General features: G+C 39.9%; 1 protein-coding gene across 2 annotated transcripts; it reads left to right on the top strand.

Annotated features, from left to right (window-relative positions):
- The first annotated feature begins 43,683 nt into the window (after positions 1 to 43,683).
- TNFRSF11B (TNF receptor superfamily member 11b) lies at positions 43,684 to 71,069 on the top strand. 2 transcript variants are annotated; one of them, XM_084750987.1, is made up of 6 exons: positions 43,684 to 44,033; positions 44,554 to 44,641; positions 61,506 to 61,872; positions 65,741 to 65,932; positions 67,481 to 67,705; positions 69,393 to 71,069. In XM_084750987.1, the coding sequence occupies exons 2-6, from the start codon at positions 44,609 to 44,611 to the stop codon at positions 69,779 to 69,781; spliced, it is 1,206 nt and encodes a 401-aa protein (XP_084607113.1). In that variant the 5' UTR covers positions 43,684 to 44,033; positions 44,554 to 44,608; the 3' UTR covers positions 69,782 to 71,069. The 2 variants fall into 2 exon arrangements, with proteins under 2 accessions (XP_084607113.1, XP_084607114.1); XM_084750988.1 differs by lacking the exons at positions 43,684 to 44,033; positions 65,741 to 65,932 and having other exon boundaries at positions 44,082 to 44,641.
- The last annotated feature ends 1,020 nt before the right edge of the window (positions 71,070 to 72,089 follow it).

Genomic DNA, 72,089 nt, shown 5'->3' with positions numbered 1-72,089 from the left:
CTATGAGATGCAATGACTTGGGAAAGAGAATCAGCACAATTGAATATGCCCCCTTGGATCCATGTAAAAGAACTAGGAATAATAGCACACACTTGTAACCTCAGCTCTGGAAAGACAGAGATAAACAGATATCCCAGGCTTTCTGGTCAGTTCCAGGCTAGTGAGAGACCCTTTCTCAAAAAGAAAAAGGCAGACAGAGACTAAGAAATGACATCGGAGGCTGTCCCCTGGCTCCTCCCTATACACAAGTATACATGTGAATCTGCACACACATAAACGCACACACACACACACACACACACACACACACACACACACACACACCACACAGACATAGTCATGCTTTGAGCCATTGTATGCTAAGTTTGGAAGACAACATTGAAACTGAAGTCAACAAGTGAGTCTTTGTACTACATGCATTGGCAGTGGACTTTCATTCAATGTCACTGCTATTTCTATAAGACGAGACTAAAATAGAGACCGTGGCACACACAAAAGAAAAGCTATGAGGAAATAGAGGGGGATGGAACCATTTAGAAACCAGAGAAAAGTGTTGGAGGTAGAAATGAACCTGCCAACACCTTGATCTTGTACTTTTACAACTCTGACTTTTTTTTCTTGTAACTTAGAGGAATGTATGTCTATTGTCTAAGCCTCCCAGCCTCTGTTCCCTTGTTATGGAACCCCAGGCAAAATAACACAACTAATATTTGTAAATAATAATTATGGGGCTCTTTACTTGCTCTTTTTGTTTTGTTTTGTTTTGTTTTTCGAGACAGTGTTTCTCTGTGTAGCCTTGGGCATCCTGGACTCACTTTGTAGACCAGGTTGGCCTCGAACTCACAGCAATCCGCCTGCCTCTTCCTTCCATGTGCTTTTCCAATAAATGGAGCCAACACAACTCCAGAATGGTTCGCTCCATTTTTGGTACTTATTCCTTCTTCATACTCATGTGTTGAATATTTGTTGCTCTAATGAGAGTGCATATGACTAACACTGAGACACTAACCAGAATGCTTCCGGAATACCCACGCATTCTATTCACAAAACGCCTAACACTGTGTATGTTGTTTAGCATATAACGATTGGTACGGATAGTTAATATTTTAATTCATTTGGAGATATTTAATGAATATCTTTCATTTTACTTCTTTTCTGAATAAAAAGTAGTCGATCATTTCTGCAAGTCAAAATATACTCGAAATATTGTGTATGTGGGTTTTCTTCTTCCCCAGAGAATCTGGAACTTCTGGTACAGCCTCCAAGTGATGATTCCATCTCAGGAGTCTTTGGTTTCACTGCCCTATCTCAGGTCAGTTCCTTTAGCTTGAGAAAGACATGTTTCCTGTCTATAGAATTTTACCTGCACATGACAAGCTGCCCATCCTTACAAATGACAGGTCACACTCTTGTCAAGAAACAAAACTTTAGAAGTATCACCACCCCAATATTCTAACTGCTGTTTTACTGAAACTATAATTGTGGGTAGATACCACCCAATGGAGTTGTTTGAGTTAATTCAATCTCCTGTACAACTGACCCCTAAAGCATTACCACTGCTAAGGGACTCTCCACATGCTAAAGGGCAAACCGGCAGCCTGGCTAACATTTAATAAAGGTTTTCACTTCAGCTGACTCTATTCAAACTCATATTCACACCAACAATAATGATAATGATAATAATAATCAGGGTAAGCACTATAAAGTGCTTTGCATGACTCTAGCATAGGACTTTAAATGTACTGACTCGGTTAATATACATAATTGTTGGTGTAGGCATCATTTCCTTTTTGCATTTTTATAAAGGAAATGCAGAGAAATTTAATGACTCAATAAACAGGAATCAAGAATCTTACCAAGTCTTGCTTTAAAACTGAGCTACTAATAATGGTGTGCTCTTTACCAATAGAATGCATAGGCCATGGAAGGAATCATCAGTCCCTCTACATCAAATCTTAATCTGTGACCTCACATGCTTTATGAGACAGAATAACCAAATGTCATGGTACTGAAAACAGTGGCAACAACTTTTGGCAAAGGAGTTTTAAAACATTAAGTAACCAAAGCATAGAGTTGACATCAAATGCGCCATGTATCCAAGGTATTTCTGGCAGTACTCATGTTGTATGCCGCAGCCTTGGTTCTGACCACACAGTGTACATACCTGAAACCGCATGTAACCATGCCACACAGGGTTGATGAGCACTGCCTGCGTTACCTCGCTTCACAACTGAGAGTGTATTTACAAAGTTTTCTGCTTGGGACTGGGAAGATGGTTAAGTCAGCAAGGCCTCTTGCCATACAAACATGAAGACAGAGCTCAGATCCTCAGCGTTCATGTAAAAAGCCTATTATGACCTCAGTCCTGGGAGAACATGGAGACGAGATGATTGGTTTGGCTTGCAGGGGCTTGATGGCCATTAGCTTGGCCAAAACTCTCTGAGCTATGGGCACAATGCAGAACCTGTATTCAGAGATAAGCTGAGGGCAACACAGGCCCTCTAGAAGGACTCTGGCCTCCATACATGTGCATAGACATGCCTGCCTGTCCACACATGTGTGCACACCATGAGTACACACACAATTAAAAAACAAGTACAATGTTTTCTGTTCATATAGAAACACTGTGGTTTAACTATGAAAACCAAAGACTTTTACTCTTTTTCTACCATCATATCTTTGTATAAAATATCATATTAGTATGTATTTGGATTTTATTGGGCTAGAATGTTGATTTAAATTTGCTGTTTAAACAGCTGACTCGAATTTCTTCGAATCATTAAATCACACTAGTGTGGAATTAAAGTGGAATTTTCAACAATTTCTGAAATGGCCCAAGAACACTTCCGCCACTTCGTATCATATGCTTATTTTAAGAAGCAGTCTCAGCATTGTTGATTAAAATATCAAAAATGTCAAATAACTCTGAAAAGTGCTGACCATGGCCTGTGCCCCGCAGTATAAAACATGCAACCTAGTTTGGATTCTTCATGTAAAAGCCAGAATCTCATTCGTTTGCAAATTTGCTTTAAAAAAAAAAAAGCAATAAAATTATGAGTATGTCAAAATTATCTTTAACAAAATATATTTATAATTTACTATCAGCAAATATTTGATTTGCATCCCACTTTCATATTTCACCTCCTTAGTATTGCGTCCAAAATTCTTGAAGGAAAAGGAGTTGCAAGCTGGAGTTTAAGAAACCAGGTATTAGGCAATATCCGCATAAGCATGATAAAATCACGCTCTCGGGACTTTAGGAAAGGGGTAAATATTAATGTAATTTGTCTCACCACCTGGATGCCCCATGCTCAGCAGATTTTTTTCCAAGTGTGTTATAAATTAAGGGTCAATTTCCTCCCATTTAGTAGCACATGTTACATAAACCCTGGCACTGAATTGAGCTAATCAGAAAAGCTGAAAGTAGATTCATTTACCTCTGCTTTTCAAGGGCATATATTCAAATAAAAAAAGTGCAAAGAAATCATGAAAAGTGTACAAAATATGTATTTTAGTGGGTTCACAGGCCAAGGACTTGACAGTCAAGTTCCCCTGAGTTGAATTCTTTTTCATTTCTACACACCACCTGCAGGACTGTGGTTAAGTACTGTTCTACTTTTGGAACGCAAAGGCTCTGTCCTAGGGAGAAGTTTTTAGTGCATTGGATTGACATGACTATTCCAGTGGTTACTCTCTGTTAGAGTCACTTTGCACAAGGAAGGTCTGGGAGAGGCGGGGTATATTTATGATATCTCATTCAGACTTCAGAACTTGATGAAATGAGCATGGTAGCTCTCTGCTCTATATTTGAGGTGATCAACACAAAGAGAGAAAACACATGAGGGATGTCATGTGTGCAAAGAGTAATGTAGCTATGATGCGATCCATGTCAGTATAGCATCACAGTGACCCCTCTGTCTCTGAAAATTAATTTTCTGTGACAATAGAGTGGAAACATAGTGCTCCCACTACCACAAAAATTACGCAGTCAAGTTTTCTTAATTTGTTTACCCCCGGGGTCAATAAAGTGGATAAGACACTGGAAAACCACCTTCAAGGTGATGGTATTTTTCCTGTTCTGTGTGTGTGTGTGTGTGTGTGTGTGTGTGTCTGTGTGTGTGTGTTTACATGTATTATTTGAACATTCCATTCACTAACAAGTGTATCTTAAGTATATTCATCCTCTACATTCTGCATCCAACTCCTCCCAACCATCATCCACCCAGTTTAATATCCCTTAAAACAATAACCCAGAGCCCAGTCATTGCTACCCATATGCACATGAATGTAGGGCCACTCATTTGACTTGGGCAACCTTCCACTTGTCATATGTCCAAAAATAAAATAAAATAAAATAAAAGTAATTCTGCCTGCCCTCAAAACCATCAAGGGCCATTAGTTACTCAGCCAGAGTGGGGCCCTCCTCCACTCATGCTAGGTTTTTTGACTGGCCTGATGTTGTGGAGATCTTAGCCCTGTCATATGCAGAAGAGAGCCTTTCCTGGTACTCCGCTGGTCCTCCTCTCTCATATAGCCTTCCTTCCTCTGTGTTCCTGAGCTTTGGGTGCAGAGATGCTGGTCATGTCCAGTAAACGTCTGAGCACACAAAATAATTTATTTTCAGAATTTTGAACAGTTATAAGTCTCTGCATTAACCAAGTCCCATAGTAAAAAGGAGCTTTCCCAATCAAGATCAATGTCTTGTTCAAGTCTAAAAATATTAACACAAATATTTAGAAAACAGTCTGATGACGTGGGCATTTAGTAAAACACTAGGGCCAGGTGTTTTTGACCAGGTTTGCAATACCAGAAATGAATTATTTCCTGTCAATCAGTTCTCAAATCCAATCAGAAAGGAAGGTTTTACCTGTAACAGTCATACCACTATTGCAAAGAAGGACACATTCCGCCCCTCCCCCCCCACCACAGGTCAGTATGGTAGCATTCAAGTTTCGATGCTGTGTTGCATAAGACCATTAATGTGTCTCCTCCTCCATCCGCATATATAACATACAATATATAAAAATTAGCCCTCTAGGGGAGGCTCTTCTAGTTGGTTCTAGATTGGTTTATCTGTCCTGTGACCAAAGTATATTCATTTTTAGCAATAGGGTGTTATCATCTAATTGTGGTGGACAACCAAAAACAGTGACAGTGATTGTTACGTTGTTTTGTGTGTTTCTGAGGCCTCCTTGACCAACTTTTAGGGAAGTAAACTGTACTGGGCACTAAAACTTTTATGTGACAACTCATATATTCTGGGAGCAGCAGCATTGACCACCCATACAGTGTGTCTCTGTTCAAACATCGTGGTTTTCAAATTAGCTTATTAAACTACTAGGTTTTCATAAGGTATGCGCATTCATCTTAATTTTGGTTAACTTGTCCCCAATCCCTTCTTTGCCCCATTTCTCTTGCTCCCAACCCACTTTTCTTTCATACCACATGTTATCTCCTTTTTAATAATTTTTTTACTTGGGCTGCAAAATTATAGATTTCCATATACCTTTTCATACATGCTTCATTCTAACTAATGCTGAAGTGTCTTAACATTCTTCCAAACACTAATTTCTAGATTATAAAGGATATATGTGAGGTTCTAGGACATATGTAATGTTCCGGAAATATCTTTAGATGTTCAAGTTATTGTAACTATTATCTGATTAATAAAAAAACAGAATAAAAAAGACAATTATTTTTACTGAAATATGAATACAAATGTTTCTTAGTTTGTGAGGATAATGCCTTGAAGTACAATGAACCGCTATTCATTTTAATTTTAATTTTAATTCACTGAAAGAAATGAGAGAGAGAGAGAGAGAGAGAGAGAGAAATTGATGGCATGTCTGGGCTTTTCAGATTTCTTCTCCTTCATGTCCTTTGAAAAGTTGACATATAACGTCATGGTTTTTCCAGTTACTTCTATGCCACTCTAGTGGCACCTAACAGGTCCACAGATAAAATGTGTGGCTGATGTGGTTGCCTTGACTTTCCTAGGAGTGGAATCTACTTTGATGTGGTTCCTTTCATGGTATCCTATGGCCCTTGTGGTTCATGAGTCGGCAGAAGGCCAGAGGGATCATATTCCACCCATTTGTTTTCACTTCAAAATGCAGATTGTATTTAAATGAAAAAATTGTGTTCCGGGAACAAATTATTTCATTTGTTAGCTTTGTCTCCTAATGTGACATTTGAAAGGTTTTTGTGGAGAAAAATAATTTGTAATTTTGGATTAACATCAACTTTGTTCTTACATATACAGTGAGAAATGAGAAATTCATATCTATCATATTGTTTTGAATATTAAAGTAAAATCTATTTAGGGGAAGCTGGTGGTTTTACAAAAATCATTTTTCAAATTACATCAGCTCTTTATGAGTATTCATTCACATACCATAGGTAGGAAAATGTTTCTGTTCCTTTTCTTCAACTCATTTCCTTTTGCTAGAGGCACATTTTACAATGCATTTAAATGTACATATATATCCATAGAAATATACATATATGTTTTTCCTGGACACTATGAGAAAATATGATTTTATTGAATATGTATCTAACTTGTTTTTATGACCTCAAATCATGTGTGTAAATATAGCACAAATTCGTTGACAACACATTTATTTGTCGTTGTTCATATAAATGATTCAGATATTACGTTCCTTATTTTAAATTCCCATGGTTACCCTGATTGTTTTAGTATATATAATATGGACACACATTCTCTCTCTCTCTCTCTCTCTCTCTCTCTCTCTCTCTCTCTCTCTCTCTCTCTCTCTCTCTCTCTCTCACACACACACACACACACACACACACACACACACAGAGAGACAAAGAGAAAGGATGAAAGAGATAGAGAATGATGAGAGAGATTTTTTTTGTCTTTGGCACTATGAAGCTTGAATATGCTGTGGGCAGGTGATTGTATGATGTGTGCGTGTGTGTGTGTGTGTGTGTGTGTGTGTGTGTGTGTGTGTGTGTATGCATATTTGTATGTTTATTATTTTTGGTTATATTTACCCTTCCTGATTATATGTTTTGTTTTATTTCTGATAATAGCTATCTGCTTCCTTTACCCATATGCTCTGCATTTTTTATGAGCACTTTTAACACATTAATTACAGTTATTTAAATTTTTCTGTCTGATAATTGAATATCTGCATTACATTTATGGCCGGTGCTACCAATTGCTTTGCCTCTTCAAACTTGTCCCTATTCTCTCTCCCTACTTTGGCACGTCTTGTGATGTACTATAGGGGGCAATAGGAACTGAGGGCAATAGGGCTTTCATATGAAGGTTGATGTCAATTCGGATAGAAATAGATTCTGTTCAGTGTTTGTTGTAGCCACGGGTGTGAGATATTCCAAGTTCATGGAGCGTTGCTGCTATTGTCCCTCCTGCTGACATAGGCCTTCCTTTGTGTTCCTTGTTCCTCGCTAGAGAGTTGTGTCATGCAGATCCTTGGTCAGTAGTTTCCTGCGATGCTTCTCAGCATAGTGATAAGTGTGAAGAAGAGTGAACCTTTTTCAGACCTTCACTTAGTCCTTGTGTCTCTCAAGACTGTGATCTCCACCAGTGACATCCTAATCCTCCTCAAGTGGTGCCATTCCCTGATGACAAAGCATTCACATTTACAACCCTATGTGGGCCATCCTTACTTGAGTCATCACAGTTACCCTTTAAGTGCTTCTACCATCTTGTGGTTCCAGTAGTTTTTTTCAAGGAGATGGAGCCTACTTCTGTATCTGTTAATGTCTTTGTCTCTCCAGGGTTTGGAGTAGTAGGTTTCTATGACACCTCAGTAGTTCTTGAATGGATCTAAAAATATTGTTGATTTTTATTTTTGTCCATAATTCTCTTCTTGAAAAGATAAGAACTTCCACGAAAGTGGGTACAGAACATAGCACAGTGTTTGTTTCAAAAGGCTTATCATGTTATGAACACTTATTTTCAAGATAAAAAAAACATGTATAAGTAAAAATTTAATAACCTCTCAGATAGGGATTGTGTATCATAAACACACTATTTCTGGAATGTTTGCTTCTATTTTTCTCTTGTCATGAATGTATTAGTTGGTCTGAGTATAAAATTCAAGGTTCGTATTTCTTGTTCTTTGTTGCTACTTACAGATAAAGCCTAGATACCTTTTTAAAAATATTTATTCTAAATTATGTGAACTGTGTGTCTGTCTGTGTGTAGGTATGTGCACATAGTGCAGGTGTCCACAGAGGGTAGATGTGTTGGCTTTTACCCCAGGTGGGGTTATAGGCTGTGAGTTGCACAACGTGGGTTTGGAGACTAAGTTCAGGTTTAGTTCTTGAAAGAAAGTGTGTGTTCTTGATCACTGATCAGACTTCCTAACCTCTGCATACGTTCTTGAATTCAATGGTTTACAGAGAGATATTTTCTGTCTACTACTCTTACTTACATGTGAGGTAAGCACTTTCATCTGGAAGTTTTTACATATTTCTCTTTATGGATGGAACTCTAAAATTCTACTCAAAACCATGTGCGAGTTTTGTTTTGTTTTCCCTTTCCAGGAACAGTTTCATGTGCAGTTCTGTGGGTGTCTCAGGGTTGGAAGGTAATGCTTGTCTTCCTTCTTCTAAGTTAAGGGGGCAGTTGAGTGCATTGTTAGTGGTAGTGCCTGCAATAAGTATGTCTGTGGCACTGAGCCTAGCTCACAGCACCACAAAGAACAAGCAAATAATGACCTAGAGATAAAAATCAACTATTTTGAAACACATAGCTCAGTAGTACTCAGTAGGTTCATTGAATTATGTTAGCGGATCCGCCATATGCTTCCAATACATGTTCATTGCTCTAAGAGAGAGCTCTGCCTCATGTTAGTCTGTTTTGTGTTGGTAAAACTGAATGTTGGGAACTGTGCACTTTATACAGGAATGCGTTACTTTCCCTGACTCCTGGAGATGAGGCAGTCCAATACCAAGGTGGCAGCATCTGGTATGGGCTTTGGTACATAAGGCAAAATAGCAGGATGGTATGAGAGAAGGTGTGAGTGGGACAAAGTCACTTTATAACGCCCCTACACTTATGATAAACAACTCACATCTACAATAATAACACCAGTTCTTTCAGGAGGCAGAGATTTTTTTTAATGACTTAAGCACTTGTTACTACCCATATTCCAACACAGCTCCACTGAAGATTAAGTTTCAAACACAGGAACTTTGAGGGACCCACATTCAATACACAGAAAAACTGAAAACCCATCAAGCCATTTGTCCTCATTCCTCTTATAATGGAGCATCTGAAAAGGAATAAGTTAATTTTTGACACATGGACTTACCTATATTGAGTGTTTTATATAAAGAGAATCATAAAATGTGTGCTCTTTGTGTGTGTCTTACTTTGCATATTAGGTTTCTAAGGTTTCTTCCTCACGGTGGCATTAGTTAATCAGTGCTTTGTTCATTTTTTGTGACACTCCCATGTTTTGACCTAGTTTGGGTCCTTTTCATTTATTGTTTTGACATTGGGTCATCACTTTCAGATTGATTACCTATTTTTTTTTTCAGCCTTAGAAAATACTTCTCTGGAGATCTTAAAAATCTGTCCTATATAATCCATTCTCTTTGTGCTCTTCGGAAAGTGTAATTAGCTTATTTGTAACTCTGAGACATAAATATTTTTCTTACATCTTCCATCACTTTGTTCTCGTTTCCAGAGCATTAAAAATGCACAGCTCAATTTCCAGCTAGATTTAACTTATTTTTTATTCATCTTTTTTCACACACCATCAACTGGATTGTTTGTAATTTCTAGAAGCAAATTATGACTTTTGAATCTATCTACCCATTAATTTTTTTTTATAGATGCAATCTCTCTCCACCTTCTACTGGCCATAAACTTTCTTTAAAGTTAGATGAACACTCAGTATCTTCTCAAATGATAAATTAGAATAAGAGTAATCTTAGGAAAATATAGGTAAAACCTGTCTCCCAAATCTGGAATATTTTAAGTTTTATATTTGAGGTCTTTTCAAATTTGAGTTTGAAATATAAAACCCTTTCTGATTTGAGTAAATGAAAAAAAGTCGTGCAGCATTTCAGAGGCTTTGACACCGTATCAACTTAATGCAATTTCTTTACAATAAACTATTTGGAAAATACTAGATTTTGCAGTAGTTTAGCTTGGTCTTCTTATGGGACTCCTAACAGAAGAAGCAGGCTGTCTCTGACTCTGTTACCTGCCTTTAGGACCCTTTTCTCCTACTGGGTTGCCTTGGCTAGCCTTAATAGGAAATGAGGTGCCTAGTTTTACTGCAACTTGATATGGCTTGGCTGGTGGATTTCCATGGGAAGCCAACCCTTTTCTGAAGAAAAATGGAGGAAGAGTGAATTGCAAAGGGATGTCAGGGAGAAGAGGAGGGAAGAGAAACTGCAGTTAGGGTATTAAAAAAAATTAACAATAACAATAAAAAACAGGTGTTGTGTGATCCCCTGCAACTATTTGAATTTTAGAAGGTGAAGTTAAAGTGCTATCGAAGTATGCATTAGAATGCCAGGGCAAATAATTTCATTCTGTATTTGGCTCTGTGCTGAGATGAATTTGGAATGAGGCAACTCCAAATTGAAATCTGTGAAAATCAAGGCATGGGTTACAGTTTCTAGGTCTCTCTCTTTCTTTAAACTTTCTATCAAGTACCATAACTGGATATCAGAACTTTTTATTTGACCCTAGGCGCACTTGCAGGACCATAAGAGGGCAGCACTCAATTTACAGGACTGTCTGCATCATTTCCTATAGATCTTCAGTGCACTGAAGTTGCAGGACTCTGATATTGACACAGTACTTGTTAGCACTAGCAACCTGAGGGCCATGCCAGGGAAAGTTAATTTGTCTATTTTAAGTATGAGTATATAAATGTATCCCAAATGCAGCCCAAGGATAATGCTTTACTATTTGTATGGCTGTCAAGCTTGCATTCATTTGAAGCCAGAGACTATTGTTAATCCCTTCCATACTGTGACATGTGAAAACAAACTTGTCAACCCAACTAGGCAAAGATGCCCAAGAGGGTGAGCTAAAATGTCGATTTTAAAAAGAGACATTTTAAAATGCATTGTATATAAACTACAAAGTGCAGGCTACAACAGAATATTCAGGAATTCATGGTTTTCTGCATCAGTGTTGCATTTCAATGTCCATAGGTGAGATTGGAAAATAAAACAAGGCAGAGAATTATCATTAGACAATAAACTACTTGGATTCTCTGTAGTAATCAATATATTTTGAAGGTAGAAGAAGGGCTAGAAATTGAGAATGTATTTAGCACAACTGAAATAGCCCAGTTATAGCTATTTAGAAGAGCAGAAGTAATGAAAGTTGGGTTTTATGAGAATGATGGAGTCTACAGTCTTTAAGTCAGTGTTTCTGCTGTCAGCTACCTTATCAGCCTTTTAAACTTGTCACTTGGCGGCAGCAGAAAGTCATAGAAACTTGGCAACTTCTAGATTACAATATGAAACTTATTACTCTATAAATGGACCATCTTCTTCTTCTTCCCTCTTCTGCCTCCAAACATTGACCTCAGTCCTCCACCTGGAGGTTAGAAAGTTCTCCTTTTTCTTGTCCTGGTGCTCAATTCTTCCTTCTTCATACAATGTCGGAGTGTCTTATTGCTCTCTCAGGAAATTACCTTCCCTATGCCTTGTCAGAGGGGAGGTCTGTATATTAGTTTAAGAAAGAAAAACTAAGCCATGGGAAATTTGGAAAACTTTACTGGTGATTGGCTGTTGTCCATACTCATAAGACAACCTGTCAGCTTTTAGCCTTAACACGGGTGTTGGAAGAATTCTCTTGGATTGCTTGAAATCATTGGGCTTGCTAGATGCAATGCCTTGGGTGGTATCTCAGAGCAACGGCACACATGGCACAGTGAGCCAAACACCACCTCTTCAAAAAGAACATTTACAGTGGAAATAGGTAAACTTCAGATAACATCAGAGAGATGATACAGCAGAACTTAGAATCTGGAGGAATTTACAAGTTGTGTGTAAGGCTGTGCTGTTTGCTTCAGCTAGAGGAAAGCCATGACTAAAATGGAAGAAATAAAAGTCATCTGATTACAAACACTTTTCTAATTATACACTGACTCCATTTTAATCTTTAAAATCTGCTCTGATGTACTGTTAAGATGTTAATAAAAAGCAAATTGCTTTCATCCTGACCTTCTGTTTTATTGTTTCTTCTCGGCTTTTATTACAGAACCATTATTGCTATGGAAATGTTAACTTCCTGTTTGTGTTTCTGGAACCCTGAAGGGTATGGAAGTTGGCCAGTTTAGGCTCTATTAGGGAGCTGCCAGAAGGAAAAAAATCAGCACTTTTGTTTTATATTGATGTAGTTTGCCAGAGGAAAGTCTATTAATTATAAGTAAACTTGGAGGTCAATGGCCAGAAACAAACAACAAACTTTTGGCTCATTTATGTTAATTTTGAGAACCTGCAATGTCTGCATTTAAATAAATATGAATTTGAACTATCTGACTGAAAGAAAGGAACAAACCAGAGTGGGGCTGGGGTGAGTACCAAGGCAAGGGCATGACCAAAAACAAAGTTTAACTCCACATATTTGAGATGCCATAAGAAAACCTGATTTTAGATGTTACCTTAAAATTAATTTAAACACCCCCCAAAACACCGAATCTTGCCCCTTGAAGAGGAAAACAACATCTATGAACTTGAATGAAACTATTCTCAAAATGTTACTGCCTCTCTACAATACTAGATGCTAGTAGTGTTGGATAAAGTCAAATATTTTGGGGATGTATTTCCTCTTAAACTGTCAATTCTTGGAGAAAAGGTAACAGGGCAGAGGTGAGTTCTTAGTCTTTAGTGTCTATAGTTTTCACACGATAAGTTTCCGTGATTTTAAGCAGACTCGGATACAGCCCTATACACCTGGATTTTATGTTATTAAATCTAAGAGGGATGCGCTAATGGACATTTTTAGTAACCCAGCCTTCTGGGCCAAGTAGCCCGCCACTCACAGATATTCTTACAGAGTATCGCCTCCTAGAGGCAGCCAGGGGAACTGCTAAATATCCATGAAGGAACTTCTGTCTAAGTTAAGGCCAGGTCGGCTTGTCTTACGAGTCAGAACACAGCCCTGGGCCTGCTTGTCCAGATGACTGTAGGATAAAAAAAGAAACCTGCAACACACTTGTGTTTGTCCTATCAGAGTTCCCCTTTATTTTACCAACTAGGTCACTATGTACTTCATGAATGAAATAGGAAATCTTAGCTCCATGAAGCCTTCCTTTCAGTGCTAAAAATGCATGATTAAGTATGGTATATAATGTTTTACATGGTTTACAAAAAGAACACAAAGACTACAAATTGAGAAGGGGCAGGAGGCATCTAGAGAACAAAGACGAAACTGCAGTTTCCTACAGTGTGGTCCAGAAAAGCCTGTCTGAAAGATGATGTGAGAGGAAAGCCTGCATTCAGTGAAAGGCCGGTCAGGATATATCTGGAGCTCACAGAGATCTAAGCAGAGTGAATTGCTAAGAAGCCCTGAAATGGGACAGGCACCACCGGTGATCTGAAGAAAGGAAGATAGTCCCAAAATAGAATTTGGAGTAAGTATAGAAAATAAGGTATCAAATGAAATGGGGGCAGTGAAAGGCCACAGCAAGGGATGTGTATAGTCTATTACTATTTAAATAGGAAATAGCTAGAAAGTTTAGAATAGTGGCATGGCATGAACTGTTTCTGGCTTTGAAGGATTTCTGCACACACTACATACTAATAAACTGGGGGACATCATAGACAATGTTTCAAATGGCACTCATTAATTTCTGTCTCCTGGCCTTGTTCTCACTAATTCCTACATGGGAGTGTGCACATACTGTGGCTTGCTTGTTAAGTAAGAGAATTCAGTGCAGGTGGCGGGATTTTGCTTTGGTGATTAGCGTGCAAGACTAAGCTTTTTCTTTTGTTCTTGTCTTGACTTTGAAGCAGCAGGAAACGACGTTGGAGAAATTCATATAGAAAAGACCTGAAGGCAGCTAAGAGCAAGCAGGCAACCAGGAGAGAAGATCTCCAGTCCAATGACTCTTGACAAACTGAAATTTTGCTTATAACAATTATGTAGGCTTGAAAGTGAACCTTTTCCAGCCATGCCTTTGGATGAGACAACAGCCCCGGATCCTACCTTAACTGAAGTCTCACAGAAAATCTTAAAGCAGAAGACTCAGATACACTTGCCCGGGTTTACGATCCATAGAAGCTACAATAAACTAAAAGGACACAGTTTGATAAAAGCACATCCTTCCAGCATAAGGTGTGATACTCTGGTATTTGGCAACACATGTTTAACACAGGAAGTAAGGACAGAAGATGGGAGAACTGATAGGTGGCTTACACTGTAACCAAGGAGACAGCCATCAGTGACCTGGAGTCAGGATACAGAAATAATTACGCTGGAGAAAAGATGGATTATAAATTCAGAGCTCATATTTTACTGATACATAAAATGTAAACTATGCAAGGAAGAGAGATGTGCATGATAGCTGCAAACTATATAGCGAAACCATCTCAAATTACTCTTTACTGACCTGTGGAAGACAAAGAAAGAAATAAGGGTTTTGTTTCTTTTGTGTTAAAAAAAAAAGTAATTTGTTAGCAGGCTGGAAACTTGTGTTCCATCTTCTATGTGCCATGTTTGTGACGCCTAGAAGATATAATGGCTAGAACTCGGGGAGAGATTGCAGGATGGGTAGACAAGCTTGGTAATCACACGGCCTAGTCTCGTCTTTTCTCCGTGAAATGGTAGGTGCAGGCACAGTCAGCCCTGGAGGGTCAAGGAGAAAGTAAATCAGGAAGTGCCTCTTTACTAGCCTTCCTTGGAGCCAAGAGACAAGTTAAGTGAGAGGTCACAGGGAAGCCCTCAAGTCCATCACTGAGGGCCACTGATTCCTTCTAGGACGGGCAGAAAAGAAGAAAGTGAGTGAGTGTACCATCAAGAAATTGGTTCAAACATAGATCCTTTTCAAGGAAAATACAGCTACCAATGGATATATAAAACATGTCATTTCATGGTGTCATTTCTAAGTAGGAGAAAAGTGAGCAGGAGACATTTAAATGGTATTACCAATAAACACATTGTTTGCTTGACTGTGACCGTGGAGTGGGATCTGGGAATCCATAAAGCACTAATTAAGTCTAAGATGATAGAGGTAGGAAGCCTGGGTTTGAGTGATGGTGTGGACCACAGCTGTCAAAAGCTCCCAGTGTGCTATTAGGTGATCGCTCTTTCTTGTAACATAGTAGTGATTCTCTGGAGTTTATCATGGACACTAGAACCAAACGCTTCCCTGGAGGTGCTTTGTTTCTCTGGTAAAAGTCACAAGGATGAGCTGAATGCAAACACAGAAAGACACTTCAGAGCATCTATGGGATGTGTCCCTTGTCTTGTGAAGCAATACTGCATGATCATTAGCACACTAATGAGGTGCCTGCAGTTTCCGCTTTACTTTAAAGGAATGTTGCATGATCCACTATAAAAACTCAGAGGGTGTCAGTGTTTTCACTTACTTTCATGTGGGTTGAGGAGTTACCTCAGCCATGAACATCCATCTGCAGGAATGCTTTTGTGGGCACACATTAACTCATTTAAATCTTTCGATGACTCATTAGAGGGTTGTTTTCTTTATTTGCTTTTGTGCCTGCCTAGGGTTGAACCAAAGGGTTTGTGTGTGCTAGGCAAGTAGCTTATCCATTTGGTACATATTTAATAGATGGAACTGAAAGGAATGAGAGTTAAACAAGGTAAAATTCAATGGTTGGCAAGCTGAGATTTCTAACCCAGGTGAACAGGCTCCAGTATCTCTCAGTGCGTAATATTCTAACACTCCACTTGAGGTCTTTATTGAGGAGGTCATTCATGGTAACACTAAGCCAACTTCCTCTTCCCCCAAAGAAGCCTGAAAATGTCTTGGGATAATGTTGGATCAAATGTTTGTAACGATAGTAAAGATGAGAAGAACAGCAGAGACTTTTAGCCTGGCTTCGGATGTGACCGTTACAGAGTGATGGTCTAAGTTAGTGAACTGTAACTTCACCTGTGACAAACTTTGTCTCTGTTGTCATTGAGCAAACAACTTACTCTCTTTGCATTTTTGTTTTCTTTACCTATAAAATGGACACTATTATAACATTTTAAGAGGTGTGGGAGGATAAAAAAGATATGCATGGAAGGGCGCGGCATTCAGAGTTGTAATACTTTCTAATGATCTCCCAAACATACAAAAGCAAAGAAACTTTCTCATATCTGCTTTTGAGGGAGAAAGAACAGATGTTGAAAGCATATTATGCTCCAGACTCAGCTTATGCTGAACATGTGTTACTTAATTTAACCTTGTTCCAAATATTACCTGAAGAAAAAAGAAACAGATATTGAGGTTACCATTTGGTAACAAAATAGAGACTTGAAAAAATCAAACATTTCTTTCATGATCACATATTTCTCACTGAAGCACTGTGGTTCCTACAAGTGGTTTTTTGTTTTGTTTTTCTTCATATCAGCCATGCTGTTTCAGGCTCTATTCATTTATACTGAGAATACAGAAAGACTGAATTCTTAATATCAGGTGTTTCTTAGCATGGAGAAGAAAAGTTCACTTCACTTCTAATTATTTAGAATTCTTCAATCTCCTTCCCACTGAAATACTTTTTTTTAAAAAAAGAGAGAACCCTAAGAGATTACTACTAAGTAATTCCTGCATGACCTATATGAAATCCAGTATGAAAAGATAGCCAACTAGGATCGTCAAAGCCCAGCATTTGTGGAACTAGACAGGCCCACCAAAGATGGGGATTGAGAAACCACACTGCAGAGCTCAGGCCTTAGCCAAAAGCTTTATTAGGGTCCTCACTGAAAACCCCCCAGATGTTGTTTGTTCCCAGGAAAAAGAGACAGTTTATGGCCTTTAGATATATTGCATCTCAGGTCCTCTGGCTACATTATGCGACTATGAAGACTTGGCAGAGTTGGTGATGATGTGATAGGGTGGAGCCCTAAAGGTATCTGGGCCTAGAGTTGTCAAGGCTTGGATTTGGAACTTTTCAGTTTAGCCCCACATAATCAGTTCTCCTATGGGCATTGCCTCTCTTGCCCACTGCACTCTTCTTGTCCTTTTTTATGTATAAAGCCTTTATTTTTTATTAATTTATTCATATTACATCTCAATAGTTATCCCATCCCTTGTATCCTCCCATTCCTCCCTCCCTCCCGCTTCCCCCCCTACTCCCCTTCCCAATGTCTGTGGCTGAGGGGGACCTCCTCCCCCTGTATATGCTAATAGGGTATCGAGTCTCTTCTTGGTGACCTGCTACCCTTCCTCTGAGTGCCATCAGGTCTCCCCATCCAGGGGACGTGGTCAAATATGGGGCACTAGAGTTTGTGTGAAAGTCAGATGTCCTTCTCCACTTAACGGTGGAGAATGTCCTGTCCATCGGCTAGTCTGGTTAGGGGTTCGAAGTTTACTGCCTATATTTTCCTTGGCTGGTGCCAGAGTTTTCTGGGCCTAGAGTTGTCAAGGCTTGGATTTGGAACTTTTCAGTTTAGCCCCACATCATCTGTTCTCGTATGGGCATTGCTTCTCTTGCCCACTGCACTCTTCTTGTCTTTACTGGAAGGACTTGTGAGAACTTGAACAGGGTGGTGGGTACTTAACTAAATCAGGCCCAATCTGCTGGCATCCTAGCACCCATATCACGGCAACTACTAACAAATTTACCTTTCTTATTTGTGCATTATAGGTAATATTCATAGAGAGTATTATAGAATTTGCATTCATAGCAACACTACTTTCTCCATAACAACTCTTAGCAGCTCAGCCGCCAGCGGCTTATGGATTCAGCTGCTGGTGTACATTCTACTTTCAACATGTATGAGTAAAGTATTTCTCAAACCCTGACAGGAAAGTGTGCACTTTGGTTGGTGGAAGATGTAACTTCAGTTGTTAGCAACATGTACTGTTGCTCAGTGAAGCAAAATATTCTAAAAATAAAAAATGGATCTGAAAACACTCTTGAGTGATCAAAGGATACCATCGATTCACTAGGAAATTCTTGGAATCCCACTTTTCTAGACGGAGTGCAAACAGTACAGCTCCGGAGATAGGTTATACCCTCGTCAAGATCCATCAATGTCCAACTTCCTTCATTCTAAGACCTCTCTGCCACAGTTTCAATTCTCAGAGCCTAGGTAGAAACACATAGGAAAGTGTAGCATGGATAATGTGTTTATTGTAAACAGAGCCTGGTTTGAAAGGTTTTGTCAAATGAGTAAATAAATGAATGGCCAAAGTTTGGGAGCTTTATCACTGATCTAGAATGAATATCTGGTATTTGATAACCTATGTCTATATTAATTGCTTATTATTATTGTGATATATATATATATCAGGAAAACATGGGTATATTATTATCTTTTTTGGTCACAATTTAGAAAAGGTTTAATACAGTTCCTCATGTTGTGATGACCCCCAAGCATAAAATTATTTCATTTCTACTTCATAACTGTAATTTATCTACTCTTAGTAATCATAATGTAAACATCTAATATTCAAGATATCTGATATGTGATCCCCCTCCCAAAGAGGTTGCAACCCACAGGTTAAGAACCACTAATTCAGAATGAAATTATAGAGTTAAACTAATGCCCACAAGGGCTGGTCCTTTCTGTAGGTTCCCGCACAGAGCCCATTCCTTGTTTTTCTCAGCTTTTAGAGGCTTCTGGCATGTCTGGTTTATGGTTCCTTCTCTGTTTCCATTTCGTAATTCCTTCTACTGATTGGTATTCTTGCCTTCATTTTTTAAAGGTCCATTTATTAGATCTGACTCACTGGATGATCCAAAATTGTAGCTCTAATTCATGATACTGAGTTTGATCAAGGCTGAAAAGTCTCTTTAATTATAAAAAAAATAATACACTCATAGGTTCTGAGTATTTGGATGTGAATAACCATGAGGATCCATTATTACGTTTCCCACAAGAGGATTCCAGAATGTTTCCATTGTTAATGATGAAATTAGAAACCCAAGCAGACACCTATATTTTTTTTTTGTCTACAGAGCTTATATTCCACTATAAGCAATGTTGAAAACAAACTATTCCATGAGATTATTTACCAAAGGAGAATGTATATATTGGGTGCTTTCTATCTGTTGAACAAACCAGATGATTTAATATCTATGTCATATATTTGGAAGAACAATAATTTTCTTCATAGTTTCTTACTAACTTCACCTTTAAAAATGGCAGCATTCAAAAAGAACACTGTCAAAGGTAGATGCTTAAAAAAAATTTAAACTCAGGCGAGAACCATTATAGACCTCAGTCCCTAAGAGCATTGTGTTCCACTTTCACTTCTAAGTAAGAACTAAAACATTGATCTACAAGATGGCTCAACAGGTAAGGCCTTGCTACCAAGCCAAGCAACCAGACTTTGTTCCCCAGGACCTATGGTAGATTCACAAATTGTTCTGGGACTTCCTCATGCTCACATGACACCCTCCCAATACCCCATCCCCATGCAAGAATTAAGACATGTCTAGAAACCAACAAATATAACGAGCTACAATAGATACTTAATATTTTCTTTTAAAAAGTTTATTTAGAATACGGAAGAAGTGCAGGGAGTGTGGCTGTAATTGTTTGCCATGCATCTAATGATAATAAAAATTAATGTTCTTTACAAACATTTCCATCAGATAATATTAATAAACGTCCTTTTTCTCACGTATCTTCTTGTTGCACTACATGCTGGAATCCATCCCCAAATATTTTCAGCCTATAGGAAAAAAAACAACAAAACAAATAAATAAAAGAAAATGTATATATTTCCCTTTCCCAGACTTTATTGTTAGACTGGGAACAGTTGGGGATGGGAGCAGGAGGGATCAGGTTGGGGAGGGAGTGATGGAGAGAGTACCACAAGAGATGACTAGAATTTGGGGGCATTGAGGAAATCTAGTGCAGTTAAAAATTCCTAGAACCAATGAGGAAGACCCTAGCAAGGACTCCTAGTAATAGAGGATTCAGGGCCTGAACAGGCCATCTTCTGTTACCAGGCAAGGCTCCCAGTGGTGGGACTGGGATGCCGACCCAGCCACAAGACTTTCAACCCATACCTGTCCTGCAGTTGGGGCAATGGTTGCTCAGAGCTTGTGAAAGTACCCAGCCAGTGACTGGTCTAATTTGAGGCCAAATCCAGGAGAGGGAGCCCATGCCCACACTGTCTGGACGGATAGGAACTGGAATCAGGATGGCTCAGAGACCCAGGGTAGAAACAAACAAACAAACAAACAAAATGACTGACCAAGAAAAATTAAACGAAAGTATTCCTAAAGATAGGTTGTTATACTCAGATCTGTGCCTAGCCCAGTTGTCATCAGAGATGCTACATCCAGCAACTGATGGGAGCAGGTGCAGAGGCACACAGCCAAACATTAGGCAGAGCTTGGGGAGCCCTGCAGAAGATGGAGAGGAAGGAATTTAGGACCCAGATAGGTTGAGGACACCAGGAGGTCACAGTCTATAGAATCAACTAAGCAGGGCTCATAGGGACTCACAGAGACTGAAGGGGCAACCAAAGAGCCTGTGTGGGTCTGCACTAGGTCCTCTATACATATGTTATAGTTGTTTATGTTAATATTGGCTTTTTGTTGGACTCCCAACAGTGGAAATGGGGTGTCTCTGACTCTTTCTCTTACTCTTGGGACCCTTTTTCTCCTACCGGGTTGCCTCATCCAGACTTGATGTGAAGGTTGGTACCTAGTCTTACTGCATCTTTTTCTATGGTATTCATTTGCTATCTCTGTACAGCCTGGTCTGAAAGGAAGCCGAGGAACAGTACATTTAGGGTAGAGAGGAGGGGTGTGTGTGTGTGTGTGTGTGTGTGTGTGTGTGTGTGTGTGTGTGTAGGGACTGGGAGAGGTGAAGGAAAGGTAGACTAAAGTTGGGAGGTATTATATGAGAGAATACAAAAACAAAACAAAACAACCACACACACACCAAAACAACAACAACAACAACAACAACAACAACAACAACAAACTCAAAAAAGCCTTCTATTTGTCATTGATACCTTAGTGGGTTACTAAAGTCATTAAGGTGGACCTTAGTATTCTCCATATTGGTAGAAGTAAATTAAAACATGACTATGGGATCCAGAGCCATGGCTTAATAGTTAAAGGTGTGTGTTGTTCTTGCAGACAGCTTAACTTTGGTGTCTAGCATGCACACTAGGAGGCATCTCACAGCTTCCTCTAACTCCAGTTCCAGTGTGTCCAATGTCCTCTTTGGGCCTCTGTGAGCACACCCACACCTGCCCCTGACATTTGGCATTGTATGCATACAAACACAAAAACATACACATAACTAAAACGAAGTCTTGGCAACAAAAACAAAATATAAACCCAACATTTATAACACTAAGGACCTAAAACAAAAACAATAGAAACCACAAATTTTAAGCATTATATTAAACCAAGTATATTGACTCACATTTGTTCACAGTTTTTCTCTAAGAAACGCAGTATTTAACTTCCTATTGGCATCTCTGAACAATCACGCTTCATAACAGGACTAGTGCAATTCTTTCTGCCAGTCTATCGCTAAGTATAAGACTTCAGTCTCATGTGTCACACATGAGTAATTCCAGAATTACTACAAACATAATCAGTATAATTTTTTTTGTATGGGTATGTAAACTGAGGCATGGAGAAGCTACGTAATTTTATTGTGGTCATGCAGCAAACGAAGGATTAGGATTCTGAGAGCTGATCCTAAGCAGTTTCGTACGGCATGTCTGGTGTTTTCCCTTCTGGCAAGGCATCATGTGTTATGAGCAGGAGGTGCCCACACAACCTTCGATTCCTTTCTCTTTCTTTTTCTTTTCCCTTCGGATGGTAAATTTATGATTTCCGATGGCCCGTGTGAGCCAGAAGAAAGTATGGAAAACCCCTTGAGGGGTGCTCCCATGTGCTTCTCCTAGGTTCTGCTCCAGGGCTATTGATTTGGCACGCCATGGCCAGCAGAGGCCTTTCTGTACACAGGTAAATGGTTCTTAATTCAGTGTAGACTCTGAGGGAAGACATGTTTCACAGCGTTTTAATACATATAAGAAGCATGCTAGTGTCACTTTGCAGCCTGCACGCACTTGGAGAAATCTAGGGACTCCAAGTTGTGTTTAGAAATTGATCAATAATAGCATATACAGTAAGATTGAGCTTTTAGTCCAAGTTTAAAGAAATATTTCAAATGGAAATATGGGACCTGGTTTGAGACATCATGGCCAGCACTGTGTTGTGGGAAACATCTAAAGATGAGGCAGCCTCCTCCAATCCTTTGTGGTCCTGCTGGCTCTGTTACAGCATGCCTAAGCAGTCACGAGAAGAAAGGCAGGGCAGAGAGGTGCCAGGAATAAAACTTGAGATAAAGAAACCACGGAAAGTGCATTTTGGCTGAAGCTACATAGTCCCAGTCATTTTTTTTTAAATGTGGGCAATTGCATCCAAAGAAGAGTAGAAGTAAATAAACTGATACTCATCTCAAGTGTTTTCCATTCTCCAGGCAAGCTCTCACAGTTCCGCAAAAGGACTGACAGGCTCAAAAGATGCCAAGCAAAGTCAGTTTAAAGGATCAGTGTGCTGTGGCAACATACTGATTTTCAAATCTCCTTGCATGACTCCACAGAAGCTATGTTGCATAATTAAGTTAGTTCACCCCTTCCCAGCAAATAGACCCATTTCTTCTTTCAGCCTGTATGTGAGAGCTTTTGTGTTGTTGGTATGGCCAACAAGCAACTTTTTTTTTTTTTTTGGAATTGTAAAAAACCAAAGGGAGAATTTTTTTTAATCTAAATGTTTGCTTGTGAATATTGTTGATTTTTTTTAAAAGGACTAATTTGGTGTCCTCACCTGCCTCCTTTTTGTGAGTTTCCATGTATAATCAGTAAACAGTTAGTACCTTATTAGGGTTTACTAAACCTTTTCCACATCCCAAGAGTAGGTTGTTTTCCATTAAAAACGCACACACGATCTTTTCAGTATACTTCCATTTCTTAAGATCTGGTCATTTTCCATTTAACTCAGCTTTCTCCCTGATTTGCTTTCAGATTATATAACTGTTGCCAAATTAGACACGGTTTAAAAAAAATACCACCACTGCCTCTTATGATATTGAATTAATATTTCATTTTAACCACCTACTAGAAATATCAATAGCCACTCATTCAAGTGACAAAATTAAATTTATTTTTCCATCTGACCATGGCATGAGAAGAATGCTGATTTCACCACTCATTGGCCTGCCCTGATATTGATGTTCTATGCCTATGATAATGATTTCAGATTCACAAACTATCCATTGAGTTTCTATGATGCAGAAAGCAGAGCTCTATGCCAGATTCTCAGTATGACATCAGTGAGAGATGGCGCTGGAGGCCCGTTTTATACTCTAACTGAAACTATTTTGTCTTATTTCCTCAATTTTTCTAAAACCTATAGACAGTTTAGTGACCTAGCACACAACAGCTCCATGGTAATTGTTCATTAAAGGGATTGATAAGTATCATATTTAAGGATTAAAGCTCAATACCATCATTCATACCTGTAGTATATTTCCCCAATTAAATGGGTAAAGATGGTGAAGTTTAGGGAAATTATACGGCCATTTTAGAATTCATAAAATAGAAGCAATGCCAGATGCATCACTCCGGGCTGCTGTCTTCTAACCTAGTGTTCATTTCAGTCTACCTCAAGCAATCTGTACATCTATAACCTAGTCTATATAAACGGTCCCTGAAAATATACGCGTATGGACTCCTAATGGCAAATTGCTATACCCATATAGCAGAGCATCGTTTGACCCTCATCAGCAGAAAGTGAGAGACTTTGAAGCAGTCATCACTAAATAGGATATCTTTATCAAATCCATCCCCTCAAGGATCAGGGATCCACATGGAAAAGGAGGCAGAAAGAGAAATAGTGGATGACTCCAAAGAAGCAATTTCTTCCACACACAGCCAGACTGAAATACATAATAACTCATAGAGACCATAGCAGCATGCACAAGACCTGCGCAGGTTCAAACGAGGCAAAAATCCCATCAGTGAAAAGGTGAAATGTACACAAAATCACACTCTTAACAAGGAAACTATTTGCAATTGAGACTTTCTAGGAAAGAGAAATCAGTTTCGTCCAATGGCCTGTCACTGGATTTATCAATGACACTCTAAGGTGGGTCCATGTCCAGGAGTCATTGCCAATGCGAAATGGATTCTTTTGTGTGTGTATGTGTGTATGTGTGTGTGTGTGTGTGTGTGTGTGTGTGTGTGTGTGTGTGTGTGTGTGTTGTGTTTTTTCTCTTATTGATTTTCTTTTATTGTTATTTTTTTAGTTTGCTTTTCTTTTTTATTTTATTTTTCCTATTTATTTAATCACTTTATGGCCTGATCCCAGCCCCCTTGCTCCTCTCCTCCCAGTGCCACCCTCACATCCCCCTCCCCTGTTCCACCCTCCTTCTTAGAGCAGGAGAGACCCCCAAGAGCTTCCCACCCTGGCACTTCAAGTCGCAGCATGACTAAGTGCATTCCTTCCAATTGAGGCTAGACGTGACAAACCAAAGACAAGCAACAGAGTAAGAGACAGCTCCTAGTCCCATTGTTAGGGAAACCACATAATGACCAGGCTGCACATCTGCTACATATGTGTAGGGGGTTTAGGTCCAACCTATACGTGTTGGTGTTTCAGTCTCTGTGAGCCCCTATGGACCCACATTAGTTTACACTGTAGGTCTTCGTGTGGTGTCTTTGACTCCTCTGGCTCCCTCAGTCTTCCTCCCCACTCTTCCACAAGGCTCCCTAAGCCCAACCTAGTGCTTGGCTGTGTGTCTCTGCATCTGTTTCCATCAGTTGCTGGATGAAGCCTCTCAGAATATAATTATGCTAGCCTTCTGTCTGCAAGCATAGCAGAGTCTCATTAGTCATGTCAACGATTGGCTCTCTCCCATGAGGGGGTTCTTAAGATGGACCAGTCATTGGTTTTTCAATCCACTCAATCTCTGTTCCATCTTTATCTCTACCCTTCTTGTGTGTCAGAAAAATTTTGGGTTGAAGGTTTTATGGGTTAGGTTGGCATCTCCCTCCTTTCACTGGAACTCCCACCTGGCATTCAAATTCGTGACATCAGGATCCATATCCTCAGCTGCTAGGAGTCTCAGCTAGGGTCACACCCATAGATTCCCAGGAACCTCCCTTTTCCCAGAGATGCACCCCTCCACACACACACATACATGGGTTTTCTGTTCCCTCTCCTGGTCCTCCTTCTCCCCTTCTCCTCAAACCTAGTCTCCATCTTTTTTACCCACCCAGTTCCCTCTTCCACCTACTTCAGATTTCTATTTTATTTCCTCTTCTGAGTGAACTTCAAGCATTCTCCCTTGGGCCTTCCTTATTACTTAGCTTCTTGGGGTCTGTGGATTATAGCATGAGTATCCTGTACCTTATGGTTAATATCTACTTATAAGTGAGTACATACCATGTTTGTCTTTCTTGGTCTGGGTCACATCAGGATAATATTTTCTAGTTTTATCCATTTGCCTGAAAATTGCATAATGTCTTTGTTTTTAATAGCTGAGTAGTATTCCACTGTATAAATGTACAGCATTTCTTTATCCATTCTTCGGTTGAGGGACATCTAGGTTCTTTCCAATTTCTGGCTATTATGAAGAAAGCTTCTATGAGCATAGTTGAGCAAGTATTCTTGTGGTATGGTGGAATATCTTTCTTGCCTACTTTCTTCTGAGAGAGAGAGAGAGAGAGAGAGAGAGAGAGAGAGAGAGAGAGAGAGAGAGAAAGGGAACATAAAATTGGGTGGCTAAGGAGGTAGGGAAGATCTGGAGGAAGTTAGGGAGGGGAAGGAATATGATGGAGATATATTGTATGATAAAATTTTAAACAAAATGAAAAGATTATGAATGTATGCTGATACAAAAGTCCTACATTGATATGAGAAACAATGTTTTTTATTGTGATTGTCAAGACAGCCTAGGGTGTGTGGCATGGGGCCTATAGCCAAGATACTTAGATTTATGATCTTTGTTTATCTGATGGCAACCTTGTTATCTACTCAGAGAGCTCCTTCCTGACTTTCCAATTCAAGTTTGGGACACACTCCAGCCCCATTTATTTTCTCCGCATCACTTTCAATATTTTCACTCCTCTCAACTCTCCACAGTAAATTACACATTTGTTGACTGGAAATGTAGTCCATGGGTAGAACATTGACCCTATGATTCCAGCACCACAAAACAAAATTGCATGTTTGCTCTGTGTGTTTCCTTGTTTGTTTGCATCTCTTCTTCCCAGAGGGCAAACACCCACGCTTCTTCTATTCCTCACCCTAAATCCAGCACTCCACATCACTTTCAACACATGCTAGCCATAAAGAACCTATTCAGCCATCAGTTAGTTAGATACTATTTCAAATGACAGGAGATGGGAAAGCAGAAATATTGCCCTCTGGGGTCCTATATGCCACGGTGAGAAAACAGTGTATGCATAAATAAAGCTATATATATTTGAGAAATATAACAAGCCACAACTTCAAAGATACACCATAGACTTTACATTAAATAATGAAAATAGTATTTCAAATTCTTCCCTCTGTAGTTATTGATATCTTGATGCATACTAAATTCAGAGACATGAAAAACATGAATGAAAGAGTGTCTTAAAATTGGTGAAATATAGCACAGTGTATGTTAAATGGTGACAAGTGGTGATGAGGAATACACAGGTAGGCAGAAAGTACCTAGCATCGATGAATGAATGATATGTACAAATGAGTCATCAGAAAAAATAGACATATTGAGCAGGAATCAACCCTTTGTTTGTGTGGCACACTGTGACTTTAGTGGCAGATACAGCCTAACCTCAGCTATGCCAACTATTTATTCTGTGGACTTGAACAATTTTTTGAGTCTGGTTGCTAATTTGAAAACCAGCAATATTTACCAAGTCACTGAAATTAAAAGATGTTCAGTATATGGGTGTTTTAATTACTCTCATGATTCTATCCCATAATTCCAGAAATGAACTTTATTTAACTTCTATAAAGGTAAAAATAATTAAAATATAAATACAATATTTTTTCCTTTGCTTTCCTTTCCTTCCTTACATTGTTCCCATGTAACCCTGACTCCCTCCCAAATTAATGACTTCTTTTTCTTCTTATTATTGTTACACAGGCTCATATATAACTTGTTTTGTCTCCTTAACATTATTGTGCATACATGATTCTAGGGCTGATTCCTTGATATTAAATACCAACAACTGGGCTCACCCCTATGAAAGACTAATTCTCATTCTTTCAATAGTCATTAGTAGCTTATATAGTTCTTTCTTTATAGGAAGTGTTTCATAGATATCATGAATGGCTAGGTTTTTTCAATTATTTTATTTTATACATATCATTTATATTATTACACATATATACAATAGATTACTCATGGCAAGAAGAATCGTGACACAATCAGGAATTATACGAATGTTACAGTGAATGGCTAGTTTTCTCTCAACTTAACATAAGCTAGAGTTATCTGAAAGGAGAAAACCTCATTTGAGAAAATGCCTCCGTAAGAACCAGCTGTAAGGCATTTTGTTATTTAGTGATTGATAGGGGAGGGCCCAGCCTGTGGTGGGTGGTGTCATCCCAGAGCTGGTGGCCCTGAGTTGTATATGAAAGCAGACTGAGCAAGTCAAGAATAACAAGCCAGTAAACAGCACATCTCCATGGCCCCTGCATCTGTTCTTGCCTCCAGGTTTCAGCCCTACTTGAGTTCCTGTCTTGACGTCCTCCAGTGAAGAACTATAATCTGGAAGCCAAATAAACCCTTTGCCACCCAACTACTTGCTTTTAGTCCTGGTTTTTCATTCCAGCAAAAGAAACCCCAACACAATACTATTTCTCCCTTTTGAATCAACATGTGCTTTTTAGGTCTTGCTTAGGCGTCCATGTTTTTGTGTCATGGATGTATACTCCTAGTCATCTCTAAAAGACACGATCTCATAGCAGGAGTCCAGGTCCTCTGGTTTTTGCCCTCTTTTGGTTCCTTGTGAGATATTTCTTTATTCTTACATGCAAGAATTTGGGTTGTAGATATATTCATCGAGCCTGGGCACATCACAATCAGTTGTTCTCTGTATCTTGACCAGCTGTTGTTTCTTTGGTCTCTGTCTGCTTCCGAGGTACATTTCTGTGATGAGTGGTGATATCTACAACTACCGGTGTGTATAAGGATATGTTCTAGGATGCAGTTAAGAATCCTATGAGCAGGTATGCTCATCTAGTAAAGTGGTTTCAATAGGATCTTCTCTAAGATTCATGACCTCAATAGCCAGAAGTACTTGGCTAGGATTCCAGTCCCAGGCACATCTCTCTTTTTCTAACAGTCCTTAAGTACAATTAGATAAATGCTAGCTGCCACCAAAACATGAATGCCACTATTGAACCTTTAGGAAGGGCTCGCAACGTTTTTCATTGTTGTGATTCGTAGTCGTTCCCCTTTCCTGGCAGCTTGTATAGCACCTTATGACACTATGAGTGCTAGACCTTATGGAGGAGACTTTCAGCTCAAATCCATTTCTAACCTTTCAAGTGCTGTGACCAAAGTATGCAGTGTCTTCAGCAACAGGGATATACCCTTAAGCTCGGGGAAGCAACCAAGGGCAACAGCAATAACCTATATTGTGTTGGGACTCTCTTGATCTCCCTTGACAAATACCTTGAAAGGAAGTGTCTTGTGCCTAGTTTGGCTAGGTGCAGGCTTTCATTTCAGCACTTCAGGAGCAAAGGCAAGTAGATCTCTATGAGTTCACAATTACCGTGGTCTATATAGTGAGTTCCAGGCCAGGTAAGGCTAAATACTGTATATAGTGAGACTCTCCCTTCAACAACAATAACAACAACAATAACAACAACAACAATGCATAGCCTTTTCATGTCAGGCCAAGACTTCCTCCTAACTGTATGAATGCACACAACACTGTCATCTTTTGTATTTATCTTTTATATCTTCCATTTCTATTTGTTACACATCTGCCTCCCTCTAAATAACTGTTCCTTGAGCATCTGAGCTGTCAGGCTTATTATAATATTTGTTGATTGAGTGAAAGAATCAATTTGAGTAAGGTAGTCACAGAACACCTGCTGGCTCCAGTTACATGAGGTAATTGTAGCAGTCCATCTCATATAAGCAGAGGACACAGTTGTGTTTTGCAGTGGCCAAAGGGTAAGGGAGTATAGTTGTTCAACTGCTACTCATTTTTATATAAGTCAACCTGAGGATCATGACCCCCTTGGGGGTCAAATGACCTTTTTACATGGGTCTACCAAAACCATTAGAAAACAGATATTTACATTACAATGCACAACAGTAGCAAAATTACAACTATGAAGTAGCAACAAAAATAAGTTTATAGTTGGGAGGGGGCATCACAGCATGAGGAACTGTATTGAAAGGGTCATAGCATTAGGAAGGTTGAGAACCACTGCCCTAGTATATAGATATAAAGTATAGTAGTCATAATTAGCAATATTATAAGTTGGAATAAATTCAAATTTTGCTATAGAAGTAGATCACATGTTTTCTCACTATAACAACAAAGTCAGACAAACAGGAGTGTTTGAGAGGTCTTAAGAATGTCTATTTCCTTGAGTGCACAAACTGCTCAAATTGCACACATCAGCTATCTTCAATTTTTGTGTATTAATTATGCCTCAACAAAGATGCCTTATCAATCTAAATTGTTGGGTTTGTTCCTAGTAAATGGAACATTTTCATTATCGCCTTGGAAATGCATGGTGGCAATTATTGATTAACTCAACTGAAGCTTCACTTGAGAGCTAAATAGCAATAGTTTGAAAGGAGAATATTGTTGTTTTCTGGGATACATAGGGAAATTCTACAGAATACATAGATACAGACATATCCTGGGCTCTCCCCATTTTTACCATAGGGCGTGCCCCTTCCCTGAAGGATTTGCATGTGCTATCTCATAGTCCACAGTCATAGTCAGTTGCTAACCATACAAGGTTCTAAAGAGACTGAAATAATTCTTGATGTTCTTCTAACAGTGTCAGAATTCACAACCTCTACCCTGCCAGAGTGTTTAGCTCTTAGGTAATGCAAAACAACATGGGGTGACTGGCTTTCAAGCCTTATTTAGACAAGCATAGCTTGTAGGCATGAGCTCAGCCATAGGCCCACTAGTTGACATGCCAAATTGCTCACTCAGTGCTCCTCTAAATGTGACTTAGCCGCTTTTCTACCTTAGGAACTGAGTTGGACGTTTAAACAATAAAATATCCCAAACTCAAATTCTTGTTGAATTCTTGAGGTCTCTCTAAGCAAAAATAACCTTCTGGATTCAAAGGTCTAACACGCTATTAGAAAAAAAAAAGACTCACTGTTCAAGGAAGATTCGAGTTCAGTCAACCAGGTGCCAAAAGCAACACCACGTTGACGTAGATGTGGCACTGCCAGAAAAGTCATGCTGTAGCACTTACTTCCCCTGCTCTTCTAGGTTGGGTGTGAAAGAGGAGCAGTCAGGAAAGGAGAAAACAGGCCAAGGAAGCAAACATGCAGCACGTCTCACAGCCAAGTCCCTACTTCATAGCCCCTCCGTGCTGTTGACCATTTTCGGTACTGTGTTGAGAGAGCCAGATCCTGAGTCAACAAGACACGTGCAGTCTCCCACCCACGAGCTCCAATAAATCAGGATTTCAAGCACAGACACAACTCCTCTTATGAATTCCAGAGAGCTTACGTACAAATGATAGAAAATGCTTTTTAATGAAGTCTTGTGAAAACAACCATCAAAGTTTGACAGGCCATCCAAGTTTTGAAAAAGCCTAGGTGGTGTAGGTTATCTTAATTTGGGGTCCATGTATTTCTAACTATGCCATTTTGGACTCATCACAGGTCTTCTGTGTAATTATTTGGTCCTTATTTTTGCCAATAGTATAACACACTGATAGATTATTAGCCATGTTTTTGATGATCAACCTCTTATTTTATTGGGAAGGTTAGGTGATTAAGCAATCACATGACATTTTCCAACCTAGAGGAGCTGTGGAAATGTTAGCTATTACCTTGCAATTTAGATGACAAATTGATACATTTATGTAAATATATTATTTAAAATACATTATGAATGAGTTTATAAATTCTTTTCCATCCGCATGGTTTATGAATGCATGTGTGTCTACGCATGTGCATGCATACTCACACATACACGTATGTATGTGTGTGTTTGAAGGGAAATATATGCTACAGCATGACTCCAGAAGTTAGAAGATAATTTCAGTATTAATTTTCACCTTCTTCCTTGCTTGCGGGAATCTTTTGTTTGCAATTGTAGACAGCAGACCAGGTTGTCTGCAAGCTTCCAAAGGTTCCCCTATCTCTACTTCCCACCTTGCTTTAGGAGTGCGGAGACGAGGGGTGTGCCTGCTACCATGACCAGTTTTTACAGGATTCCAGGAATCTGACCTCATGTCTTCATATTTATGTGGCAAATACTTTATTTACTGAGCCATCTCCCTAGCTAGGAGATCATTTATCCCATGCAAGTGCTTACTAGGTCTGACTGTCCTTAGCTCTCTAGATCAGAACAGACTTAACATCTTCAGAGAGGTACAGCTATAGAGCACAAATAAAGGCAAAGTCTAATTTCAAGTAGGTAGTTTTACTGACTGGAAGAAACCCTGTCCGCAGTCTTAAATATTATTTAGTATCATCCCTCTCAGGCCTTCCTCTTGAAGAAGACAACCTCTTTATCTTGATATTCTAAGGGAAATGAGCATGACATAAGTAGGTAAAATGAGATACACATTAACTTCTTTAAATGCCACACCAAGAAAAACTAATATTAAAAAAAAAAAAAGATTAGTTTGCAGATGGTGTCATAAGCTGATTTCTATGGTCAAAACCTTTGAGTCTCTACTGTCCATAGGATAATAGCACCTATTGTTAACATCATGTGCTCCTTTTTCTCTCTCCACCATTTCAAACACTAGTGACTACAGCCTCTCTCAGCCTTGTCTATTTCCCCTCTGATAGAAACAAATTCCTTGCAGTATCTGTCCCTTTGTCACCGATCGTTATCCAGCCACCCCATTCCCATCCACTCCTGGACTACGCTAGTTCTTCCACAGGGCCTTTATATATACCATGCCATTAATTTAAAATACTCCCACCTTATCCTCTAAACTAACCTCTTTATATAATAGTTCAGTGTTTATTCTATCTGACCACTACATTTTGAATCTTTTTTGGAAACCACGTAACAGAAAGTACGTAACTGAGGAGATCAGGTAGCAGTTAATGAGCATACGCAGACATCCAACATAGTTAAGTTCTACAGTGACAAGTGACAGGATAGTATGTTGAAGGCAGTTGGGGAACTTAAGTCCTAAGTGACTTGACTCCCAGAGTCCTGTTAAGGTTTGGTTTTATAATCTAGGTTTTTTTTTCTTTCTCTTAACTAAGTTGCCATTGTAGAATGCCTATTCTTTACAATTATAAAATTTTCCTTGGCAATGACCTTGGCATCTGTGTTGACATAGTACAAAGTACAACTACTCCCTGGTAACTCGGCAATAAATTTTATTGAAGATTGGCATTAATGCCGGTGGGGAGCTAAGATCTTTCCAGACATTGTTTTAAGTGCTGCATGCATATTTTTGAATTGGGTGCACAGAAGTCACAAAACGTGGATAGGATACTGGCATGACCTTCTCTAGTTTGAGGATGGAAAAACTGGAAGCACAATGAAATAGGATGGAGCTATTGAGCAAGAGAGCTGGGATGCTAAAGCTAACAGCCCAAGTTCATAACCTGAACTCATGAACATCACACCCTATTGACCTTGGCCTACAAAGCCCACAATTATCTTGACTCCATAAGCTGCTGAACTGCAGGCCTCTATCCTATGTTTTCCAAGCATTTTCTTCCATCTATTGGTTTAAGAACAAAATGTAAAAGGGCGGCAACAACAAACTAAAAAAATCCCCTCTTCCACACTTCCTCCTGGGCTTACTGTTGGAACTTCTGCTTCTGTGTTCCTTTCATCTCCCCTACAGTTGACAACCACTAAGGCAGGGGAAAAGCTTCCTTCAAACACAAACCGTGGTTAAGTGGTAAGTACCAAGCTGTTAGGAATCCAAGAAGCTCCTGAATTACCCCCTGTTTGCTGCTTCCTCAAACAAATATCTCTTTGAGATTCTAGAGTGACTCAGTCACACATCCACACCTGCCAGGCAGAATCAGCTGCCCCAATCTCTGAGCTGCCAGGAGGTACATAATCTCAAAGGGGAAAAACAGCAACAGGCCGGGCTAGAGTAATGATGCACAAGGGAGTAGAAAATAACCCTATTTATATAATGTGGAAAATTCAGTAGCCTGGAGAGGAACCCTGGAAAGATAAATATTGAAGTATGAGAAGTGATGGTGCAGCAATGTTACTATTAACTGGAATACAAAGATCTCTTTAAAACTGAGCAGCAAAGGGCTGGAGAGATGGCTTCATGTTTAAGAGTTCTTCCTTGCAGAAGACCCAAGTTCTGTTCCCAGAACTCCTGTCAGGCCTCTCACAACTACATGTATAACTCCAATGCCAGGGTACCTGACACCCTTGGCCTCGTCTGGCACCCCAACACATATGGGATGTGTTCATATAGACATACACCCATGTACCCAGTGTTTGTACAAATAAGAATGAAATCTTCAAGAAATCTGCAGAAGAGGCAACGGGAAGACTCTAAGAGTCCAAGGCCAGTGGATGGCTCCGCAGAAGTAACGTCTTCAGGCACAACAGGATTGACACACATATGAACTCACAGAACTGTGTCTGGGATCTCACAAGACCCAAACAGGTTCAAACCAGACAGAATACCTACGCTGAAAAGCAGAAGTAGCCACAAAGACAAGAAGCTATTTGCAGGTGATACCCACTGTGAATGGGGAAGTCAATTTTCTTCAGTAGAATGCAACTGGGTGTATTAACAACACTCCAGGCAAGGTCTAATACCTAGAGGTAGAGTTGACTGACACAAAACAATCTCCATGGTTTGGTGAGTATTTTTTGCTTTGTTTTGTTATTTTTTGTCTTATTGAATTTTTGTTTGTTTTATTTGAGTTTCTTTTGAGACAGAGAAAGGGAGAAAGAATATAACATTGGGTAGCTAAAGAGGTGGATAGGATCAGGAAGAATTTGTGGGAGGAGAAAGAATATGATCAATATTCTGTATAAACTTTTAATCAATATTTTGTATAAACCTCTTTTCTTTTAAATAAAAAGTGCTTTGAGGCACACATTTAATCTCAGCACTTGGGAGGCAGAGGCAGGCAGATCTCAGTGAAATTGAGGCTAGCCTGGTCTATAGTGGGAGTTCCAGGATATTCGAGACTATGTAGTGAGATTCTGTCTAAAAAAAAAAAAACCCCAAATCCATAACCAAAGAAGAACAACAACCCCTCAAGTACATTATATGTAATCTATAAAATTCTCAAGTAATTAAAAAATAAAGAAAATTACAAACCCTCCAAACCCTCTAAACAGCAAAATTTTCAACACATAACAAATCAATTTCCCCTTTGGATCACAGGCTGCGAACTTTCTGAAATTAAATGTGAAGTTGTATGAGCCTACATACATTTTTTTTCTGAGCAGAAGATCTCCTATTTTAAGACTTTATCTTGCTAAGAAAACATTTTTGCCATAAACTGACTGAAGTTGAAACAAATACTTCATCCTTTGTAAACTCAGCCTTTGGTGTCCTTCTGAACAAGGCTCCCAAGTGGCTTAGAAGTACAAGTATCCCTTTGTCTTGTTTGGAACCCATGCCAGCAAGAGGAGAAACGTGCCTTTTGAAAGAAGAACGCAAAGCCCAGATAACACCCTTCCTAGCAGACATCAGGAGGTGACCTTGGTGATTCTCAGTTTTCCTCTTCTCACATTCCTAGGCATCAACCAGTGCCATGTGGTACTCAGAGTAATATGAACCTTCAAAGGTGATTGTATGTGTCTGAGGAGAAATGGCCATGACAGATGGTGGCGTGTTTTTTTATTTGTGCATTGTTTATAGTCTTCCAGAGCTAACCCTCATCTCTCTCTTCTTCCCAGACTCTAGCCTGGCCTATATTCTGCCTACAATTCTCTTCTTTCTCACTTCTCAGTTGCCCTAGGTTTGTCCTTCCTTCCTTCCTTCCTTCCTTCCTTCCTTCCTTCCTTCCTTCCTTCCTTCCTTCCTTCCTCTCTCCTATCTCCTTGCCCCTCCCGCTCCACCTTCCTCCCAACTTTCTTTCTTTCAGTCTTTCCTATATAGCCCATGTTGATTTGGAAATCGGAAGCCTTCTGCCAAAGCCTCCAGAGAGCTAGAATTACAGGCTTGTACCACCATGACCAGCTTGGTATTTATGACAATATATTTTAAACTCTTGCTTACAAGCACTCTGACCTGTGTTAGACTCCAGTCATATCAAACTGCCCTCTGAAAGGACGACGTTTGATTTGTTTGTGATGTCTACTCCTTAGGGAAGAAACTAGAAGCCCAAAAGCCAGCCAATCAGTCTTGTAATACCAGAACATTTGTTTCTTTTTTTTTTTTTAACATTTATTTATCACATATACAGTGTTCTGCTTCCATATACACCTGCACATCAAAAAAGATCTCATTATAGATGATTTTGAGCTACCATGTGCTTTGCTGGGATTTGAACTCAGGATCCCTGGGAGAGCAGGCTGTGCTCTTAACCCCTGAGCCATCTGTCCAGCCCGAACCTTTGTTTCTTAATACAAATGGGGTCTTGTGAAAATTACAGGTATTTGGTGTGCAGGATTGGTTAAACTATGCATTTTTTAAAAGGAAAATATTTTCTGCGAGAGAGAAAAGTTGATGCTAAAAGTTAAAAAGGGATAGAAACTAGTTGGGGGCAACTTCATGACCATGCAGTGGCAAGGTATGAGCATCTGAGCCTGGCAAATCTTACTCCCTAGTATTTAAGTGTCTCATGCTCTATTCACCAAGATACCAAGGCAGCCTACTCTTTAGTATTTACTGCATTAAGTTAAACTAATATTTTCTTCTATGTGGATAATAGCAGCCAAAAATGTGGTAAACATTGGCTTAAAGGACTTTCATATTTTTTAAGCCTTCATCTAAATACAGAATGCACTCCCCCTTTATTTTTAAAACCACTACTTCAGGCTTGATTTTCAACCGTGCTGAATTCCATTATGATTCTAGAAATACTGGTTTGTTGGATAGAGGCAATGTGCTTGCATTCTTCTACTGGATCTTGTTACATTTGATTCACTTCATCTGTTTTGCAAATTGTATTCATAACTTCCCAGTAGCAGAAAGTTATAACTTCATCAAAGTATTAGCTCACGTTGCTTGACAGTTTAGGAACTGATTTCTAATAAGTATATGTGAACATGCACAATTCTCAGATAAGAGAGGCTAATTTTTACTAACTCCGAACTCTTGGGTGCTCTGAAGATATCCCAAGCACTTAGCCGTTCTGCATAATGAAATTAATTAAATTTCAGCTTCAGAAAACAGTTCCATCGAGCAAAGGCAGCAGAGATAATGAGAAACATGGACTCTGAAATTAGACTGTGCAGCCCCACCACCAGCTGCTGACAGCCTGTGCATCAGCTAACTTCTCTAGACACAGCCTTATCACTACAGAAAACAACAACGGTATCCCCTGTTGACATTTGAGAGTGTGAGCACTCAAGATGTTGTTACTGTTTGTGCAAACAATAAATAGCAAGTATATAGGAAATATATAGATAATGTAATTAAAACAGTTGCAGATCTTCCCATCGGCAACTAGCAAAAATGTTTCACTTTGGGCATCTCCCTACTGTCTTGCTTTGTGTGCTCTTGTTTGGTTTGTTTGATGTATTGGGAGCAGAACTCAAAGTCATGTGAATGCTCTGCTTAACTGCTGAGCTGTATTGCCCACCTGTCTTGGTGGCAAAAGAAATTACATGTATTTATGTTGTACTATGTAATACTTTAATATGTGCTTACATTATATAATAGCCAAATCAAACTAAGCTTGTCTATCTCTTCAGACATCTATTATTTCCTGAAAAGGAAAGCATTCAAAGTTCTTTTGGTAAGAATGAAATGTGCAGTGTCTCAGATGTTCATTTTTACATTTAGTTTTTAATGCTCTACTGCCCATTTTGAGTGTTGATTAAAAGTAGGCTCAAGGGCATCAAACTGTTAGTGAGAGCAAGAAAAACTTAGAGTGCCTTACGACTCATAAATGGTCACATTATTTAGTTCTACTAGAATCCTCCTGCAGTATGTACAAATTTGTTCAATGACTAGAATATCCATTTTTATAAACAAAATTCAGAGGATGGAGACAGTAGGAGACATATAGTGACATCACCAAAGACATTTTGGTTATAGATAATGGAACTGAAACTCATTTTTCCATCTCTCAGGACCTAAGGGTTTACTGAGGACCATTCTGGTTGGTGTTGGATACCCAGTGGTCCTTCTGCTTCATGTCCCATACTTCCATCACAGGAAGTAATTCCTCTGCCTGTGCATCAAACCATTTCACTCATATTTAAGATGTGTCATAGCTTTCTACTGTCTGTAGAAGAAATGGTCAATATTTGAGTTGAGAGAAAGTCTTTTGACTATTCAGTAGATGCAAAAAAAGCATTTTCAGAATAAATTATTAGTGTTTTAAAGCTTAGGTAGACTTTATCTCCTGTTTCTGTTGTCTATTCACTGAACATTTGATGACTTTGTTCTCTTCTTTTCTTAATTTCTCTTCTCATTTTTGTGACAAAATACTTGATTAAAAGCAATTTTAAAAAAGGAAAGGTTCTTCTTGGCTCATAGTTTGAAGACACAGCCCATCCTGGGCAGGAAGGGTTGAACGAGACAGATGGCCATGGTGTGTCCATGACCAGGAAGCAAAGAGATGAATGCTGCCCCTCCGCACAATCTCTCTTTTCAATCCAGTCAGAGATCCCAGTCTGTGGGATGCTGTACCTTCCTTCAGAGTGTGCTTTTCTCCTCAGGTAAACCTTTCTGGAAATATCTCCATAGACACACTCAGAGGTATGTTTCCATGGTGATTGCTAAATCAAATCAAATTGACGAGGGAGATTATCTACCATACCTCTTTAACTCATTCACCTTATTCACATAAAGATGTCCCCTTTAAGTTCAAACTTTTATAAACAAACCCTCCTTTGAAGGAGCAATTCCATCTTGTAGATAAACTCCCTGAAAATGATCTCATCCAAGACTCTGTTCCCCAGGGTTATAGTTCTAGAAGGTTCTTTTCCAGATAGAAGGAGCTAATTGTCCATTAACAGAAGAGTTCTAAGTCTCGTACCTATCATATATCCATTAGGTAGGCACAGGCAACTGCAGAGGAGTTTGCAGACAATAGAATTGTCAAATATTATGAGTGATAACCAGATGCCCGCCCCCAAAGAAGTGGTCAAAGTTTGAGTTGAACAGTAGCCCTGAAGACTGTTCCTTTAACACACTGTTGTTGTGGATATTTATTTGTTCAGAAGCCTTTGGGTGAATGTTCATTAAAAGAAAACACTGTTTAATTAAGGAACCAATTCTTGGGAATGCATGTAGCCACTAAGATGGATATCTGGATTTCAAGAAACTTCAGTTGAAGTAATTGCAGTGATTGGCAGGAAAGGTCACACATTTTGTCAGCGAGATGTCATGCCTCTTTAGCTGTTACGGCCTGGTGATCTGGTGACATTTTTGGCCCTGATTCCATAATATGCATCCCCAGAGATGTAATAAATTTGCCAATAATTTATTGTATAACACATAGCTCTTCTGTGTTTATGCTTGGATGTGTGGTCCTCAGACTTTGACAGGGTAAAATGGAGAAGTATAACTCACATAAAATATAATAGTCATATCATACTCTCATAGGATGAATGCCATGTCCTCCTCACAAATTTTTATTTTAAATCTAATTACCCCAATGGGTGGTATTAGAAAAAAAAAGTGTCTTAGCTAGGGTTTCTATTGCTGTGAAGAGACACCATGACTACTGAAATTTATAAAGGAAGACATTTCATTGGGGCTGGCCTACAGTTTCAGAGGTTTAGTCCATTATCATCATGATGGGAAGCATGGCAGCATGCAGGCAGACATGGTGCTGGAGAAAAAGCTGAGAGTGCTACATTTCAATCCACAGGCAGCAAGACCTGAATGCCAAATTGCATGTGGCTTGAACACCTGATGTCTCAAAGCCTACCCCCGAGTGACCATTTCCTCCAACAAGGCCACACCTACTCTAACAAAGCCACACCTCCTAATAATGCCACTTGGGGACCACCACAAGGAAGGGTTGGTGGAGGTAACTAAATCTCGAGAGTAGATTCAGTTCCTTGAAGTCACAGTATCCACACCCCCATATAGAAACCCCCGACCTTGCAGTGTCCTTTCTCCTAGACCTTCCCTGCCTTGTCACCACCTGCTAACAGGCTCAACTTTAGAGTCACACAAGGTCAGAGGTCCCTTTTGCAATTCCCTTCTTTTTACTTGGCACATAGTGGTGATTATATTAATCTTGGACTGGGTGATTACATTTAATGCTCAAGAAAGCATTATTTTGATGTACAAGTCACATGAACTTTGAGTCACTACAACGTAGCAGCTAGTTGTCTATACCCAACACTTGAGAACAGAGCCTACATCAACTCGGGACCAACTCCATCAAGAAAAGCTCAGAGGAAGTTGTCCTTTTATATAAATTCTCTTGTATATAAATTCTCATCAAATTATCAACATAGTATACAATACCTTTAAAATAAGGAAATTAAATTTTAGAATATTGCTAATGAAGACACTAGAAAACAGGAATGAAAAGATCAAGTCAGTAACCTGTCATCACTATGATTTTATTTCTGCTCCTCTGGTTCAGAATGAAGGTTCTTCTTAGTAATAGGGAAATAACAAGGAATATGTTCTTATTCTTCAAGCTAATCCTCTTTTATACACACACACACTCACACACACACAGACACACACACACACACACACACACACACACACACACACACACACACACACACATCCAAAGTGAGTATTCTCCATTTTCAGTGGAGGAAGCTTAAGCAAACAATGTTTCAAACAAGTGATGAGTCACTTCAGAGTCCCTGTCATCTCAGAGCACAACTTGTCTCTCAGATCACCTAAGTCAATTGTTGTCTGGGTTTCAGCTATTCTGATTATGATGATGGTCATAAATGACATTCTGTATCAGGTACTGAGCTACTGTGCTAAACATTTGAATTGCTCGCCCATGGGAAGCATCCAGTGGTCAGGTACCATTTTTTTTACAAGTGTTAGAGGTGACAGGTATAGCAGGTAGAGAGATGAACAAGGCTGTTGCAGGTAATCAGCAACATAGGCAATGAAAATGTTTTAATATGTTGCTCGATCTACGGATTTCAGAAGAAAAAACTGTGGTATATATGAAAAGGTCTTGTATAGGAAGTTAGCAGCATGCATACCTGGTGCCTAGGAACAGAACTTAAGTTCACAGGACTCTGATTACTATTCCAGTGGCCTCTGCCTGTGAGGGACCTCTCTGTCACAGGAAGATGAATATAGTCTTCCAGGTTACTGTTCAAATGCGTCCCCTTGGGATTAGTGCATATCTTCAGGTCTATTCCAATTAATTTGTGAGACAAACTGTAGTTTCAAGTGTTCAGAGCCTGCTATCCATAGTGGAAGATCACTTGGGACTATCCCAAGGGGTTGGTCAGATTGGTACAGTGACATAACAAATGAAATGACCAATAACTCACGATCTCTTGTCAGTTTCCTGCTGGCAAGTGATTAATGAACAGCCCACAGTCAAAGTCTGAGATAGGTAGTCAATACCTGGTCTATTGTGTGATTTGAGATAAATGATGTTCCAATTTGTGTCAAGTGACAAATGATAAGCAAATTAGCATCACCCATTTCAGCTAATTACTGGATTCCCACAGCTACCACTGTCATTGCCTTTTTTTTTTTCTTTCCTGAATAGTTGCAGGGAGCCAGGGGCTGAGCTGTAAACTTCAGGGAATACCACAGGAAAATATGGGGCTCTTACCCTCAGGAGCATGAATTCACCTTGTGCTCCTACAAGTTTCCTAAGGACCTCAAACAATAGTAACTGGTAATAATTAAAACTTAAGGAGAGCCAAAAGTAATGACATAAACCTGTACTCCCAACCCTAAAGATGTACAGATAATAGGACTCAGAGTTCAAAGCAAGTCATGCCTGTGTAGGAAGCTCAAAACAGTCTGGACTACAGAAGACTGTCTAAAATTAAATAAGTAACACACACACACACACACACACACACACACACACACACACACACACACACACAAAGCTTACCAAAAAAACTGTGTGAATTTTTTTTATGGTTTATTCGATTCCCATATATTCTTAGGCATTTCCAATCCGTAGATTGATTAATACCCTATACAGATAAAGAAACACAAATGACTTAGGACATTCTTCTGAGGTTATGGAAGTAGAAAAAAGGGGAACTAAGGCTTAAAGCTAGGGATCTGGACCAAAGGATCCATACCTGCTTTTCCTTAGTCCAGTCACAACTGGAATTGAAGCCAGGCCTGGTGGTGAAGACCATAGTCTTAGAACTCAGTAGGTTGAGATCTGTGGGGAAGCGGGGACAGGGGGTGGGTTCTGACTCCCAGGCCAGCTGGAATATCTAAATATTGATGGTGGTGGTAAGGGGCGGTGGTGATGATGATGATGATGGTGGTGATGATGATAATGATGATAATCATCCAAAATTCATAGGTTGCAGGGTTGGTCCAGTCAGTAAAGTGCTCATGATACAAGCAGGAAGACTAGAGTATAATCCACAGAACCCAAGTTAAAAATATAGATATGGTTCCAGCATTGGAGTAGTAGAGACTTTCATGGTACCCAAAACTCACATTCAGATAGATTTGATGTTGATTAGTTCCAAGGATCCTTTTGTGTTTATCATCCAAGTATTGGAAAAATAAGGTACGGAGTAGGCAGGACAGCACATGCCTTTATTCCCAGTACTTAGAATACAAAGAGAGGCAGAGGCAGATCTCTGTGAGTTCAAGGCCAGCCTGGTCTAAAGACTGAGTGGCAGGACAGGAATATGCCCCCCTCTGTCACACACACATACACACACACACACACACACACACACACACACACACACACGGGGGGGGGGGGCGGGGGAGGGAGAGGGAGAAGGAGAGGGAGAAGGAGAGGGAGAGAGACAGAGACAGAGACACAGAGAGAGACAGAGACAGAGAGAGACAGAGAGAGAGACCACCCCAAACCTTGAATTTAGTAAATATTTCCAATCAGCCCTAATTTACTTTGCATTCATTCTTTATCTAATGCTTACAAATAAATGAATGTGGGCATATATTTAATATGATTTAAAGTGTTTTTTACTTTCTGTCTCCTTCTATAATACCAGGGATTTTGTTATTGTTGTTAAAGTCGAAACAGGCTTAGAAAGACATGAATCCCTTTTTGTAATTGAAATTTCAGATTTTTTTTCCCGAGGGTAGAGTGGCAGCAAAGGGAAGTTTACTTAAATTGATAATTCCATGTCATAATCCATCACTGTGGAAAAGTCAGGACACGAACTTCAAAGTAGCCATACCACGTCCCTCGTCCAGAGTTGAAAGAAAAGAATGCAAACATATGCACTTGCTTGTTTGTACTCATTTTTATGTCTCCACTTTCATACAGCTCCTCACCCCTGGCTAGAGAATGATCCTGCACACAATGGACTGAGTCTTGACACATCTCTTTATTAAGACAGAGCCCTACAGACAGGACCACAGGCTAATTCAATGTAATTCCTTGCAACCCTCTTTCCCAGCGATTCCAGGTTGTCATTCCAGCATACTGATATCAGGTTAGGTTTTTGAGAGAGAGAGAGAGAAAAAAATGTTTTCAGTTACTATTCCAGACAACTGGCTCCTGAACAGAAATAATAGCTCTACCATTAACACAGGGCGTGAGAGGTAACATTTGGATTTACTTGAATCGTAAGTGTTGGTATCTCGCAAATGCAGCACTAGAAACTAAAGCTCAAGACGTTCTTGAAGAACCATGCAACTTTTCTTTCCTCCATGGTGTGGTAATGGAGAGCACTACTTTGACCTCATGATGAGATGAGATCCGCCTTACTGTGAAGAGGTGGATGGCCCAATTCTTGTTGACAAAACAATTCGCGCTGCTCAGGAGACATCTCACTAACCCTGCTCCTGATAAGGGAGCCAGTTCTGCAGGAACTTCTGTCAGTCATGTTGTAACCAGCTTTGAGTGACCACCTATAGTTGACTTGAGAGTTACCTTTGGCACATTTGAATGAGAATTAAATTCGGAAACAACCGCATCCGCCTTGGAAACAGGTACTGAGAGGTCTGGTGGAAGGGAGAAGAACCTTGTACGCAAATCTTTAAACGTGCCAACAGCAGAGGGCAGTGAAGAGGCGACTTAATTGTTGAAGAGGCGTTAGGCTAGAAGCTCAGTGGTTAGGACTCTCAGGAACTAACAACAATCCTTTGGGAGGAGGATGGTAGGAAAGAGAGCGATGATTATATGTTTTTTTTTCCATTCCAGATAATGAAGAATTTATCCTTCTGGTTCTCCCTAGCTCTTGACGATCTTAGGCAAATATGAGTTCGAAAAAAACCGCCTTCTTCAATGGGTCCAGGACACTTTGCACATTAATGACTGCAAACTCTCCCAACAGTGCTGAGGACAATGCTACGTATACTAGAAAGAGATCACTTTGGGAGCTGCAGAATCTTTGGGTAGGGGTTCAGACAATAGGCCAAACGAAAACCCCAGACTTCTTCCAGAAATGGAACAGTGTCTGGGACATTCGGTAAGCGGCTGCTGTAATTGAAACCTGGGGTAGAGGAGCTGGGGTAGAGGAGCAAGCTCCTGGAGGCTGCCCAGAGGCTGCCCCAGGTGTGGCCAGCTTTTCACCGCAGGTCGCAGCTCCCTGAAGCTAGCCACTGGCGGGAAGAGGCTCAGAGGCAGCGGGATAGCTGCTGCCTTGTTACGTAGCTTAGCGGTGCCTTTTCTTTCTTTCTTTCTTTCTTTCTTTCTTTCTTTCTTTCTTTCTTTCTTTCTTTCTTTCTCTCTTTCTCTCTTTCTCTCTTTCTTTCTTTTTTCTCCTCTCCTACAGAAATCACCCACCCCTTCCTAGTCCCAAGCCTCCGCTCAGGATCCTCCCACTCCGGCTCCTAAAGCGTTAACCCTGGGAGGCTCCGCGCCCCTACCGCTAGCGCCAGGGTTCCTAAAAAGGTTGGGTTCAGGAGGAAGACTTGGTAGATCAAAGGCTGGGCACACTTCCTGTTACCCAGACCTTATATAAAACGTCATGATCGTCTCCGTTGCAGACACACACCTAGCACTGGCCCAGAGGCTGCCGCCTGAGGTTTCCCGAGGACCACAATGAACAAGTGGCTGTGCTGCGCACTCCTGGTGGTAAGTCGTGGGCAGGAGGCTGCTGACCACCTGGGCTTGGGATCTCCCCTCAGGCTGATGGGGACCAAGCCTCCTTTCTCAGGAGGAAGCTGGGCTTTGGTTGGAATAGGAAACCTTTTTCTAGCTACACTAGGCTTCCCTGGAAAGTGACTTTTCTATGAAAAATTCTTGCTGAGTTTATGCAGAGGGGAAAGAGACACAGGAAGAGGAGGCTTCGAAGTTTTTGCTTGATTTTTATCCATGCTCTTTACCTTATTTATTTACTTACTTATGTTTTGTGGAGTGCATCATTGCCTTTGCTTGACCTGACCTTTTTAATTACTGCAGGTGAAGTGCATTGTATATTGGAAAGAGAGGCCAAACTTTTTGAAACTTGTGTAGACCACTTTGGGTGGGGAGTATAGTCTGATGGGTGCATCATTAGACTGACTTACATACATGTTATGGGCATTAGAGAGAAAAATGCTCACTTAACTGCACAATTTGTTATTTTAATAAAGTTTTATTTTTCCAGTTTTCAACTTCAATATTGTCAAAAATGTGAACAGACTAATGATAATTATGTTCCAGAATATATTTAAAGGATCAGACCAGTTCAGCACTAAATAAAGAAGGCTCAGACCTGTTCTGAAATGTTGTTTGGAAAATAAAGGACTCTTTCTAACATAGTACATCTCCTTCTGGTCCGTTTCTTCTCTTTAAAGGTTTATAAGAACTTTTTTACTTAGGCATTTGGAAAAAATGTTAAGATTTATATACAAGTTTCTCTGTGCCAAAAATGTATTTTCTTCACAGCAGTATCCCATGAAACACATGAGGGACAGGGAACTCAGACAGGGAAATCTGTCTTTAAGTGACGTCGGTGTCTGGGATACTCCACAGTCAGGGTTTGCATTTCCGCTCCCAGTTTACACACTGAGAATGGAAAACCATGTAATCTTTCCCTTAGGTCCAGGGACACAGAGACATGCCTGTGTGATAGCAAAGTCACTCAAGAGAAGGTGGACTGGAGACTATACATGAACATACTAATTACATGTGTACATATGCAGATGTGTACATGTTTCTAAAGTGCATATCCACTAATATGGATATATGGAGGACTTTTAAATTTTATTTTATTTTAAGTGTATATGTGTTTTGCTTGTGTGCCTGGTGCTGAGTGGGGCCAGAAGTGGACATCAAATCCCTTAGAGCTGGAGTTACAGACAGTTGTGAGTGCCATGTGGGTGCTGGGAATGGAAGCCAAGTGCTCTGGAGGAGCAGCGAGAGCCCTTAACTGCTGAGCCAGCCCTCCAGTTCCACTTTAGAGAGCTTTTAAGGAAGTGAAACTTACTAGAGACAGTGAGATGTCTCAGTGGGTAAAGGCACTGACAACCTAACCCCATGAGTCTGATCCTCGGATCCCTGTGTGGAAGAGGAGAACTGACTCCTGAAAGGCATCCTCTGACCTCTGCTCACACTCCCTGGCATTTGTGTACCTGCACTCACACATGATAAATAAACACAAGCATCAAAAGAGCAAAGGGCCCCTGAGTACTCGGACAAGTGGTAGTGCCTAAGAACAGTTCTCAAACTGAGCACTCGTGAGCTGTCAGAAAGATCTACAAATACATTATCAGCACCCCCAAAAGGGGTGCTTGTATCCCTCCCTTTCACCCCTATGTTCATAGCCAGAATAATCGATACCACACATCAGTTTGGCTCATACTTAAATTTTATATATGAACCTCATGCACTTTTCACATTGGCTCCTTTCAAACAAAGTTCTGCTCACACTCATCACCAGTGTTGGACATACAAAATAGCTGCTTTCATTCCCCTGCAGTACTCCATCATCCTGTGGCTACATAAGGAATTTAATTAATTTAGGTTTTGGCTGGTGTAAGTAGCTCCACGGTTAATATGGGTGATATTTGGATTCTTTCCAACCTCCTGTATTCTGCCTTTACAGTTCAGATTTTCACTAAATAATATACATTTACCTCAATAATTGCTCCCAAATGGAAAAAAAAAGCCATTATTTTATAGGTGGTCTATATAAAGAAGCATGCACATAGATACATTCATAGATAAGACTCACTTTTGATAATACAATAGTATCTGAAAAGAAAGTCTTAGAAGTGTCTTGACTATATGAATGAATAGGAAGGATCTTGCTCCTTCTTTAGTTTCGACGGTGGGCTTTATTTTACAAGTGGTTGGAAACGGACACATTGTACTTGCATGTGGAGAGGATGGACTCCCCTTTGGTAAACAGAGAGCCATGGCTGTGGGAACCCGAAGCCCTCCTAATATTTCCACTAGACAATGGGAACAAAGTGAGAAGCCAGGTAGACATCATTCCTGCCCTCTGGACCTCACAGGCTACTGAAAGAGGCAAATGTGGGACAAAGTAGTCCATAATTTCCGACAGTCACAAAAGAGGAAGCCCTGGATGATTGGGGAATTAAAAACAAAAACCAAGCCCTCCTCCATGAGCTCATAAGGGAAGTTGCAGCACAGCGGTTCTCCACTGGCCGCTGGTCCAATGCCCACGTACCACTTGCCTAGGGAGCAACAAGACTGCATTCTCTCCCTCTAGAGTCCTTGTTTTCTGTAACCTGGCTTCAGGGATATGCCTACCTTAAGACGACCTCTGAGGTCTCTGCTTCTCCTGAGCACCACCTCTATGACAACAGGTGACTAGAAGATGATCTACAGCTATGTACATCCAAGAAGATACTCAGGGGAGGAAGGGATAACTTCCTGCTCTCGCTTTGAGGGAGCAATGGGTGTGTTATTGCTGGAGATGAAGTCAAGGCATCCTAGTGAGAGATGGAAAACCACGTGGCAAAGTATATTCTAGGTTCTTCCGTGAGAGTAGAAGAGGTAAAGGAGAGGAGGGGAATCCTTAGGCTAGGTCTGTGGCCAGTGGCATTCCTAGAATGCTCACTGGCACAGGCAAGCAGAGAGCTGTTTTGCAAGGAGGCACCATTCATCTTACCAAGTCATCAATTCCTTCTTTGTTGCCATGCGTTACTAGGTGAGGAGAGAACATCAGCACGCCCGACTTAGGTCTAGGCTTTAGCTGTTGTTAAAATCTCCTACCATCCATCATGCAGTAACAGAATGCGCCCTGGACTTCTCAAACCCAGATCTGAATTTGTCCTTCTGTGCTGAAGGGAGGGGAATGGAAAGCCACTGCTCTTTGCTTGGGAAAACTGCCTGGTGTTCTGGTTTTCCTTTTGGATACCAAGCTTGGAGTTTCTGACTTTTGATTTGCATTTATTTTGTCTTCCCTCGCCTTACCTCAGTGGTTGACTCCATGAGCTTGCCTAGTCTTTTTTTTTTTTAAAGAGACTATTGATGCTAAAATGGGTCTAGAAGCAACCGACATATACTCAACCCTGTGCAGCCCTAGCCTGTGTCCATAGCAACCTTCCTGGCCTCTGTCACCTAGCAATCTTGAGCACAGTTCCCAATTTCAATCTAGTTTTAAATTTCACTTCTTAGGCTAAAAAATCACAGTTGCCAAATACCATTGGTGGAGGAAGAAGGCAGTTTGTGCCAGATGTTTTATTCAAAAAGTTCTAGAAGCCATGATCATGGTTCCCAAAGGGACACTGCTCACAGTCTGCCATTCTTGCCTTCCTAGCTTGCCTTCTGGGTTTTGCTCTCAACAGCTTCCAGCCCACATGCTCCCTCTGCATAAAGGCTTTCTGTGAAAAACACTGTTTTCTTTAGCATGGCATTAACCAAGAAAATTTCCTTCAGTCTAGTTTCAACTTTGCAGCCAAAAGGAGTGGAGAGGGGTTTAAATACACCAAAACAAAACAAAAACAACATTTATGTTTGTTAAGATTAACTAACAGTTAATCAAGGACTAACAGTGTTTGGCTGCCCCTTGTATTGCTCTGATGTAGCAAAGATGTCAAAATTATCAGTGAATTTATGTTTTATTCCACAGGTCAGAGTTCTTGATGATATTTAGCTTTCTCTTCCATGCACTTATATAATAAATCCTTTGTAACGACCCCCATGTCTCTTGAAAAGAAATTCAGTGCACATATATTTTGCCTACACATATAACTTTTACAAAATCAATATCCTAGTGTAACTATACTATAAAATAGTAATAAAAGGAACATAATTCATAATAAAACAAGCTTCAGTGGACAACATAATGAAGTCATGATATGCTGACATTTTTATGTAGCATTTCACCACAGACACACAGTTAGGGATGAGTATGGGGGCAGGTCCATCTCACTGGTGACCCAAAACTTGATCAGGCTTGGCTTTGATGCTGTGGTTTTCTAAAATGGTGAGCCAATTTTGCTAGAAATTTTAATTTCATTCCATTTCCCACAAAATCATGTGTTACTAAATTCCTGGAAAATTTGTCATGAACAGCAATGATGAAAAAGGTACTTCCTGGGCCTTGTTTTATTTGTGCAGCTGTGATAAATGTCTTGACAAAAAGCAGCACAGGGAAAATGGATTTATTGGGCTGAAAATTCCAGGTTGCAGTCTGTTATAGCAAGGAAGTCACTGTGGTGGGGTCTTAAGGAGCTAGTCCCATGCACAGTCAAAAGTAGAAAGAAATGAACGAATGCATGCATGCAGGCTCACTTGCTTGCTCAGCTCTCCTTCCCCACACTTACATAATTCAGGGACCTCTGCCTAGACGATTGTGATGTCCACCTTCAGAGTAAGTCTTCCCACCTCAATTAAAGCTAATAAGAAAATCTTTCACAGGCTTGCTCACATCCCACAGTCCAAGGAAACTTGGGTGGTCCTTCATTAATACTCTTGTCAATTAATTCTAGGTGATGTCAAGTGGACAATCAAAGCTAACCAGCACAGCAACACATATATGTATATGTAGATATGTGTGTATATATACATTTACACACACACGTATACACACACACACACACACACACACATATGTATATGCTTTTCACTTATCTTAGTTTTCATCTGCTGCTGATAGGACATTTGAAGGGTCGTAGGGCGTATAGCTATTCTGGGTGTTTCTGCATACTTAATGGTAACTGTTATGGTATCCTTAGAAGCATCCCCATCAATTTCCAGAACATCTCCAAGGATAGAGAGGCAAACAAAACATGGCCTCCTTGCAAGCACAGATGTCCATCTTCCTCCTTTGTAGCCCCAAGGTCGTCACCATCATGATGGATGTGTTTGTTGAGTCAAATGAACTATGGTGAAATTTTCTAGAGTACCAGATAATCTATCAGAAACCACCATCAACATTTCAGTAGGAAGTACTTACCTAAAACGTGATTGTGATTTAACCACCTAAGGTTGACTTGGCTATCTTTCAAAATATTAATGCAACCTTCTACTTCTCTGGCCAATATTTTAAGTATCACAGTATACATTTCTGCTATGGAGACTCAAACTCTCCCTGAAAGCTTTGTCTTAAGAAAGCACAAAATTCAATGGATTTATATTCTAACTCTTGGAGGTGCAGAGTGAGCAGACATGGACTGTTTTTGAGAACCCCATACTACCAGAGGGTTGATGTCTACCTATTTCACAGGTCTCATGGTATTAAAATTGAGCATATTCAGTTTTTCCCTGATAAATGTCTTTTAAAAGATCCCAACACAGCTGATGAGTATTAGACTCAAAACTTTCCATCCCTAGAAGGAGTCTAGACTAGAAATAAAAATAATATTAAAAATCCAGGTCATTACCCTGGAGAACCACAGAGAAAGCTGATTTCACATGGCCAGAGAGCAAAAGGTGAAGGCACCCTTCAAACTCATTCACAATTCGGAGTCTTGCAAACAAAATGCAAATAAGAGCAGCAGTAGCAACCTTGTTTAGAAACGTAAACAAAGATCAAAATAAAATTTAGCAACCCACAATAGCAGGAACTAGTGAATCGGAAATCCTAGCAACATCTGTAAGCCATCTATGCAAGAAGAAAGAGTGAGGTTCGGCCAACTTGAAATAGATACAAGGACAGTATTTTTATGTGACATATAATTAGTTTTTGGAACTCATTACCACAGAATATTTTGGAATAACTAGCATAGAAAGCCTAAAAAAAGAATACTTTTAGACAGTTGTAAGGGATAAGAATAGTGTAACAACACATTAGGTAAGAAGCTGCGTGGTACCCTCTCCCTCACACTACTAATGTGGCCTCTGTAAGTGATGGACACTCCACACACTCAGTAGAATAATTTAATCCCTGCTCGGAGGTTACACAATTTCCCAGGGGCTTGGGTAGATAAATTTTTCACATAACTTCTCACAAGTATCTGAGCCTTCAGACAGCACACAGACAGGGAATGTAAAAAGGGGGGAGCTACTCAGCACATAACGTGCTTGCTATGAAAACACAAGGACCAGCATTTGTGTTCCCACAACCTACATAGTGACAGGTGGCTGTGGGAGTCCACCTGGAGCTTCTGTGCTCACAAGGTGGAGATAGAGAAACCTCAGAGAAAGTCAGCCCGCCAGATAAGCCAGGACACCAAGCTGTGAATTGAGGTAGGAGACTGCATCAACGAATCAGGTGGAGAGCTACTAAGGAAGACATCCAACGTTGACCTCCACCTCTGCATACATGTATACACACATGTGTGTATACAAATACATGTACATACATGTGAGTACTATGAATACATATATACATGAAAAAGAAGAAAGAAAAAAATGCATAAAAAGAGACAGAATGCAGCCAGTTACTGAGGCTTGTTTACATACCATCCTTTTTCTTAAGCACTCTTGTGTTTGAGGACTTGTCACATCTACTTTCTGAACAAATTTCAAATGCACTGCAAAGCATTATTATCTTACGCAACCTCATTGAAACTTGAGGCCCCTGGATTAGTACCCAACTCTGTTAATTAACATTCTGCCACTCATAGTGGTCGTGCGACACCTCTGAACACAAAAAGACTAGCCCCAAGGCCTTCTCCTCAGCTCATCCTGTGCCTTGGCCACACCCTCTGTAAAAGTTTCGTAAGTAACCGTAAATAAAACAAAGAAATGGGTAAGAAGATTAACTTAGACTTAAGACAAGGTGGTAGATCCTCTAAGCACAGTCACTGCCTTTGGTGACTCCATTTCCTGTTGAAGTGGTTGGTAGTAAGTCCTAGTTGCCTTCCTTGGTAGACTTCCTGTTAGGCAGCTGTTCCTTCCTCTGTTTTCCCTGTTCACTTTCCGGTTTCTGTTGTCGGCTTACCTTTGCTCTTGCTTGTGGCTTTGCTTTGCCCTTGTTCTTTGCTTGGTCTGGGTCTTGCTCTTTTTCATATTCTACACTTCATCATGGACCCAATCCTGACTTTGCCCTTGTCCTCGCCTGCTTTCACTGTTACTCTTTGTTGCATCTTAGGACTTGATCTTCCACTTAGTCTCATTAGTTTCTTGCTCAAATCCAGAACCATATATTTTTTAATCCATTTCTTGTTTAAAACGTATGTATTTTATCCTTAGAAGCTGATGCTATCAAGAGCCTGTTCCTTATAATATCCCCTCACCATCAGTTTGCATCAACAGTACCAAAACCCAGCAGTGTAATTGGAGATCCCAGATGCAGAGTGACAAGACTCTCTCAGATAGGAAAAAAGAAGGAGTTGGGGGCCCTGATTTCTTCATTCTGTCCTCACTATGCCTGTGCTAAATAGAGGAGCTGAGTTGAGTAATATATGAAATGTCTGCTGTGATTTCATCTGAGATTTTTTTTAAAGAATCAATTACATATTTGCCACCTATCTCAAATATCAAAAAAACAAGTAGAGTTGTTTATCTATGAAACATTACAGTAATATTTTCACTAATCTCTTTTGTCAATTGTTAAAAGTTTTTTTTCCTCCATTGGTCATACCTAAGCAATGAAGCAATTCTGATAAGTCAATGAAATCAGCTAAAGAAGACTGCTTTTGAAATGTTATCTACTTTTAGATAGCATAATAAGCAAAATATATAATTGAGGGTCATACAAAGCCATTCACTTTTTCCTCATTCTCATCATCAGCTGGCATGCATACAAATTGACAATACAATGTGGCCATTTTTTTTTCATTATCGTGTAGTTAAAAGCCACGTTCAGACATTCTCCCAGGACTTTCTGAAGAGGTGTAATTATGGTCACAAGCAATCTCCTTAGAGTCATTGGGTAAAATTTTCTTTGAATCTATATTCACAAAGAAGTGCTTGACAATTGCATGCTACTCTTTGGAATAAATGTCATACCTTTAGACATACCAAGCATGGCCTGGCAAGACCACTACCATCTACATTTGACTAATACACCAGCTGAAAGTCAGCAGACCTCTCGACCCACACTCTGCTTCTTGTATTGTCTTTTAATTTCCAGGAAAAAGGAAAAAATAGTAAATAAATGGTCTGTGAATAATGTTCACCGTGTGATGGTATAGTCTTTAGTGTTTTTTTCTGCCAAGCATTCTCAGTTCTTCTTTGCAGATAAGTGGTAGGGAGTTCCAGTCTAGTAAAGAGGAATGGGAGCGAAGACTATGAATTCAAATGATATCTTCTCTTCCAAACTAAGCATCTTATTGCCATTGTTACACCCTAAATTTTCTGCAGTTTTTGGTTGTTTGATTTTTCTCCTCATACTTCCACACTTAGAAGTAATTTCCAAATATTAACTACACAAAAATCTTTGTTTGACTGTTGACAGACCAACCCGGACAGACCACAAGTGAAAAAGTGTACCTTTAGTATTGATTACAGACATTGAGAGTTTGAAGTTGCTTATTTGAACATAATAAAAACGCAAGTCATCCTGACTGGCTCAACACCCCCACTCTATGTGATGCCTGATACACAGTAACTGTGAAGAGCACCACAAAGTGAAAGCCATGGTTACAAATATTCACAAATAAGGACATCCTTCCTGAAACTGTAACAGGAACCACATTGTTACATATTGCTATTAAGTCTCCATACCTTACAAGAATAAGTTTCTGTTTCCTAAGCCTTGAGTCCTGAGTCCAGGTGGTAACGGCTAATTATCTTGACAGATGTTTTCAGTCAACCCTAATCCTTCCCGGTAAAAGAGACCTCAAAAAACCAATGGGGGGGCTGCTCTCTGAAATCTCAGCTGGCTGGCCAGTCTAAATAAAGCTTGCTTAAGCAGACACCCATGGACATGTTTCCCCCACTAAGGTAAACACTTTCTTTTGCTGAAAATTAAAAATGTAGGCAAGAAACATTACAGAAAGCCTTAGCTGGGCTGCAAAGTAGAACTACCATCAGATGCTTAGCAGCAGGTGGAACTAAACCATCAGAGTCTACGAGAATCACCAAGCAGACTATATTTGTTCTCTTCCCTTACTTTCAACTGGCATTTCCTCTGTGAAGGGTTCATTCATCTGCATCAACCTACTTAAATGCCCACAAACAGTGAAAATGTAAAATAGAAAGACATAGTACATTTTACAGTAACTAAAACATCTACAGGTCACATATAATATTCCATATTTTTTTTCATAAAAAAATCCTATGATGCAGAGATTCTCAGACTAACCTTTCTCACAAAGGTTACCAAGATGAGAATTAAAAAAAAAACAACAACAACAAAACACACACACACACACACACACACAACTGTTTCTGTTGTAGAACATGCTAATATCTAACCACTAAGTCCAGTGGGAAAAAATACTAACAAATCAGAAAAAAAAGACTTTGTGCAGCTTAATCACAGAATATTCAGCTTGTGTGAAAGATGAACACAATAGGCCTCTAGGGTCAAATACTTAGAAAAAGTGATTCTACACATTATTTTTTCCTTCCTGGACCCATTTAGCATTTAGCTCAAAGGGCTTACTACTTTATTTTATTTTGCAATGGTTCTGATACTATAGGTGGATCTAAGGCCAAATTCCCTAGGTGACACAATGTAAGGCAAGAAACTTTTCTCTTATCAGATGGTGTAAACAGGAGGATGAAAGATCAAACATATAACGGGAAGGGTGGGAAAGAAAAGGGGGTCAATGCAAGAAGATGTATTACTGAGGATCTATAGCTTCACATAAAGTGTAACTAAGTCTCCAGTCTGGCCCATTCTATTGATGCACCCTGTCAACGACTTCATCAATGGTTGATAGAGAAATGATTAAACAGATGAGTAGATAGACAAGTGACACATATATGATTTTCTACTTTCCCTCATATCACAGTAACTTTCATGTCTCTATCTCATAAGACTAAGAAGCTTATTCCTAAGACAACAGCAAGAAGAGTTACAGTTGTTAAAGGCTTAGTTTCAGGCAGTGTTGGGTTCGACTCTCAGAGGTATGGAAGTTTTGTCTTCTCTGACTAGTCTCTCTACTCTCTAAGACTCAGTTTCTTCTTTTTAAAAATCTTTAAAGTGGAGCTAATCATATGTTCTTTGAGGTGGCTATGGAGTATAAAGGAAAATGGCATTCAAAGAATGGGCTGAGGCCACACCCTGCTATATAGTAAAATTATAATATAGAATGTTGTTATCATTGGTGTCATACAGGATGTATAGTATGCTCTTTCAGACATCATGGGCAGACAGTGAATAGCTACAAATTTAACACAGATGTTATTTGAGTCCCCTTTTTTTTTTCTTCTAGCTTTTATTTCACTTTGCCACTAATATAACTTTACTTAATGTGTATTCTAACCATGGCCTGTGGCCATGTGTTCATTAAAGGCCAATAGATTTTCTTAGTCAGAAAAAGGATCTATAGGGCACTGTGAGCAAAGTGTTATCTTCCAAGGAAAGGGCTATAAAACACACTGTAATCTTAAAATTCTGTTCAGAAGTATCAGCATAGCAAATAGTTTTCAAACCCAGATACCAGTGACTGTAGCTGGAGAGCCTTCATGGCCTAATGCTGGCTGGAGCTTGTCAAGGAAGGCTGAGTAGCGATAACCAGGCAAAAGTGCTACCAGTACTCCTGTGGAGTTGTTCCCCAGAGCTGATTTTGTGTCTCCGATAAGGTGGTTAACATGAGACCAAGAGAAGAAACATCAGAACCTAAGGACCCAACTAAGTAAGATTTCTATGCTGTGGTGTGTGAGTGTGTGTGTGTGTGTGTGTGTGTGTGTGTGTGTGTGTGTGTGTGTATGTTTACCTGTATCCACAGCTCTTTTTTCCTGAATGTTAACTTCTTACTTTGTTTTTTTTTTCTTTCACAAGTTGGTTTATCAGTAAAATGCTAACCACCTATAATACTTTTCCATCACAGCAAAAATCTCATAGGCATATCAGTTTTGTTCATTGTGACTGAGTCTAAGCATGAACTGTTAATAAATGTTAATGCCTTCAGAAAACTAGAGGGAACCTCTGAAGTACATAAAAATTACATTGAAAGTTAAATTTTACCTGCAGACTGTTCTTCATTTTTAAGGGAAGCAAACTCACATCAAATTTGGCCCACTAATTCTTCTAATAAATCATAGTTGTTTGTGTTTCCTCTTCCCCATTTGCCTGGGAAAGCAGTTGGCACCAGACCACAGATGTAGAGATGAAGAGCTTTAATTCATTTGCTTACTCCCTTACCTGGAGACATAACCCTGAGCCAAATAACTGGCTAGCGTGGAAATTACTAAGCAGGCTAGTCCTCAGGAGGGGACCTGAGAACAGCAGATAAACCTCTCCAGTGGATTGCCTTTGTTCACAGAAGCCAAGTACAAATGAAACAGTGCCTGCAACACACCATGCAAATGGATGATGCCTTAAAAAATACCTTCCTCTAGGCAAGTTTCTCACCTCTCTCAGTCTACAGACAAGAAAATACAGGCTCTATGCTTGTCCTTGCAAATCTATCCTTTACATTTTGGATAATTACCTGGGCTGTGCAATCCCTAATTATCTGAGTTTTACACAGAAGACATCCAACCTATCTACTGGATTGAGTAAATATCTAGGTATATTACAGTGTTGATATCTGTATAAACTCATACCAAGAATTCTAAGAATATGGAGACAAACTTTTTACTATCTGAGTCTTCCAGGAAAAAGCATGGGTCTGGATCAGCCTTGAATTGCTTGGTGTTATCAAGAAAGTAACACCATTGAGAAGATACTGAAACCAAGTGTTTATTTTAATAAGTTTTATCACTTATGTTACAAAGAATTTTCATAAACTCTCAATTGTATGTATTCTGGATGCTTCCTTTAACAACTGAGATGAACTTGAAAATGGCATGGTTTACAAATCGACCAGACGGTTAGCTAACTCTGGACAGTCCTCAAATAGTTTTCTGTGGCAAAGATCATGACGAGGGATTACAAAAGGAACTCCCAAACCAAGTGACTATTTCAGGCTCTGCGTGGGATGCTTTTAATGAATCTTCCATAAAAGGAAACCCACTGGGTCATTCATGGTTCTGCAGACCAGAGAGCAAGCCCCATAGTATGGTGCTGTCTGTGTTGCATAATGTAAAAATAAGCTAGCCAGAGGAAGTGTACTCTTTTGTCCTTTAGGAAGTCATAAAGTCACATAAACCAATAGAAGGCTCTAGGCAAATCACTTGTCATTTGAGAGGGACTGGGAGACATGGGTGAAACTGAAACATGGGGGTAGGTATCAAAAATTCTACATGCTAGAGGTTGTTAAATAGAGGAGAGGGAAAAGTCTGAAGGATATGAGACCAGGACATTTGTTTCTGAGGTCATTGTTAACTACATTGACAAATTCAAGATCAAACAGGGCAATGATAAAGCTAGAAAAGACTCCAGAGAACTAGTTCAGTCTCCCCACCATCTTCACGCAGTTCCACCTCTGTTAATGTTTGGTAGGTAAGAAAAGATGGATAGGCTTGGAATAGAAATTATTTAATCTTGTAACAACATTAAAAATGGAATAGATAGACTACTCTATGCTTTATAGATAGACTTCTAACTATGTTTTCAGGAAAAGTAATATGGAAGCTTCTAGAAGAAATGGATGCTTCTAGAAGAAATCCCCGACTGGTAAGAAGAACTGTACTGTAGGTTTCTTAGATTTCTTTAAGTACATGTGATTAGAACAGATAATGGCTCTACGGGGAATGGAATGAGGACAAAGAAGAAAATAAAAAAAAAAAAAAGAGAAAGGTATACTTAATTTCTTTTATAAATCAAACATAAAAGATATAAAGGAGGCTTCCTTTTTATAAAAATCACTTTCATGTGTAGCAGACGTGTGTATCTAACTATGTGCCTCACCCTCTGCAGATGTTCAGGAATATCTGAAGACTGCATTACACAGGAATTTATTTTTAAATCCTCATTAGGTTTTAAATCTTATCAGTAGGCAAAGGAGCAATAACTCATGTTAGGAACACGTCTCTGTCATTGCTCCAGGAACTGCAAAAGGAAGTGAGAACAGAAACTGAGAAGAAGAGCTGTATTGACTGTGCCCATCCCCTGTCCACACACCAAGTCCAGAAATTCTGTGTGGGAACTGGGGCTAACCAAAGATTGAGACCTAACTATTCAATTATGACCACACAGAGTTTTTACTTTTACTAAAGTAGATTTTTTTTCCCAAGTAAAGCACAGAGGTCCAATTGAACTTGCTGAAAACAAGTCTGTTGTTCCTCAAAGCTTTCTGGGCTTTAAAAATGGGAAGATTATGATTCTACATAGTAGTCTTGAAGAAATTGTCTCTCCTAATTATTCCCTAATTCCTACATCCACACTTTGTCAATTCCTTCTTCTTTCTGAATTTCCTTCACCCAAATTTCCCTGTATCTTAAAAAACTAATTACCTCCCATTATACTGGTTCAAGGAAACAATATGATGCTGACTTTCTAGAAAAATACAAATTTTATTAATGTTCTTGGTGGTAGAATCTTGATTGTGAAAGACTCAGAATTGAAATATTTTATATTCTGACTTTTAAAAATGATTTGAGAATAACTGCATATTCTTTAAATTCTGAGACTCCTAATCCCCAAATCCTAAGCCCCCAGTTCTCCAAAATCTAAAAGTTCTTGAGCACTTACATGAGAGTCGAGAAGTTTTGGGTTTTGGAGTATTTCCGATTTCATGTTCCCAGGTTAGAAGTATTGAGTCATTGATGGTATTTCTGTGGTTCTGTAGGCTGAAGCACATGAGCAGTTTTTTGTTATCCCATCCCATCTTCATCACATTTGAGTAATGGAAAAGGGGCCAATGCTGATGAATAAATGAGCATTCTTTTTTTATTATTTTTCTTTTTACATATGCATTTATTTATATTACACATATATACAATAAACTATGTACAAAAAGAAGAATCATGAAATAATCAGGAATATATAAATGTTACATTCATAGTTTTTGGCTATATGTATTTGGCAAACCAGCCACTGGGCAAAATGTACTCATTTTAGCTACAGACTGAAGTCTGCCTAAAAATGGGCAAGCTTGAGTACAGGCAGAGTCAATGGCCAAAGACAAGGTAAGCAAGTCCTCAGTAGTTCCTGACTCACAGATGTCTGTTGGATAGATTGGGCCAGAAGGCTGAAGATGATGCTCCAACATTATAGAGAGTTTTGGGTGACTATTCAGGTAGCAAACTGTCTCTGTCATTTTCTCATTTTGGAAGCTGCTAACATGTACTTCCTGTATATTCAGGTAATTAATTTTATTCCTTCGTAAGTATCTGATGGGGTTGAAGACCAGATAGCTTAGTTTTAAATTAGCATTCTTGATCCCTGTGGAAATGGGCATAGGACAAAGAGGAGAAACATGGCTTGGTGCAGCACTTGAGATAGAAAGCCTCTCTAGCCCTGTGAGCCAGACCTCCTGAAAGCGGACAGAACCCTCAAAAGTGGCTTTCCAGGAAATCTAAAGTGAGCAGCAAGAGAAAAAAAACAAAAGTATGTCTCATTGCTTTCATATGGGTTTGCATGTTGTGTTAGGAAAACCTCATTCCATAGCACTGGGGGTTGGAGAAATCTTGGAACCATGCCTCATAGCATATTCAAATCAACAATCAGCCAGCCAGTCACTTCATATTTGCTTCCTTTAAGCCAGTACATAGCCTCAGGGAAACACAAGAACATGCTTTTTTCAGGACCCCTCAAGTCATGGGGTGCCCTGGTGAGCCAGCAGGCCTGCCTTTCCACTTTCAGCTTGTTGGTTGGAGTAGCCTCACATCAAAGCACTGTGAAAAATTCTCTCTGCTAAAAGATACATCATCCTGGGGATGTGTTTTGGATTTTTTTTTCTTTCAGCTTATCAGCTCATGTGGTCTAAGATACTTGCTATGTTCAACTGAGAAGTGAATGGAGTCACTCAGATTAAAATATTGAGTGCTTATGAAAGGGACTAGTCTTCCTCACCTTGACCGCATCTGAATTAACAGGGAATGCTGTTTCTCTAGCGTCCATGCTATTCCCAGGTGTGTGTGTGGTCATGAGTGGGGGACATTTCCTGAGTTCTACAAGCAAGAGCTCAGAAAAAATTATTGTGTTTGGTTTGTTTCTTTCCCCAAACCTGTAAACCGTCACTGTTGATCCCTGTACCAAAAAACAAACAATAAAAGCCAAGCAAGCCACCCTCTACACACAGAGGACACTGCTTTTTTCTGAGACCATGTTTCCTGTAATTACCGTGAAGTTGCTCTTTAACATTCTCTGAAGACCTTTGGGGATGGAGAACAAGTGACAGCCTTCATGTACCTCAGGTCCTCCAGAATGCATCATTCCCTGTCAGCTCTTTCTCCTGCTTCGCAGACTTCTTACCATGATGGATGGTAACTTTTGAAACCATGCTTTCTCCCTGATGTTCATCCCAGTTAACCCCAGGCAAGGCAGTCATTTCCTCATCTCCTAGATGTGTCTTACCTATGCCAGGCAAGATTGCTAGCTGGCATGCTCATTGGAGAAAATGCCAATTAAAAAATACTAGGACTGGTGGGTGGTAAACTTATGGGGACTGTCCCCACATGTGTCTCAGCAGCCTAGTCCTTGTTCCTGACTCCTGGTGGACATTTTACATGCATCTAATGCATTAATGAATGAATGAATCATGTTATTAATGGCCACTGGTAATCATGTACCTTCTCACCTCATCAACTCTTTATTTCATTGCTTCTCATCATTAAGCCCTAATTAAGGAAACTAAAAGAGCCATTATTTAGTCCTGAGTCCAGCGACTGTAACCATATTAACAATTATATTCTGTCCATCTTCTACACCGTGTTTCCCAATCTCCTTAATCTGCTTTTCCATTTATTTTGTAAAATAATGCATAGTTTATAACATTCCACACATAATCTTACTGTATGGGTTTTCTTCTCTAATCCAACAGTAAACTTTAAGGCGCAGAGCTTCTGAACTGTTTAATTGAGAACTGTCTCTGGAGTACTTAGCACAGAGTCTGGCCCACAGTAACTAGCAAAGTCAATAAGAAAACAATTCTTAGTATGGTCTTCCCTTACATCAGAAATCAACACAGTACTTTTATTCATTTGTATTGCTAATTCCCAAGCCCAACTTCCCACCAATAGGAACCCACTGCTTTTGGGGTGAGTCTTGGAGGTCTCCATTTGGACAAGGAGTCTATCTAACTTTGGTGTAGCTATTGTGAGAGTGATCAGCTCACCCACTCACTAACCCAGAGACAGACCTAGAGTGATAAAGTCCCTGAGGTCAAATGGTTATTTAGTGGTGCCCCAAGTGTCATTAGTATTAGCCCGGGCTTTTTAATGAGTCTGCATCCAGTTGTTTATCTGTTGTTGTCTGTCCTCTTGGGTACTGGAGAATCCACTGGAAGCAAAGTCATGGCTTTGGAACTGTCCTTGTGTAGGAGCTCCCAGGAATGGCAGTATGGTTAGGTAGTGAGTGACTTTTGATTCAGACATTGCCTTGGCACAGAGTGACCACCCCATTTGCCATTCTAATTTAGCACTGTGTCTCTTCCAGCTCCTGGACATCATTGAATGGACCACCCAGGAAACCTTTCCACCAAAGTATCTTCATTATGACCCAGAAACTGGTCGTCAGCTCCTCTGTGACAAATGTTCTCCCGGCACCTACCTAAAACAGCATTGCACGGCGAGGAGGAAGACACTGTGCGTCCCTTGCCCTGACCACTCTTATACAGACAGCTGGCACACCAGTGATGAGTGTGTGTACTGTAGCCCGGTGTGCAAGGAGCTGCAGTCTGTGAAACAGGAGTGCAACCGCACCCACAACAGAGTGTGCGAGTGTGAGGAAGGGCGCTACCTGGAGCTGGAATTCTGCGTGAAACACAGGAGCTGTCCTCCGGGCTCGGGAGTGGTGCAGGCTGGTAGGTATCTGCTAGGATGCACAGCAAAATCAATTGGGACCATTTTCAGCCAGACAGCAGCTAGCTTAAGGGACACTTGCTCCAGTAAAAGGTAACAGTACCTGTGAGCTGTGTACCTGGGTTGTTTCCAAAGGACCTTTCTCAAAGGAATACTTTGCAACTACAGTGTACTTTAGTGAGGAGTCTCAAATGCAGCAAATTGGTCCCTAATGAGATGCGTGATGGCTTGCTCCACTTTAAAGGACCCTGGTCTGAGTTGCACTGCGAGAAGCTGATCTATACTGCCACGTTTCACTTTGGCTCCCACAGCTTCAGTCTGTAATGCTTTTTGACAAACATCAGCAATGTTAATCTATACCAAGAGAATAATTATGCAGATAGTAATGAGACTCTGGAGTACTAACAATGAGCAGTTATAATTAATTATGTAAAAAAATGGGAATGATTAGGGGAAACACATTCCATTATTAAAAACGAAGCTGCTTCTCCCTTTGGCCTGGGAGTTGAATGTTTGGGAGAATAAAGACAGTAGCAAGCCCTCTAACCAGCTTATTCTTTATCTTAAACACAACAGACTGTCAAGCCAACAGGAAGTCCTTGTGTATAAACAAGGACTTTCTCTTCTCGCATTCCCAACAGCATGGGCTGAGGCTAGTGAGAAACTTTGAAAGCTGAAACCCACATTCCTTTTCTAGCACGTGCACAAAGCGGCACTCTAGACTGCAGCTGCTTGTGGCTTAGGAGAGTGAAGAGCATCCACTTAGCAGGGGAGAAAGAGTAATGCCAATACTTCTTGATAGCCCACTTTCACCAGGATGCCTCAACTCAGCTCTTTCTATTTAAACTGGATCGTTCTTTTCTGTGGAAGGCTGTTCAGTGTGTCTCTGATGCCCTGTGGGTCTGCCAACTAGCTACCATCTGTAGGCCTCCTCCTTCCATTTTGTGTGGAGCCAATTTGCTCCTGGTTGAGTGGTCGTGACCTAATACATGAATTTCCTGTGATAAGTTTTGCGTTTAGATAGCCAGTATTTTAGGTTTGGAGGTTGATGCAGGAAGCATATACAGAGGAAGTAGCAAAGGTCTGGGGAGTACCGTCTCCAAAGAAACATTAGGATGATGACATGGTTGAGTCTGAACCAAGCGTACATAGTGAGCTCCAGGCTAGCCTAGGCTAGGAGTAGGGCCATGTCTCAAGAATGGAAACAAACCAAAAGCAAACCAAGTCAGTTAATCAATCACTGTCTTTTGTGGTGAATCTTTATAAGAGTGACCATTGCAGGAGAGACCACGGTAACACTACTACATTATGAGTTTGAAGGAGAAAAACACTGTTAGCTCCTACTTTTTCTTGGTTGATACTTTGGGATTCAACACTATACCAGCCAACCAGGTAGAAAAACTCAAGCCTACTTTCTCTAGTGCAGTGAGTTGTGTTGATTCAGACGTAGAAGTTAAACATGCACTGTGTTGCTCGAAAAGTGAATATTGTGGAAATAGTAAAGTTGTTGCTGTCAAAAACATGAAAATACTTCTGTAGGGTGAAGTAACAGGTTATCGGAAACACATTAGAACAAAGGCACACATTCTGTTCTCACATACCATGGTGGAGTTTATTTATTCCTGCAAGGTTTTTAAGTTCTGTATGGAAAATAAGAGATTTCCAGGCCAAAGGGAAGGAAGGATTCTACAAAATATTTGATAACTATTTTGTTGTTATTGTTTTGAAGCCAGTATTGCTTCATCTTCCTTCCTCATATCCTCTTGCTGGCCAGTCCTCTACTTCCTGTCAAGTTACTTTGGGCAGTTGTAGTGAATTACAATTCTTCTTATCATTGTAGTGTTCCACATTTTGCCTGCCAGGCTAGACATTTGTTATCTCTACAGATGCCAACAAGGCAAAAATCATTACTTGGATGGCTACACCTTTTTTAGAAATAAAAGTTTCATCAATTTTGTTGTAAATTATAATAAATACGCCACGCAGTAGATCTGGTATGAAAGGAGATGTATTGTGGGAAAGGGGGGAAGAAAAGGGGAGGGTGTCCATGACAGATAGAAACAGAGCCAGACAGAAGGAGAGAAACCTAGAGAGACACAGAGACACACAGAGAGAATGGGGGTGGGGGAGAAGTGGTGGGTCCTTTTTATCCATCACACACCTGGAAGGCACCTGGTGGCGGCAGGTGATGACCTCAGAGGTTGCTGGGTCTTTGAATGGCAGGCCATAGCTAACAGATTTTAAAAGAAGTCCTATTCAGAGAGGTTATTGGATGAAGCCTACAAACAGATTTTGTCTCTATAGCTGTCCTTCTTGAAGTCTGCTTGTTAAAGAGTTGGAAAGGCCAATTCACCTAAGGAACTATTTTACACATATGACCTTCTTGTTAGGTCAGATCAGAAAACTCAAGCAACAAACATGTACTTTAAGAAAGACACCATTTCTTTTTGTGTAAATCATGTGGTAGTTGGCAAATGGACACTTGGGTCCTCGCAGTCAAGTCATTTCTTTTTCTCAGACGCCTAAATATTTCTACTTAGGATGTTGTAGAATTTAGCATGGGGTAGGGTTCCCCTTAAGGAGAGGGCTGTGGTGTGAAAGTATGCTGGAAGCCCAAATGAAACAAATTTTGTTTTGTGAGAGTGGTTCTTAAGACCACCTCACTGTAGTGTTGAAACAACATTTATGGAAGACTTCGAAGCCATGGTTTCTTCTTCTCCCCATCTCTGCAAGTCCTTTGTCATATTTACAGGTCAATGAACCATCAGTCTTTTTGTAAAGGAAGAGACAAGAGATGAGACTAGAACCAATCTGTTTCACTGCTCCCCCCACCTCCTTTTCTTTCAAGAATGGGCAAAAGACACAGTGAAGTGGGAGGAGGAACTTTTTAATAAATGAAATTTAATAACTTTCCGTAGCTTTCATTTGTCTCTTTTGTGTTTGTTATCTTGCATGAGCCAGAGTTGGCCTGTGCAATCTACATTTCAATACTGAAGTCTAAATCTGTTCAGCCAGCTTACACTAGATGGAGATATTTTCATATGCAAATACACTATAATGTGTGCTGTGTTCATGCATAATAGAGTCCAGGGTTTGAATATAATTATTTTTCAGTCGCATCTCTACTGAAAGTTTCTTAGAGTTTTCAAAACCAATGATGTCTTCAAAGGTATTAAATGCCTCAAAAGAATGAAGTAAAATACCCTTATAGTTATCCTTCCTAAAGAGTTAAACAGGCTGTTTACTCAACAGTGTAAACAAATGCTATATTATCCCCTGTTTAGTCTGTAGCTCAGCCTTGGGGTTTGACTTGGGTGTCAGCAGTCACTTTTACCACCACCTTCAAGAGTTTATTGCAGTGTGCCATTCTCAAGGTTAACACGTCTCACAATTAGGAGCCAGGAGAGAAAGAAATGATTGGAATTTAACGGTGCAACATTCAATGGGTACTGATTTCAAAGAGTGACAGTAAAGCAGACACACGGCGGTTATCTTGATGATTTTTTCCGGGAATAATTGTGTGAAGAATACGGTTGACAAGCTTGACTGGTACTTACCTCATCGGAGGCAGGATGAATGAGTACCCTTCTCTCCTCTCTTTTCATCTCCCATTTCAGGAACATTTTGTAGGTAACGGCACAACAAGCTTGCATGGGTATTAGAAAAAGGGGAAAGAGCCCGAGGGGCTGACTGTAGAAGTTTTGTGATCTCTGCCTAATGAGGTGAAAAATGGAAATTCTGAAAGTTTCCTGCAATGCATAGTGGCCGTAAAAACTTAGTGAAAACTCTCTGTCCAGAACTGTGCTAAGTCATTGTCTACAGAGAAAGAGTTGGGGAGGAAGGTGCTAAATTTCTGGGTATTTTCCACAGGAACCCCAGAGCGAAACACAGTTTGCAAAAGATGTCCAGATGGGTTCTTCTCAAATGAAACGTCATCAAAAGCCCCCTGTAGGAAACACACGAACTGCAGCGCGCTTGGCCTTTTGCTGATTCATAAAGGAAATGCGTCACATGACAATGTTTGTTCCAGAAACAGAGAAGCAGCACAAAAATGTGGAATAGGTAATTAATTATACCCCACATCACCCTGTCTGCTTATAATTTCTGCATGTTCTCCTCCTGAGACGAACACAAACTCAGTTCGCATTTCTTGACTCTTAACTGTCTTAACAGTTGCTGAAACCTCAAACTCAAAAGAAGGCTCCAGAACAAACAAAACAAGACAATAACAAAAACTTGTACCTCCTCGTGCATCACAGGGACATTGCAAAGCTGACTGTCAGCATTGCTGTAACACTGATTTCAATCAAGTAGAACCCATTAGTGACATCAGACTTATTACTGGAGCCAAAATTAGCCAACTTCAATTTGTAGAATTAACTTACATATTTTTTTATTATCTCTTAGACTATCTGTATTAGCTAAAAAAGTAATTGGCAACTAAAATGACATAAATTCAAGAGAAATTAGAAATGAAAACTTGGCTTTATTTTCAGTTGTATCCATAGATTTGTTACATGGGGGCTCCAAGGTGCTTTGGTTAAGTTAAATTCTTTATATTCCTGTAGTTATCACATATAGATTTAACCATGCCCTGCTGGCAAGCCAGTCAGTGAAGTGTGACCCCATGCTCCTCCTACACTAATCTCAGTATTTCGCTGTGAGACTTTCACACCAGCGATGTGAGCTTTCATGCTTCAGGTCAAGCTGACACAGACCAGCGTGACTCTCCCAGAATGGCTTCCTCTACCACACAGAAGCATGAAATATATGAATGAACATAGCTATATTTTATAGTTCGGAGCAACTTCTGGTGGTTTTTTTTAACCATATTATCAGGTGTCTTAATTAATCTAACCTTTGTCTTTTCTTATCTAAAAAATGAAAATGAACCAAGTGAAGAGGGTAATGAGAAGAGTTGATTCTAGCTTTAACACTGATTTTGTTTCCGCTTACACTTTATTTTGCAACTAAATGAGCATTTAGTATATGCCAATTCCTTCATTTTCTAAGTTTTAATATTTCCAAAAAATCCCACTGAAATTCCTATAGAAAAATGTAGATGGTTGATGGTTTACCACTCACCTATATAGCCCCCTGCTTTGATTTCATTGATAAATAACATGTCTGCTATACGGACATTAAATAATACACTGTTATTATTGCACACAAAAATAATATGCTATTTTGATTGTTTAAGGTTTTTCTAGGGAATGATTTTGTGTTTTGGCTTTTCTTTGACACTGACCTTGAGATACCCTGTAGTCACTAAGTAACCTTTTAGCAAAGTATTAATATCTACATTAAGTTGTAGAATTTTTGTCAATTATTTGTGTATATACATATTAAATCCTCATTAAATGCTTATTAATGCATACACATTCTCCAAAAATGACAAAGGAAAACAAAAGAATATTAGAGCACACACACACACACACACAGTTGGTCCCTACTACTGTGAGCATCCTACAGAAAACAAGTTTATTCAGATCCCCATTTTAGCATGCTATCTCACAGAAAACTCAGCTTCCACCCTCATTTTGCTTGGTTTTGTTTTTGTTAGGTAGTTAAAGTGCTCACTGAATCTTGTTGTTTTTCGCTTTCTGATAGATGTCACCCTGTGTGAAGAGGCATTCTTCAGGTTTGCTGTTCCTACCAAGATTACGCCGAATTGGCTTACTGTTCTGCTGGACAATCTGCCTGGGACAAAAGTCAACGCAGAGAGTGTAGAGAGGATAAAACAGCGGCACAGTTCACAGGAGCACACTTTCCAGCTACTAAAGCTCTGGAAGCATCAAAACAAAGATCAAGATATGGTGAAGAAGATCATCCAAGGTACCCTCTCCTTAAGCAGATTAGTCAGTGGGCAACCAAAGACCCCTGTTTGTCATAAAGTGCAAACGGAACTAGGGAGTGGGATGATATTTTCCTTCTAGAATCATCATGGTACTGATAATTCCTCGCAGGTGGTAGCATAGACACAATTCCTGTCACAGGTGAGGATGTTTCTGTTCTCACCTCTGCGCTCACTAAAGAAGAGGTATCCACGTTACTTGCAGGGCTAGGCTGGGAGGGATTAGGACTCTGCCCACACATTCCTGGAAGCTTTCCTCCTGTCACATCTGCCTAGAAGGTCCTTGGTCCCTAGGCTCCTGCTTCACATTTCACCCTCTGCTGTACTTGGTAATTCTCTTCAGAGAGGTACCAGTGTCTTGTAGATAACCTTTCATTAATCCTAACTATATTGCCTGCATCTAAATTGCCATCTTAGTAACATCTATGGTGAGGGTTAGTAAGAACCTGTAAGCCTTTGAGCTTCTTCGAAGAAAGGACTGTCTAAAAGCCTGTGCTTGCATGCCCTAGTGCTTCCTGAAGAATGTCTTTTAGAAATAGTGTGGAGAAGGAAGGGGGGGCGGGGTGTATGGAGCAGAGGAAAGAAGAGATCCAAAGAAGGAGAAATGAACTTAAGTCTGTATAAAAGTTACGCAGGCCATATCATAAACGTGCCACCTTATGATATACAGTGGAAAGAATTCTGACTTCCGTTACCATCTGGGAAGCCATGCCACAGAGTTGAAGGAGGGTTTTCTGAATGCAGACAGAAGGGCAGAATAGATCCTGCTGTGCCCAGTGCCTGACAGGATTTCCCTACACCACCCGTAAATCTTCAGCCATGGGCAGTCAGAACAACAGAGTTCAGGAGACTTAGCCCTGTTGACAGGCCAGCACTTTTTCTTATGCAAAGACTAAACTTTTCTTGTGTTTCTGGCAAAGCAAAATTATTCTCTGAACCTATAATTAGCCCCAGAGCAAAAAGAAAAAGGAATAGAAAGCCAGGAGCTGTCAGTATGTGAAAGGACCCAATTTCCTGCTTTATAAATGAGAGCATTGCAGCCCAGAAAGATGAACGGAGTTGCCTCAAGGCTCACAGATAGTAAATGACTCATGTCGTTAATGGAGACATTAGTTACTCCTTCTTATGTTTATGCCCAAGCTCATTGCTGAAATGCCCTCCAGGCTATGTGTTTGCTGCTCTTGCACTCCCATTACTGACTTCCCATATCTGCCGCACTCGGGTGCTTCTCCGGCACTATGTATATTTATTAAAGACTAGTTAAAGTGACTCCTGTCAAGTAGGGCCAAGGTTAGATGCTAACTCAAGAAATTTCCATTATAATATAAGGAACCTGAACACTTTATTTTGGATACCCCTCATAGAAATTCTGTGATTTTTGAAGTTGCAAATTTTGCTGGGAAAAGTGAAAGTGACGAGTCTGTGATTTTCTGTTGTTCACTGTCAAAATCCGAAGCTCCTCACAAAAATGTTGCATGCTTCCCATAGATTGTAAGCTATCCTATTATATAACACCAAATAATATCACCTTATTAATCAGAATTATCTATAGTCCACTTAAGCTACCTAAGGAAGAGCATTTTCTTAAAAGGAAGTTATGAATTGTGTGAGAGTGCTGGAGGCCTCAGACGAAAGGGAATGACGTGAGCATCTCTTTGGTCCATGCAGACATTGATCTCTGTGAAAGCAGTGTGCAGCGGCACATCGGCCACGCGAACCTCACGACAGAGCAGCTTCGCATCTTGATGGAGAGCTTGCCTGGGAAGAAAATTGTCCCAGAGGACATGGAGAGAACGAGGAAGACCTGCAAGCCGAGCGAGCAGCTCCCGAAGCTACTCAGCTTATGGAGAATCAAAAATGGGGACCAAGACACCTTGAAGGGCCTGATGTATGCGCTCAAGCACTTGAAAACGTACCACTTTCCCAAGACGGTCACCCACAGCCTGAGGAAGACCATCAGATTCTTACACAGCTTCACGATGTACAGACTGTATCAGAAGCTATTTTTAGACATGATAGGGAACCAGGTCCAATCAGTGAAAATAAGCTGCTTATAACTAGAAATGGTCATCCAGCTGTTTCTTCAGGATGGGCCAGATCTGACGGAGTAGAAGACTGTTTCTCAAACATTGGCAAAGGCACGGAGACTCCTTTCACATCAGCTACTGGGAACCAAGAACCCACGACCCCGTATGAAGAGCGCTGGGGACTCTGAATTGAGAACACGAGGCAGGCTATTTTAAACTTTGCAAAGCTCGGGGTCAGCCCAGAACGGCAGGCATGCTGAGCGAGAGCAGATGGTAGTTTTTAAGACCCCCCAAACATAGGTCTCTCCTTCCCTTTCCTCGTGTCCCACTCCTCAGAAAGCTTCTACTATTTTACGTGGCACCCAGGTCTTATTCCCACTTCTGCAGCAGTTACTCTATTACATTCTGTTTATTATGAAGCTTACCAAGTGCAGGAGCCTTCTCCTACTTGTAGGTTGCTAGGCTAGTTTGACTGTTATTTTTCCCTCTATTGGACCTAAGCTGAATTGAAGTGCTTTTATTTTGACAATAATCATCAAATATTATTTCTTACATCAACAGCAACTGGCTTTGTTTCAGAGTGCTACACACACACACACACACACACACACACACACACACACACACACACCAGTATGGAGAAAGAATTGATATCTCCCCCAACATTTAATAAATCCCCAATAGTTTATCCAGTTGTTTTTCTGGCTCTGTATCTACTGACTATGTGTTCTCTTATTACTGCTTGCAGTAATTCAACCGGGAATAATAATAATAGTAATGCAATCTAGACTCCACTGAATCTCTCTGAATACGGGAATCTCTAACTTAAATAGTTTTGAGATTTCAGTTTCGTTAGAAGCTTTTATTAGAAAGCTGATGTTCTTTTGTAAAAGTTACTAATGTATCTGTAAGACAATTACAGTATTGCTATTTATATTCATCCAGATATAAGATTTGTACATATTATCATCCCAGAGTGAAATGGTGTAGGATTTAATTTTAGAAAGAAAAAATATTGTTTACTATTATGACAAATAAAAGAGATAAAATATATTTTTAATAGAAACTTTGTAGGGTTTTTCTAATAAGTACTGCCAGTTTTCCAGTGTGGAATGTTTTTATAATATAATTTTGTCTGTATGAGATGTAATATCATTTTATAGAAAAATGCATTTTATAGTTGTTTAATGTCATAAAATATATGAACTATAAATTATCTGAATATTAGATGCTCTGAGAAATTGAATGTACCTTATTTAAAAGATTTTATGATTATACTATATAAATAACACCATTAAAGTTTTCAAATTATTTTTCATTTCTTTTCCTTTTGTTGTTTTTATTTGAATGAGACATTAATGGGCCCTAAAGAGTCACAGCTTCCCTGTTCATCTTTGATCCTCACAAACATCTAGTTGTTTAAAATGCAAACTCCACTGTTGAGTGGAGAAGGAGATCTGACTTTCACACAAACTCTGGTGCCGCATATTTGAACATGTCCCTTGGATGGAGATGCCTGGTGGCACTCAGAGGAAGGACAATAGGTTACCAAGGAGAGACTTGATACCCTATGAGCATATACAGGGGGAGGAGGTCCCCCTCAGACACAGACATAGGGGAGGGGAGTAGGGGGGAAGTGGGAGGAAGGGAGGAATGGGAGGATACAAGGGATGGGCTAACAACTGAGATATAATATGAATAAATTAATTAAAAAATGCAAACTCCTGGACCACAATGTTAAGACCCCAGTGGTGAACAAGTGTGGTCCAGGAAAAACTCCAAAGTGATTTTCTTTCATAGAAAAACACTGGAGAATCTTTATAGTCAGAATGGGTGTATGCATGAGTCAAATTGTAAGTCACACCACCAACATCTAGCTGCAAAGAAATGCAAAACAGCACTGCCTAGCTCTTCAAAAGAAAGAAGACATTAATTTTAAGGGTGGTATATTGAATTTGTTACAGGTTGTCCTTAAATCCATTCTTGTTTTTTTTTTTTAATCATAATGCTGGTAACACATGAATGCTACCTTATTTAGAAAAAAGAATTCTGTTGATGTAATCAGATTAAGGATTTTGAGATGAAAAAGATCACCTTGGATTACCCCACTGGCCCCATTTTAAATGATGAGGAAAGAAATGGAAGAGGTGTGGCCTTAAGTCAAGGAAGCCAGAGGTGGCACCACACAGACAGACAGCTTCACCTAGTGCCCTGGGTTAGCTAGTGAGCTCACGTCTGTCCTCTGTGTCTGTGAGGAGATGCTTCTAGTATTCTCGACCATTCCACTTGTGACATTTGTTAGAGCAGCCAGAGGAAATGAGTAAAGGTGGCATCTGAG

Source organism: Acomys minous, assembly GCF_964271855.1.
Source record: "Acomys minous genome assembly, chromosome: 12".
In the NCBI taxonomy this organism is placed as follows: domain Eukaryota; kingdom Metazoa; phylum Chordata; class Mammalia; order Rodentia; family Muridae; genus Acomys; species Acomys minous.
This window is presented reverse-complemented; position numbering and strand designations above follow the sequence as displayed.

Bases quoted from the DNA above. Each gene is read 5' to 3' on its own strand.
- TNFRSF11B (XM_084750987.1), top strand. From the start codon at position 44,609: ATGAACAAGTGGCTGTGCTGCGCACTCCTGGTG. The intron at 61,873-65,740 runs GTAGGTATCTGC...TATTTTCCACAG, and splicing joins CTCGGGAGTGGTGCAGGCTG to GAACCCCAGAGCGAAACACA. The intron at 67,706-69,392 runs GTACCCTCTCCT...TGGTCCATGCAG, and splicing joins GGTGAAGAAGATCATCCAAG to ACATTGATCTCTGTGAAAGC.